Genomic DNA, 60,948 nt, shown 5'->3' with positions numbered 1-60,948 from the left:
AGTAGTTTTTCGGGATAAACCGACTTAAACCGACTCACACCGATTTGGTATCGTTTGATTTAATTCCAAGAATCCTGTTTTGAGTTCTGGAATTCTGTCGCCAGAACCTATCTTAGAATGCGCAGAGGAACGCGCAGGAAAAATCGGAATCGCAAAAAAATCATTTTTCCGCATTTTCCAAAACCTATAAATAGCTTGAAAATTAGATTTTTTGCAAAAAACTACCCATTTCCCTCCCCAAACCCGCGAGCACCTAGAGAGAGAGAGAGAATCCGGATCTTCGTCGTTTCTTGCCCGTTTACTTCACCGATCGTCGCTAATCGAAGAGCTCGAGGTAGGTGAACTATACTCTCCTTCGAATCGTCGTTTCTGTCCACTTCTCCTACGTCTTTCTGAGTCTGAAATTTTGAGGTTTTTGAAAAACTGTTCAAATACGCTGATTTCAGTGTCTAAACTTATTCCCTGCATGCTCCTGAGCGTGTTCTGCGGATTAGATTTTGTCAAATGTCGACGAAATGCCGCCGGGATCAATTTCTACCTTAAATACCCATTTTTCGGCAAAGTCGCAACCTTTAAGCTGAAATCTATCGACCTGGCTTAGTGCTAGTAGGATTTGTCGTCATAAACGTCGTTGTAGACGTCTCCATCCAATTTTTTTTTCAAAAATCCAATTTTGAAATTCTGAGCTAAAAATAATGACCAAACTACCCCTATATCAGTTTTCGATCCGAAAATTTTTCCGAGCTTAGAACCGTCTTAGTTACGGCTTATGTTAACCTAGGAACCAAGTTTGATCGAAGAAAAATCGACCCTCCCAATTAAAGGAAGTGGCCGAGAGCTATATCAAGGGGGGGGGGGGGAAGAATCCGATTTTTCGAAAACTTGTCTTAACGCGTTAGATTGTCGTACCACGAAGTTTGTAGTGTACCGTGTAACCCTAGGACTCTTTGATTGCTGAGTTTCTGACTCTTGGTGTTGATTTCTGTGAATTTTGCTTAAGGTTCTTTTGAGGAGATTCCTGGAGAACAAGGAGAAGAACGTGAAGGACACTTTGAGGAGGAAGCTGGAAGACCCACCGGTGAGGGCTACTCTCTGAATTACTAGATAATGCTTTAGGTGTCGACAAATTCGACTTGATTTATGTGTTATGCACTTAATTGCTAAATGTCTGAATTGTTCTCTGAGGCTTCGGCCGACCTTGTTGAGTATTTGATGCCATGATATTGTGTGCTAAATGATTCACATGCTACGTGCTACATGGTTAACTTAGGATGTGTTGGAATATGCTGTTTATGCTTGACTGAGCTGTTTTATTTATGCTATTCCACTTGTACCTGAGATTCTGAGGAGTGAGGATTGCGGGCAGGTCATGCCAAATTTTTATGAGATTTTGAGAGAGTTTAAAAGGACGAACGGAGTTCGGACCCTGTTATGTTTTAATGGATCGAGACCTTCTCAGGGAATTATTTGAGATTATGGGATCTCTGAAAACTCTTAGGAAGTATTATAAGATTAAATGAAATCTATTTTATCACGGAAAATTCATAAGACATTAATCAATTTCTAAATCCTTTGAGCAATAATAATATCCTTAGATAAGAGCTTAGAGCCTGAATATTAGTTTGGAAATATGAGAAGTGTCGTCGAGTCCAAGTTTTGAGGAAATATACAAGTCTTCGAGTATGTTGATACTCTTTTGCTCGATGAGCAGTTTATTGATTGGCTATCTAAAGTTTAGCCGGAAACTATGAGTTTCCAAGTACTTCGGTACCTTTCGCTCGATGAGCAGTTTATTGATTGGCTATCTAAAGTTTAGCCGGGAACCATGAGTTCCAAAGTATCTTCTTATTCTTTTGATTAATTCTTTTTGTCGCAGAATCGACATTTGCCTTACGGTATTCTTTTAGAGACTTTAAGTTATTTAGAACACGTGGCGACGTGTCGGGTGAGGTCGGAGACGTTGTTTGGCTAATCACTTGCATTCATGCACTCATTTTGAGGTTAATACACGGCGTGATACCGGACCTCGGTGGATTCCAAAATGGTCATAAGACCTGGATTTCCATATTTAGGACACTACGGTGGTCCTCAGTAGCAGACGGAATGGCAGACCTACGGGTTCACTGCTGATCTGACTACTTTTGTGTGGTGTAAGAGACACGCGAGCAGGAAGGTACCCACCGTGGCTGGTGTTAGGGCCGCCTCGTTGATGTCCATCCTTCTTCCGGAATGCATTTTGTTACCCAGCATTGCATTTCATGCAACATACATGCTGACTTAGTTGCTGAGTGTGAATGGTACCTGTTTATCCTATTTGAGGCATGCTACTTGTTATTATGATTCTTTATATTCATTGTGATACATGCAACCCTAGGAGGTTATCCCCAAACTTATAAGCCTGAGAGGCAAATATTTATTAACCTATATTTATATCTGGTTTTATTATTTATTTAATTCTTTGGAGTTGACCCTCGCGTCTGCTGTGTGTGTTTGGGCGGACTACGCCATTTGTCAGATGAGTATGGCGGATTGGTTTACGATGGTCAGCCCCTCGGGGGGGACCAGGTACGAGATGCTTGATCAAGACGACCCAGGTGCATGGGTGGTCGATCCCATAGGCCACCGTGCGACCTACACCGGTCGGATCATGGAGGACCGTGTTGACCGATTCGGACGCTTGACGGAGGGGGTGATGAGGAGACACATAGTGAGCTTCAACTTGCCGCCTGGTGTGCATTGTGGACCCGGCCTGGGAGGACCACCACCACCATCATCTTCGGATGATGAGGACCCCTCTGAGGAGGTGCCAGTGGGTGGGTTCTCGACGGAGTCTAGTCCGTCTGTTGCTGCTGTCATCGAGGATCTTGTTCCGGGCCCCGAGCCCGAGAGGCCAGTGCAGGAGCGCATCAGGGTGGACAGAGAGGGTAGTGTTGTGTATGTCGACCTTGTCGTCCTGGATGCAGATTCGGACGACGACCGCGCTAGCATGTAGGATCGAGTGTTAGTGTGGGCTCCTCGAGTTAGGATTAGTGTAGGAGTAGTGTCGATGCTCTAACCGTCATGCTTTCAGTTTTGGGACAGGGTAGTTTCCTGCCGGTAGCTTTTTGTGTGGTTTTCTTATGAAGATCACAGAGAGCTGGTTGGACTTAGGGGTCTTTCCTTAGCCCACTGGGCCAATTTGTTCTCAGTTTTGTGGTACGGTGTTGCGGACACAGGTTTACCTTGGTTTGTACATATTGCCTTCGGGCGTTACTTTCTTCTGTCACCCGTCGCTTGAGGTTACTCGCGATGTGGTTGGTACTAGTGTGGGCATGTATATATATATGTAGCTGTGTATTAGTTTTCTTTTATCTTTTGTTGAGGAGTTTATTTCTTTCAGTCTTTCATTTTATTATCGAAAAAAAACAATTCACGTTTTTCCGATTAAGTTACACTTAGAATTAGCATTGGGGAGAATTGCAACCATTTCTTTTGAAATATATATTAAATAAAACCATTGTCATGGCAATGGCTAAGAGGAACCATTGCCAATATCATTATCATTGCAATTTCTAAATGAAAGGGGAGAGACTAAAGGGGTGAAGAGAACCATTGTCATTACAATTAAAATATTACTCCCTTTGTTTCTATTTAACTGTCAATTTTGAAGAATTTTTTTGTTTCTATTTACTGTCCACTTAGCATTTCACGAGAGAATTAAATGATATTTTTACAATAAATGTCATTGTCAGTACAATAAATGAGGAGAGATAACACATACTTTAAAGGGTAAAATAGAAAAATAATCCACATTTTTTCTAAAAATCAACAAAATTAATCACACTCTTAATATGTGTGTCTCCACTCAAAGTGGACGGTTAAATAAGAACGGATGGAGTATAAAATACTCTCCTATAATCAAAATATTATAATGAGTTTAATGGATATGCACTGACAGTGTAAAATAGTTTTACTCAGTCATCCAATCAAAGCATGCCACATAGGAGAGATAATTACATTTGACTTTAATTTTAATTAAAAGAATAATATATTTTCTGATTTGGCAGAATTCAATTGAATGTCTGTGTAAAACTATTTTACACTGTCAGTGCATATCCATTAATATAATTTTTTCCATATTTTAACCCACCACCCAGAATATTATAATAGAGAATACATGAGAATGAATATATTTAGGAATTAGGAGTATATAATTTTTAATTATATATTTTATTATAACAAAAGTTCAAGAATCAATTTTATTTTGCATCAAATTCAGATTATTTATTTAATTAAAATATAAATACAAATTTTGAAAAGGGTAAAGAACTTTTTTGACAGAATTGTAGGGACTGTGCAATTTAGTCCATTTTCTTTTGAAATGTCACATGTGGTCTCTACTGTTTAAAAGCGTCGATCACGTTCGTCCCTGGGTTGGATCCGTCAGTGAACGATAACGGTCAAGGTGATTTGGCATGTTATGTGCCTATGTGGACTTTCCACGTGGATTTAAACGTTGGGGTAAACTTAGAAGTTTCAATTTAGTCTCTGCGAGTAAGAACCCTAGAATCCTTCAATTTGTGCATCTGCTTCTCTAGCTTCCTTCCTCCCCTCATCTCCATTCACCAATCAAACAAACTCTTCCCATTGCCATAAAAAAATTCAAGCTAGACTTTAGAAAAATCACAAATGAAAAAAAAGAGGGATTTTTCATTTTTGTGAAGCAGCAAGTAAATTTGGCAGATACATCGGCCAAATCCGTCCAGATCTTGAGTATAGTCCCTCGAAGTTTCTTCTCCCCCGATTCCTCTGCTTCTTCTTCAAAGACTGGATAGGGTGGGGGGCAGTGGTGGTTGTTCTCCGGAGGGGTGGGGGGTGTTGGTTGTTCTCTAACAACTGACTAAGGGTGGGGGTTGCGGCAGGATTTGCGGTTTGGGTGGTGGGGTGGGTGCAGTGGTGGTTACGGTGGATGATGTGATGGTGAGATGTTGAAGATGATGAGGATGATGGATATGCATAAGGGCTCGCATGGACTAAATTGAAGCTTATAAGTTTTCTCCAACATTTAAATCCATGTGTAAAGTACACATGGGCACATAACGTGTCAAATCACCTTAATCATTATCATTCACTGACGGGATCCAACTCAGAGATGAACATGATCGACACTTTTAAACATTAGGGATCATAGGTGACATTTCAAAAGAATATGAACTAAATTACACGGTCCCTACAACATTAGGGACGAAAATAACCCTTTACCCAAAAACAAATCTTATACTGCTAGGGAACAAAGGAAACGACGAAGAAAGAAGCAAAGGGAAAGAAAGAGCAGACGACGGAGGAGAGGCGGTCTTTGGCGAGCGCGACTCCGATGGAGGACGTGCACTGGCTCTGACAGTGAAGAACGGCGTAGAGACAGCGGGAGCAACGGCGACCTTGCGGTGACGCTACAGAGGTGTTTATTCTGATCAAGGTTGGCATCTACAAGAGTGATTCTATGAGTCTTTATTCTTGGTTGGCTTCAATTGATGAAAGAAAATTTTGGGGGTGGTTGTTGGTGTCAATTGGCTCTGTGTTCTTTGTTGGATTCTTCTTTGTTGCTGTTATTTCCAAGCTTCTGCCTCCTTCTCAGATTGCAATGATATCTGCAATGCAAAATGACTGGTAATCATGCTCAATATTGATTTGCAATTCTAAAGTTTGTGTTTTCTAGTCTCTGATTTTTAGTGTATTTGTTGTTTTTAATAGATTTTTTGTCTATTTAGTTGATTTACTTCTGATGATAGTGGGTGTGTTATGTAATCTTGCCTTCATGCTAGTGTTGTTAATCGCGGATTGCGGACTATAGCGGTAAGCCAAAAATCTGCTATTTCCAGCCTCTTAAAGTGGAAAATAGAGGAAAAAGCGGCAAATAGCGGAGTAGCGGTAAGCCAAAAAAGGGCTACACTATAGCGCCGCTATAACCGCTATTTGATAGCATTGCTTCATGTTACACCAAGGAAGGTTGACAAGAACATGATTTGCTTGGTTTATATTATCATCATGTGAAGTAAATGTTTTATTGTTGCAATGTTGTTTATATGGATACTTTTGAGGGGGATACTGCTTTAGTTTTTTGGTATATATGAAAAAGGGGAGAATAAGATCAAAGTCAGCTGAATGCTATGCCAAAGCTATCAGCAGATGCCTATAAAATTAGAAAAACCACATCACCAAAGGTTAGACTCATTCTGGAATCTGAATCAGAGCCTGCTATACCAGGATTGCCAATAGAACTCCCATCATTTGGGGGAAAATCAACCCCATAATCCTCTCCTTCCATTGTTATGGGTGTTATTTGTGTCAGAGAACTTCACTGATCTGCAAATCTTAACTAGTTCAAAAATCTCAGAAAACCGTGAACCAGTACCAGGTATCTCCAGCCATGACCTCTGAATTTCTCCATGACCATATCACCCTGATATTGCATAGAAAGATTTCATTTTTCAGACCAACTGAAGCTAAACAGCTCCTCCCACATCCTGCAGGCAATGGATTTTGTAGAAAATGTCCCGTTTTGTGATGCTTTAGGCAAAAAACGTTGGGGGAATGTCCTAGTCAGAAAACCCAAGAAACATGTGGGAGATCAGGAGGGAAGTGGTTGATGACAATCGTAAGTAACTGATCATGTTCATCATACCACTTCCCTCTTGGTTCAACATTGATGTTTGTGTTGTCTTAGCTCTCTAGATGATTATTTCTTTCTGAAAGGTAGAAGATTCACCAAACGAAGGTTTACATTGATGTTAGTTGCTATAGCATAGTTCTAGGGCTAATTTAGAATTTGATGCACACGATGATGCTACAATTAAATTCATTGTAGGAACTAATACTTTGTTATTAGTGTTATGATTTCTTTTATTGAACAATTTTTGTTTTCATTGTTTATATTGCTAATTACTTTGTCTCATTCTTTTATTGCTAATGCTTGTGAGAAAAGATAAGCTCATTATTTTTCTGATTTCTTTGACTGATATAATAGGTACTACTGCTTCTTAGTGCCATTGACTATCCCTATACTTTTTGTTGCTGTGTACTTCCATTGGCTCAGCATGAAGCTGTTCAAGCATGCTTAGCTTATATTGATCAGATTTTGATGGAAGAAGCTCCTGTGTGCCTGCGAAGCAACAACCACCTATGTTCATTGCTGCTTGGCTTGTTATCCTTGCAGGGCCTGCACTAAATTTTAATCAAAGTTCACAAGTAGTGGTTTATCTTAGGTAAACTATTACTAACTAGTAGTCCTTACGTAACTCATTGATAGTCTTTGTACCGATAGTGATCAAAGTTATAAGTCATTATCATACAACTCGAATAGATTCTTAGGTGAATTTTTTTCATTACCTTGGTGTTAAAGTTTTGCAAGATCATGTGAATTTTCAACTTGGGAGGAACCATTTCTTGTAACAGTTTTTTTTTCCACATTTGTTATGGAGTTTGATTTCAATGTTGGTGCTGTATGAAACAGAATTAACAAACAAAAAGCTATCAGCATTCTCTGACAGAAGTTGCTGAAGAAACCAATTTGAGATGCTATGCATATGAATATACATTTAGTCACTGATGCCAAAATTGGAATCAGTTCTGTTGGATCTAATGGACTATATAATGACCATGAGACTCCATGAACGATTAATGAATAAAGTAAAGCGCTATCAAGTGAAAATTACATAATCTAATTTATTCAGCTGGAGTGGAAAAATGATTCTTGCTTTGTATCCTTATCCGTAAATGATGGGGTGTGGTACCATTTTCTGTTAGTACAAGTATGGTACTCATTATATGCATTAAATATCGTTGTTTATTTTAAGAGTTAGATTTGTAACTACGAGTGACAAATGCAACAATTAGAATAGCTTTTTTCTACCATGAGTGTATTCAAGTATCAAATACAAAATTCAATTAGAGATGAATGAATAAATGATTACTTTAGCTAATAACACATACACAGAAATGTTGGTAGTGTTAAAAGAAGTTTTTTAGGATTATATACACCATAAGATGCAATATTGTATATACTCCATAAGATACAATATTGTCTAGATTCGTAAGTCTACTCTCATTGATAAAACTATCATCTGAGTATTTAATGCAACTATGTGCACTTAGGGATCAATCTCAAAGCCACTGATATAATAATGAAATCTAATCTCGTATCATATCCAGGTGATCATGTGTAAAAGTTATGAAGAAAAAACTGGGTTAGAACCCAACACATGATTCTCTGAATCTTGTTTTAATTTTTCAGTTTTTGCCGTTGTAGTAGTTATGAGGAAAAAATGGGTTAGAACCCAAATCAAGTTTCCATTGGCTCTAACGCCACATGTACTTAGTGATTCTTAATAATACTGACTTTTATGTGAGTTTCTTAATTGAATATTACAAGTCACCAAAAATGTATGATTTGTCTGATTTGTTTACCATAGGAAGTATGAAAGCAGAAAAATACACATCCGAAATACTTTTTGATCAAGCTCCAACTTGCTACTTCAATAAAAAGTGCATTGAGAACTGTTAATTTTTCTGTTTTCATAGTTTCTAACGGTAAATCAAACGGGTAATGTCCAAGTTAAACAAGGGACATTTTTTACTCCATATCAGCATGAGCTGCTTTTGGTGCCCTCCACTTTATGTCTATGAATTTTTTTGACAAGGACAAAGCTGTGTGGTAAAATTAGATGTTAAGCTGCCGATAAGTTTGGAAGCCAATTGGCAGTCTGACGCTAGTCCAAGTTTTCAACTATGGGATCATCTCCAATATAATAGTTCAATTATATTTCTTCATCATCCGTTCATCAGTCTAGTCTATCAGCTAATGAAAACTGCTGATCTACTATGAGTGCATATAATTGGTTTGGGAGATTTCCCAAAACAAGCTTAGAGGCATGTTTTAATCTTTGCACTTTTAAAAGGCATTTAATGTTCCTGTAGTTATTTTTATTATTTCATATATACATGGTAAGGAAGACAAACCTTTTGACTTGTGAGCTTCATTCACCTTATGTAGCTTTAGGAAAAGTTTAGTAAGGCCTTTAGTTTACACACGGTAGAAAATAACATGCATGAAGTCATGAACGTGCCTTGGAGGAAAAAGTTAGTTCGGGTCACAATGACTCGAGTAAACTACAACATCCTGAGTGATTCTCCTTCTAAAACAACATTGGAGAATTAATAGCAGTCTGTTTAGGAATGATCATAACTCAATGCGTATCGGTCAAAGTGGTAAAAAAGTGATTATTTAAACCTCATTAGTCAAAATTTCGATTCCTGAGCCACACTCTAGGGGAGGCCTCTTGCATTCACCACACATGGGTCGAAATTACAAGAACAATTTAACACACCAAAAAAATCAAAGGCCATAAAATATTTTAAAATATATTGATGATATTGAAAAGTTTTATGTTGGCTATCGTGACATGACACAACTCTCCTCCTTTACTAGGGCTTGGGATCGGCTATGCAAGCATAGGCGGAGTTAAGATACTTTAAAAATATGCTAAGAAATAATTTATTTATTTATTGTATATACAAAAAAAAACTTGTGCATATTAGCCATGTGCATTAGAAAAGCTAGTCATTCACAGAGAAATACTAAGGCTTGTGGAGTTGGAAGAAACATTCAATCCAAAATCGTCAAGTTCTTCATTATCAAGGTGTTCATCATCCTTGTTAGTGTTAACCTCAAACACATAATCTTCCAAATAAAATTTAATTTCAAAGTCTAGGGCATTTGATGTCTCTTTAAATTCATCTCACATAAATGTCTTCCCCACAAGGCCCTATAGAACCTGTAGTTCTGAATAATTCTCATTGAAACTAATGCAGCCAATGTCAACACCCCAACGACCCCTAAAGTCCAAATGGTCAAGTTAAGGACAACTTGATAGTATTTGAAGAATGCATGTGTTGCTTATGAGATGGTAAGTCATCTCTAGATGCTTCAGTTTTGGCATGTTTGAGGGAATGACAAATGCCTTATCATCTTCCAAGGGCTTGCAGGGAGGATATTTTAGGTGGATGTTTTGGTGCAAAACTTCTAATAGTTTGCATGTCTTCCCAATTATCTCTAGCGCTTGGAGCCCAATTTTAAGGAAGCAACTCAAATCTAAGGAAGTAATCATAGATATTTTTCTAGTAATTATTCCATCATAAAATTACTCAAGTTGCTTCTTGGAAGCCAATGAGTTTGTAGTTAATTGTACCCTAATCATACAATCACTCCAAAATCATTGGCTTCCAAGAAGCAATTTGAGTAATTTTATGATGGAATAGTTTACTACAAATATATCTATGTTTACTTCCTTAGATGAGAGTTGCTTCCTCAAAATTGGCCCCCTATCGCTAGAGATAATTGGCAAGAACTGCAAACTATTAGAAGTTTTTGCACCGAAACATGCACCTGAAAGATTCTTCTCGCAAGCCCTTGAAAGATGATGAGGCATTTTCCATTGCCTCATACATGCCAAAACTAAAGCATTTGAAGATAACTTACCATCTCATGAGCAACACAGATAGTCTTTAAATTTTGTCAAGAAGTCCTCAGCTTGACCGTTTGAACTTGAGGGATTGTTTGAGTGTCAAGATTGACAACATTCATGTCAATGAAAATGATCCATAACTGCAGGTTATGGGACTACATGCAGAAGACATTTATGTGAATGGTGAATTTGAAGATTCCTTAGATGCCTCAAATTTGGAATTGAGTTTATTTGAAAGATTGAATGTTTGAAGATGGCATTGATATGGATGATAAATACCCCGACAATGAATGACTTGTAGATTTTGGATTGAATGATCCACCTCCATCTCCATAAGCGCGCCTTAGTATTTCCCTTTAATTTCTAGGTATTCTATTGCTATGGTAGATATGTACAAGCTTTTTTAATAATAAATAAAGAAATTATTTCTTTGCATATTTTGAAATATCTTTTGATCTTTGATTAATTAAAAAAATATTGTTCTTTATGATTATTAAAAAAAACTAAATTAAATCAAACATATTAAAATAAACTTGAACAATTGACCAAACTAAATCTCATCTCAGAAATAAAAAAACTAAAATAGAATTAATGAGAAATTGCAGCAAAATAAAATAATTCAAAATCAAATCAACAATTAAAAGCAGAGCCACTAAAAAGAAATCTAAAAGAAAAGTCGGAAAGGAATCATATCAAATCAATTGAAACTATAAAAAAAACATGATACCAAAACATAGTGAAAAAATTTAAGCTAACAATAAACAAGATAAAAATAATTAGAATCAAACAAATCAATGATAACAACAATAAATCTAAGATTTTTTTAGTACATCGGAAAAGAGTAAATCTGAGTTTGAAATTGCAAATAAATGAAGAACCTTATTTTGTGATCAATATTATGGAGGCCGATGAGATCAAAAACCTCACACGGTCAAGATGATTGAAGAATCGATGATGATGGTTGGATGGTGGTGGGGCTTACGGGTATGTTTTGGAGTGTGAGGTGTTATGATAATGAAAGAAAGAAGAAGAATGGGTGGAAAGAGATGGGGTTAATGTGTTGTGAAGAGAATGAAAGATGGTGGTGTTGATGTATTGTCGTTTAGCTTGGGTGGAGGCTATGGAGATTGTGGTTGTCATGTGAGTTGTGGTGAAACGGCAGCTCGATCGAGGAGCAGCAGGGGCGGTTAGGTTTGAAAGTGAAGAAGTGTCTCCTGTGAATAGGAAAAGTGTCATTTTTATAGGGCGTTAACTCTAACCCTAATTTGAACATAATGGGCCAAAGTTATGGACCCAACACAGCAACAACAAAAATAATTTTTTATATATTTTTAGTGGGTTTTTACGGATATTGCCACCTGTTTGGATTAGAACTTGTGCTCTCATCCTAACAAGAGTCTAATTTTCTTATCACTAGACCAACACTATGTTGATTTTTTTTAAGTGGGTCAACAATTTACACGTAAAGTAAAGAAAAATCATAAAGGAACATAGAATTCACATATTTTTGCAATTATTTATCTTATCTAACCAATTGATTTTTTAGTAAAAATGAGTTGTATGAATTTGGGTGTTGACAGAAACCCCATTGCATAACCTTTCGATGAGAAAGGTAGAGCATAGTCAAAAGTCCACCACCACTGTCAAAATTGAAAAAGTTTAATTAATTCTGAATAATTAATTGATAAAAAATAAAATATGCAGTGGATAAACTCATAATTCTGATTAAATAAGGAAATAAATCAATTCATGAAATAATCTAGGTTACATTAATTACCCTCTTTTTTATAATGAAGGGCTAAGCCCCACAAAAAAGAAAGCACTAGGCAGGTTTAATGCAACTATATACACTTAGGGATCAATCTCACTATTGTCTTGGTTCGTAAGACTACTATAGTTGATAAAACTATCCTCTGAGTATTTAATGCAACTATATACACTTAGGGATCAATCTCAAAGCCACTAATATAATGAATTTAATCTCGTATCATATTCAGGTGATCATGTGTAAAAGTTGTCATGAGGAAAAAAATGGGTTAGAACCCAACACATGATTCTCGGGATCTTGTATTATTTTTTCAGTTTTTGCCTTTGTAGTAGGTTCTTTTGAGTCTTTTTAATGCCTTTTCACCCTTATCTTCAATTAGCCTACTTGATTCTCAATTTCTCATCATTGATGTAATCATCGTTTTGTCTTAAAGATAGTAAGAGCATCTTCAATGCTATGTTCTTAGTTTTTAGTTCTTAGCATTATTCATGTAGGCCCGTGCTGCCATATGTGCTTAAACAATTCTTTGCAGATTTTGCTACAACCATGAGTTTTTAATTCTTAGAATTATTCATCTGGTCCCACAATACCATTATATTAGTAATATTTTTTATTTTCATATAATTTTGATTTAAATTTAAATGCTAATTCAATACCTAAATTAAATCAGTTGATGAATGAGAGAAAAAAAAATTATACTAATAACTCAAAAAATAAAACTCCTTATATAAGAACTAGTTCTTATTTTTAAGAACTAAAAACTCCACGTCAGCCCCCTCCAATGGTTAAGAACTCAGTTCTTAGTTCTTAGCTCAGAAATAAGAACTAAGAACCTTGCATTTATTGGAGATGCTCTAAGCGATCAAATTAGTTTCTAAGAGATAATGTTTTAGCATTAATTTACTCCCTAATAAAAGACTAATTTAATCACCTTTTAATCTCTCAGGAGCTAAAATGATTATTTTGATCTTTCAGGACTAAAGTGAGTTGCCTCAAATGTTTCATGGACCAAAATAAATATTTTCTCTAGTTCATTCAAAATTATATAATCTGATTCTTTTGGTTCCTGGGGTCCTTTATGCCTTGAGTCAGGTAGTAAGCTATATATTTAATTGCTATAAAAAAAAATTGATAACATTACTCAGCTAATTGCTTTCAGTTCATGGTATTGAAAGTTTCATCTTTCTGTCAAAAAAAAAAAAGTTCATCGTATTGACTTGCTCTTATGAAGTTTAAGAGATTAATCATAATTGATTGAACTTTTGAATAAACTCACTTAAAATTATAACTGGTATGACAGAAATTGTGTAGAAAACTTCTTTGAGAAACCATGCATATTCATGCTTTCAAGGTTTGTTGTGACTTGTATCTAATACAAAGAGACTCCCAATCGAGTTAAGAGGGTCTTAATATTAAATCCTATTGTAAAAAATCTATTATAATATAGGAATTGTGAAGAGCACAATATAGCGCTGGCACATCATCGTTTATATTGCTTGCAACAGTGTCCAACTCAGTATTTTTACTGATGTGTCACAATGTATTCTTCTCAAATCACGTAAATCTCACAAATCATTTGTGTCCATCCCTCCCTATCAGACTTCATTCTCTTTCAGTTTTATGAAACGTTCCTATCTCATAAATTATGCTGTCAAGTGTTACAGTACAACCATCTATATTCCAAACTTCAGTTTTTCCTTGTTATTCATTCTACTTACTAACTGTTACATCTAGACCAAACTCAACTCTGCTCCCAACTTTATATTTTCATTTCATTCAATTCCTTCATTTTATTTATATTATGTATGCTTCCACCAATCCAAAGCAGTTTTCTTACTACCATCTATTCATAATATTCATAATCAGCACTACTTCCTTACCATAGATGATCTCATGATTGAATAGAAAAGCAAGATGATAATATGTAAATTTAGCTATTCATTCCCAGTTTTCCTAAGGGGAAAATGAGAAGAAAAAAAACTAAATTGTTTTCACCAAATCCAATAAAATAATTCCTGTAAAGAAATGATTCATGATTTGGTCCAAAGAATAGAAAGATTGTTTATGAAACAAAATTATTTAACACCTAATGGACCACCAATTCACTAAATTATTTTATTTTAAAATTAATAGATGTTAATATATAACTTTTAAATATAGAAAAAACCATGAAATCATTTTCCCACGAGCATTGCACGGGTTTGAGTCCAGTAATATATTAATTTTGATGCTCGTATTGTAACACTAACAACACAACTCTTCTTTCTTACTCCTTGCTTGTCACATCAGATTTTTAAATGACGTGACAACTCATCTACAAATACAATACTCTTAATGATGTGATTCCTAACCCATTTAATTTAGTTATCTAAAATTGATCCCTAACCCCTCACATTCTGACATGTCATATTATTATTATTATTATTATTATTATTATTATTATTATTATTATTATCTCTCAACAATCTGACAAAGTAATTATATGTCCACGCATTGCGTGTGTCATATTTTAGTAATTTCGTAAGAGAAATTACCAATGACCAAAGATCTGTCGGAATTAAGCTCCTCGGTAGTATTTACCAACGGATTTTGAAAAGTGTTCGGTAACTTAGCATTGGTCATAGTCGTTTCTATATGACATCAACAATTGCTAAGTTACCAACCACACAAATCGTTAGTAATATGTCGATTCGGACGGAAAAATAAAACAATTTTACTAGGGATGCATGAAAGTGCTTCTTTGGTCGAAAAAATTTAATTTTTAATTTCTTGCGCTCTTCATTAATAGAACTCATTTTATAGTTTAGTAAAAATTACCCATATTATTAAATAATATAATATTTATGTAAGACCTTTGACTCAATTTCCATATTTAGTCCTTTTATGAATCAATAAAATAATATCTACTATATACAAAATTAGAAAAATAAAATATTGAACACTAGAATTATTTAATCAAAATTATTATTATTCAATAAAAATATATCAATAATATTTAAGTTATTTTTCACATATATTTATCATATTAATTATAAATAGAAATTCAAAATAATTAGACACTTCTAGATTTTCTCAGAGTCTAGATATTCTAAATCGAGGATGATAAATTGCTTGTTTATATAACACATTTAAAATGTATGTTTAGATAACAAACATATAATACATCTTTACTATCTATATAATCTACAAATATTCATAACATTTTGTGAAATTTATATTTTTTGTATATATTTAGTAAACTTAATAATATGACAAATTATATTATTTTTTTTCTAAAAAATCTTATTAATTAATTAAGTTGTTTTTAACAATTTACATTTTTTTATGTAACCAAAAAACAATTTATATTTATGTACTTTGAAAAAATTAAGTTAGTGGCATGATTTATTGTTAATTCTATTTTTATGTCAGCTTTTAATTATTAGCAAATACTATCAGTATTGATACAATTACTATTTTAACTTACTATTTTATAACTCTTTGCATTTCATTTATGTTTTAAAATATATATCATTTTACTTAAAAAAAAAATTATTATATGCCGCGCAACGGGCGGGTCTAACATCTAGTTCTAAGTAATTTCACAATGAATACCTTACCATCCATTCTTGATGATGGACAGTGTTACAAACCAGACAAAATAATACTGAACAATATGCGCCAAAGAAAGAAACTTGATAATGATGAATAATGATTGCCTCAAATCAAGAAACTTAAGGGTTGTGAGTTTACTGCTTCTATGTAGTTAACTCATAATCTAGTTCCTACAGCTCAAATGGAAGCCTTGTCTCAATTGCATACAACATCAGAGTAAAAGGCTAATACAGTCCTTCTTTCACAGTTCTGTATACCTAACAGTTCAACGTCAAAAACTTCGAATTGTTTTGCGCTGAAAAAGGTTGATGGTCCTACCTGCAGAACACAAAACATCAGGCATGCAACTCGGAGAGGTTAATGAACTCACAAGAACGGTAACTGTATCACTGACAATATTAGCAAGAATGATGAGCATAAGAGGTGCTTAAGATTAAACCCTATATGTCACTGCAATTCGGACATAATATTGAAATGAATAAAAAAGTTTCGCCGTACGGATTTCCAACAGATTAGTTTTTGTTTTTTTTATTCTTGGTGAGTCCAACAGGTTTCTGAATTGTATAATATAGTTTCTGATTTATTATCACAAAGGAGTAAGCTGGATGAAACTAAATATGTAATAGACTTCAATACTTAGCCATAATTTCTTCTGTAAAAGATACCCACATAAATGAAAGGATCATGATGGGTCATAACAGCTCCTCACGGGGACTGGGAGCAAGAAGTGCACATCAGTAAAGGATTCTAATTCTAACAATGAATTGACATTGTTAAAGAAAAATTCCAGGTCCCAGGAAGAGCTTTTCTGGAGTTTATTTGAACTTATCTTAAAACTTATTGGTTGAGCTTAGGAAATAACTTGCAAACTACCTATAAGATCTTTTGAATTTATTTTAATAAGCTTCTCAGGCAAGTTTGTTAGTAAGCGCTTATTGAATAAGCTCTTTTGACACAAGTTCCCGTGTGATAAACAAATGCTTAATTAAGCTATTTACTCATACATGTAAACTTTCTAATACAAGGAAGTAAGCTGTAACAAGCCTACACAAGCTGTTTTTCTCTATGGATCCTACCCTTTTTAACAAGCCTACCCTTTCTAACAAGCCTACTATTTTTAATCTTACTTCGACAAGGAAAACAACTATATTGTACCCAAACCTGTATCTCCAACTCTTTTCTGATACCGGACCAAATATAGTACAGAAGATTGGAACCGGATCTGAATCACAAAGACTACTACCATCAGCCAACCACTTCCACCATATGTACTACTGCCAAATCCCCTAGTTTGCTTCATCGTCACCTTAATCATTCATGTTCAGAAAATTTAAGGAAAATGGTACCTCATCTTCTATGGTTATTCTTTAGAGTGAGTCATGTCAACTCTGAAAATTAGAGCTTCATATTCTAGTTCTAGTAGTACTGATAAACGAGCTTTTTCTCCTTTTGATATTGTTCACTTTGATGTTTAGGGTCCTAGTCGTGTCTGTTTAAGGTGCTTTTTCTGATGATTTTTCAAGGTGCACTTGACTACTTTTAATGAAAGATTGTTCTAAGCTATATAGTATCTTCTAAAAAATTTGTTAAGAGATCAAAATTCAATTTGGCAAGACAAATTTCATTTTGAATGCCAAGGAATATTTTTCTGATTGTTTTAAATCATTCATGATCACCCATGGAATTCAAAACCAGTCTAGTTGTCCTCATACACCACAGAAAAATGGAACACCTAAAAGAAAAATAGGCATATTGTTGACAGTGACCGATCTTTCTTATTAAATGCTAATGCTCCCCTAAATTATTTGGGGGTGTTGTTCTCACTGCTGGGTATTAAATAAGTAGAACGTCATCCTCTATTTTAAGCAATCAAGTTCCTCATCCCTTGTTATTTCCTAAGATCCCATTTATTTTGTTCATCCTCGTGCATTGTTCATGATCTTTCTCCAAGGCATATAAGCTGTTCACTCATGCTAGAAAGTGTATTTTTCTTGGATATTCTCGTCAACAAAAAGGTTCTCAATGCTCCCCACCTGCTAACCATCGATTCTACATGTCAGCAGATGTCACTACATGTTCTTGCCTTTCACTTAACTCTGTTATGCCTATTCCTCTATTTTGTCCAAGGATCAGCTTGCTGATATCTTCACTAAGTCCTCAATGGGTCCGCAAATATCATACATGTTTTCCAAACTGGATGCATATGATCTATACCCTCCAGCTTGAGGGGAAGTGTTGAGATATGAGATATGTTTTTTTATGATAAGATAAGGTTAGTTATGATAAGTATTATCTCTAGATAGGATTAGTTTTGCAGATGATGTTCTGATTTTATTGTTGAGATAGACTAGGAAACTTATCTATGCATTGTACTTCTAAGTCATATGTAAAACACATCAAACTATCAAATTATTCAAATACAAGTTTTAAGTGATTAGGTAATCATTTTCAACATAAATATACACCTTATGTGAGCTGTTTATTCAACCAGACATACTGGGTGTATGTAAAGAGATTATTTCTTCACTTTTAACAGTTCTATCATGTCCTAAGTAGATCCCAACAAGTGCAGAGTTATATTACGTGTGCTGTAAATTGTAAGAAATGATAATTTTGTGTATATAAAACACCAAGGCAAATTTCATGACCTTTGCATACATTAAGTTCCAAGCAGTCAATATTAAACAACATGGAAAGACTCCAAAACAAGTTAGAGGAAGGAGATGAAAGAAAATGAGAGATGTACCGGTGGTCCAAGTTCAGGGGGAATAATGATTCTTCTCTTTCCACCTGGTCTCATGTCTTTAATTCCTTCCTCAAACCCTACATCAGAAAAAATATACTTCTCACTTCCTTCACTAATTTCCTCCCCGTTTTAATTCTTTCAAGGAAAGACAAAATCAAACATAGGATGAATGTTCTTTGTCCTACATACAGTCTGCAATGAAACTGATAACTAAATATAATTTTTTTAACCTGGAACTAGTGCCTTAGTACCCATGCGAATTTTGGCAGGAGAACCCTGCAAATAAGTGCTGTCAATACGACGGCCCGATTCGTTATAACCAGTATAGTGAAATGTGACCTGCAAGGCATGACACGAAATCAAATAATAAGCAAATTATAACTTGTTTATTAAAGTCAGGTTTTGAATTGTAGTGCTTGGTGCCTAAATGCTGCAGTTTTGCAAAGTTGACTATAATTATCTATTAATTTCACCAACAAGAAGATGCCAAGGATGCAGATATACAAAACATTCCTGCAAAAATCCTTGGAGGAAGTAGAATCGAGGATGGATTAATAAAAAATGAATAAAAGAAAACCTAACACAAAATGCTAGAGAATAACTAGCAGCATCAAGGACTTTCTATGCTCTAGCCACAGTGAAAATTCAGACTAACTTGCTACACAATTTTCTTGTACCTAGAGTGATAAAAAATGCCCTGTCTTGTCAATGAAATTGAACCGTAGCTGGACCTACTGTTTGGTGGCACGCATCAGCAAATGAAGGAGCTACCATCTAAATAGGATATTCCTTTCCCCTGGGTTGTTATAGCTAAGAAATTACTCAATAAGAGACTTCTAACCGAGTTTCTTAGGTCTTACCATGACTGTGGATGTAAAAATGAAAGACCCCCATGGTAAAAACATATATCTAGCATGTTTTGATTCGCTTCTCTCTCATCAGAATCAATTCTGAAACTTAGAAGTTACTCATGGAATCTCCACCACAAAATTGATTCTGAAGACGTTTCTCTTTCATCAGAATCAATTCTGAAACTCCGAAGCTACACACTAAAGCTCCACGCCAAAATTGATTCTGCCTACAGAATCAATTGAAGAAGGGTTTCCAAACATGCACTTCATAGCAAACCAAGATGAGATGTCTTCAAGACAATACAGATCTCTGGCATCTTGCTCTAAATTTCGAAATATTATATTACTTCTCCAATCAAACCACTCAAACATCAATTCCCAATTTTCCCCATCTTAAGGAACTAAAGAAATTCCTTGAAAATAATTGCGTCAATGCTTTCCTTAACATAGCAAAAGTTTTAACTTTTAATACCAAAGAAAAATATACTTCTTTCCATTGTCTAGTAATAGAGTTGTAGCCAGTTGCAAAAAACTACACAGGTATAGTTCTAGTTCCCATTTCAATGCCCATTGCCTAAAATTTTTGCAAAGTGTTCCGCCGGATGATTACAAATAAATTACAAAGAAGGAAGTAGCAGATTAGAAAGAAAAATAAAAAGAAAAACCTGCTGACCATCCTTTGGGCAATCACCTTTACCAACTTCAAAATCTCGGTAAATGAGTCCTGAATCACACTTAATATAGTTCTCTGATGATATTACTTTAACTTCAAAACCTGAAAAGAATGTCAATAAATCAGACCATCATATGCAATAGGTTGACAATAAACAAACTTCATAGTAAGCTCCCAAACTTTTCACACTAAATTTAAATAGTTAAACACAGCTGTGAGTCTGTGACACTGGCATGAGAGATACAGGGTAAAAGATAATAGATTTTTTTTCTTATTGAGCTCAGAAAATAAGATAATCATTTTTGCATGTAAAACTGATATAACGTGAGACATTACAGCATTAAAAGCATATAGGTAAGCATCACCTTCTCTAATAAAATTTGGGAAGTCTTCTGGCGCATAGTTTGCTTTCTGTATCTGCTTATTTTGTTGTAGCAACCGTTTTTCATTAAACGGATTAATACCCTTTGTCTTCCCATATGAAGATAAAGTTGGAAAAACACCAGTTGAAACCAAAACAGAAAGCAAAAGTTTCCTCCTCAATGCTCTCGCAGAATGTAGTATACAGCTATCTTGAACTCTGTCCATACAGAAAAGCAACTCAGGAGACAATTAAATGACAATCCATTCGAGAAATTTCACAAAAGAAGTCAATCTACAGGTCACTCACGGATACTCCTCTGATTTCTGATTTGTGTATCGATGCGTTAGTTGTTTCCTTTGAGAAAATATAGTTCCTTGTACAGAAAATGGGAAGTTCACTGCCAAAAAAGTTAAAGCTTTTTAGTTAATAAGTACCTGAAAGTGAAACAAACTTCCACATTCTCTCATTTGTTGCCAAATCATTAACCTTACAGCAACAAATGCCTACTCCATGTAGTTGAAAGACTTAGCTTACTTATCTAGAATTTTACTTTTCATCCTAATTTTCCAGCTAGTTTGATAGGAAGTGCAAAACCGGGTGGGGGAACGAACTGTCATAACATATTATCTCAAAAGTTTAAGCTGCTGGGTAAAGGACACTTGATAGTTTTATAATATATTTCTACACACCCTCTCACGCAGGAGCCCGCCCACTTAGACTTGTAGTGTGGACTATGCACAAACCCACATATCATATGGACTTAAATTCAACTTTTATTAGAATAATGAGGACAACAATGATCAAACTCTACACCACTAGGCGATAGAGGCTCTGATATCATGTAATAAACCAATTATCCAAAAGCTTAAGCTCTTGGATAAAGGAAACATGAACATCCTATCACATGCAAATCTCAAGGACTTAGGAACAATATATGAACTTTAAAATCAACAACAAACACAAAACCAAGATAGATGACAACAAAGACATCAAAGATACTGAAGCATAGACCAAACCCAGAATTGTGTTTTCATAACATGAAGTTAAAGCTATATTAATATCCCCACAACTAAACAAGTTCTCATATTCAATCAAAACCCATGTGAATGTGAGTGAGAGATAGAGAGACTTACAGAGAGAAGTTCCCATATTCGTGTTGCTTCTATGATATCCACTTCCACTCTGTTAGCCAGTAAGAGTGAAAATCCGTTGTATCAGTTTATGTCAAAGATTGAAAAAGTGAAATGACTCAAGTGTCCCTCCTCTAATCCTGACCACTTTCCTCTTTCTTTCTCCACCGGCGCCCAAACCCACTTACTCCCTTCTCCGGTGGAGCGGTATCGGAGAGCAAACAACGTGGTGAGCAGTGAACGAAGCCCCTATAGTGTAAGATTTACTTGTCCTTGCTTTTGTGTAAGGGGAAATTATTGAAGCTATATGGATAAAATTTATGATGATTGGTTGTTCAGCATTTACTTCCGAGATTGCATGTGCATATTGTTGTTAGATGTTGCACGTTGACTAAAGATATGATCAAGATAGTTCTTATATAGGGTAGAGCAGAGTAACTCTCACTTCTAAGTTAGCTTTTCGGGGTCGAGTTAATCCTAACACAAAATCTAACATGGTATCAGAGATTATCTTATATTTGTTTGTTTGTGACCTCTTATATATGGGTCACCCCTGCATATGTCCGGTCCTTGCAAATTCCATAGACACATTGACTAGAGATAAATAGTATACAAATAATTGTCTCAATGCTCTCCTTAACATAGCAAAAGTTTTAACTTTTAATACCAAAGAAAAACATACTTCTTTCCATTCTCTAGTAATAGAGTTGTAGCCCGTTGCAAAAGACTACACAGGTATAGTTTTAGTTCTCATTTCAATGCCCATTGCCTAAAATTTTTGCAAAGTGCTTCTGCCGAATGATTACAATTAAATTACAGAGAAGGAAGTAGCAGATTGGAAAGGAAAATAAAAAAGAAGGCTTCAAGTAGTGACTCCTTCAAATTGGAATTGGAGGCTTCAAGGGAGATATCAAAATCACTCTGAGAGGAAGGTTCAGAATCTCACTAAATCCAGAAAAAGGCAATGCGGATAATGCGTACATCCTCATGCTTTCTTCAAATGAATCTGAGCAGAAAATGGAGGTTACTACAAACTTACCTTTGAAAGATATTTTATACTAATCAAAGGGAGATTATAAGTTATAACTGTAGAGTAGTTCTGTATGCATGCTAGGTTAACAAGAATTGACAAACTTATAATAGTGCTGATTTCAGCTATCTCATTTCAACTAGAAATATTGGCATGCTAGGTTCCCACATCACACTGACTAACAGGGTAAACAGTGAAGCGAGGAAGACCTATTCTTGCTTCTGAATTTTCTTTTTCTCTTTAGGTAGTGTATGCCATACTGACATAAAATGAGTTCAAATTGAACATAGCCATTGTTTATTGACATTTAGTTTCTCTTGCTCTCTTTTATGCCCTTTGTTTCTTGGTTGCTGTTTCCTTGTTTGCCATTGACTTTTCTTTCTCCTTGATATGCTTTTGATGTTTGCGCACATTGCTTATTTATGACTTTGTTCTGTAGTTCTGAGACGGTTCAAAAACGCCAGAAATTTTCAAGTAATCAATAATGGTTCTTTGATGAAATTTCACATGCCTTAAGTTTGCTGCAGCTAAAAATCACCTTAAAGCAACCCAATCATAAGTCACTAGTATATCAATCAATCCATGTTATTAACTTATTATTGTTGTGTTCCTAAGAAAAAAATTTATACGCTATATTAGACATACATAAAACAACGGATTAGTTAGCTGAAAGCTGAAATTAACATGAATCGGAACATCTTTGTCTATTTCCTTAGTAGGGGGACGAACGTAAGCCTGTGTCTTTTAAGTTCAAAGTGACTAATTACTCTTTAACAAAAGGAGATGCATACTTCTGCTTATATTCTTGAAGTATCCCAATTTAAATCGTCGTTTCCTTCCATCTCTAACCCCTGCTATTTAATTTCATAGAGAAGATATTATCTCATTGGTTTCAGTCCTCACTCCTCACATCACCTTTGTGGTCACAATTATCGAACCCCTTTCTTTTTGGGCAAGATCACGAGTTTGTTTCAAAATGTTGAAAATATTTTGTTGTATGTGGTTCCTCTGTTTTTCAGAATGGACTTGAGATGCAATTCTTTATGAGTAGTTGCAATTTGGCCTGCAAACTTTGCTGTATGAAAACTGGATCTGTTCATTGTATTTTAATATGGAGAATTAATATTCTCTAATAGATATATCATAATAAGATACATAATCCATTAATTTCATGTCAAGCAGCATGTAACATGTTATTTCACTTGGCCATTCTTCGTTTCTACAAAGATTAAAAGTAGTGAGGGGTTGCTAGAGCAGAAAAGATAGAGGATAATGTATAAGCTTTCTAATTTATCAAAATCCCAAAATCAATTACTCTTCCGCCCATTGAGAACTTTGAGTCTAGTTATGTTAGTAGATTTGGATCAGTTTATTTTTTCTCATAATCAATTACACACAGAAATTATTACAGAAGCTTCTCCCAAAATTGATTCCAGCTTAAGAATCAACTGTAGAATGATTTCTAAACATGCTATCAATTACTAGGCGCCACTCACAAGTTGTTCCATTTCAGAGCTAGACTAGAGATTGCATTTCTGGATGAACCATGTTCACTCAGCGCAGCAGCAGCACCATCACTCAATTCTTTGACCCTTCTGCATATCTCCAAGCTTTCATCACCTTCCATGATCCTCTTCACACCCCTTGCAATCTCCTCTCGTTTCACCATCCCAGTTTCACCATCGACCTTCGGCCTCACTCCAATTTTGAGCGCATCAGTGATTATCTTCGCATTCATCCTCTGCTCCGCAAACAGAGGCCAAACAATCATAGGAACTCCATTGACCACACTCTCCAGAGTGGAGCTCCAGCCACAATGACTCAAGAACCCACCTGTTGATGCATGACCAAGAATCTCAATTTGTGGTGCCCAAGATGTAACCACTAAGCCTTGTGTTTTTGTTCTATCAAGAAAACCAGATGGTAAATACTCTAGTGGAGCTCTCACAACCCATAAGAACTTGTGGCCACTCATTTCTAATCCAAAAGCTAACTCATTGAGTAGGTCATAAGAGAGAGTTCCAACACTCCCAAAAGAGACATAAAGGACAGAACTCGGTGGTTGATTGTTCAACCATCTCAAACACAATAACTTGTTCTCTTCACTGCTTGACTCAGTCATGATGATTGGTCCAACAGGATAAACACAAGGACCTTCTCTCTCTTGAAGTGCCCTTATGGCCCCTGCTTCCAGATCTGTGAAGGTATTCACTAGGACACCATCTACCAATGAAATCTTGTGAAACACATCAAGAACTGATCTGTATGTTTCACTTGATCTTCCATAGAGAACTGGTTCTGGAAGTTCTTTTACATGGAAAGCTACAGCACAACCTGGAACATTCACTGTTTCAATTGAGTCTGATAAGAACTCAGAGGACACACACACACTCTCATCAAGCTTGGGAAAACTAGACAGTGAGAATGAGAGCACTACAGCCCCTGAAATAAAGAAAAGGTAAGACAAGAGGTTGAGTTTCTTAGCCACATGATGCGCATCGAATGAGAACATGTCGTAGACTAAAGCTACGAGGCGTGTGCTGGAAATGAGTGAGGTCAGTGCCTCATGGATGAATGGAGTTGAGTGCTGCACAATGAGTTTCCATTTTGTTACAGGGTTAATGTTGTGGGGAAGGTCTTCAATTTTCACTTGGGGAAGAACAGTGAAGTTTGTGTTGGGAGGGAGAGTGTTGAGGAGGGCTTTCATGGAAGCAGTGAGAGGAACAAGTGTGGGAATGAGTAATGTGACATGTAAGTCATGATGGTGCAGAACTAATCGCCTTGCTAACTCAACAAGTGGGATCAAATGGCTCAGTTCAGGGGAAGGAACCATGGCAATGCATGTTTTTCTCTCCATGATATATGAGATAGAATGTAGAGAATGAATGTATATTTTGGGATTTCTTGAAGATGGTTGGTTATATATAAAAAAGTGAATGTCCTGGCCTCTCATGTATCCGATACTGGTTCGCCTCAGTGTTAACCGACATTAACACTCACTTTGAGGTAAAAAGTAATTGGAACTTTTCGTACGAGTAGGGATAAAAGTGTTTTCACGTTAACTCAATTAGTATTCAAAGATACAGTACCTAACTAATATATGGTAGATGAACTGAGCTGCAAGGACTAAGTGAAAGTGATGTAACCCTTGTGTCCGTGCATTTCTATACATGTATTTATAGCCTGCATTATTTGATGACTGACAGCGTGTATTGATTTGGAAAACCAACCATTTCGGTTTCATTTGGATTTCTAGAAAGATTCTTTGGTGCCAAAATCACTTCAAGTGTAAGCCACAACTGAAACTCACTGATAAAATTGGTAGTTTGTCAATCAGTATGTATTTGCTCCGTTATGTAACTTACTTTCTAGTTGAATGTTAAAAGGCAACTAGCCAATGAATTAAAAGTGTTAATCATAGTTTTTTTACAATGTTAAATTAGTTAAAAGCTAGCTATAAAATATAAAATGATAGGAAATGATATATTTGTATGGTTTGTTTATAAAACTATTTTTATATGAGAACAAGTAACGACTAATCATGAATGGTTAAAATAAGAAGACATGTGACTTCCTTTCATGAATTATTAAGATTAAAACAATTAAAATGTCACATGATCACTTAGAAAGGATTGCTTCCAACCGTTTTTTTTTTTCTGTCTTCTGATCATGTTGATCTTCTGCTTGCCGGTAGAAGTGTCAATTTGCAACTACCTTTGAGCCCCATTGGAGAGAAAACACCTTCAAACTATCAAGCAGAGCGTCGATAGTATGTTTGAGAGGCCAATAGAGACTCACTCTTAAATAGGAGTGTCGGGGATCTTCCTGATGAGTGACCCCACCAACTAGGATTTTACATTTTAGTGATCTCACGGGATTCGAACCCTCAACCAATGCATGTCGGTTTTTTGAGCCTCTTTAATTTAATATATTTTGCTTTTTTTCCCTTCAAAAAATAAACCATCGCATTTTCTCTTCCCACCCAAAAGGCCAAAACTAAGATTGTCTTCCTCTTCAACCCTCAACATCTACAAAACGCTGACTCCCGAGATCCACCTACGTAGATTCCCCCGGCAAGGTGAGAAGAAGGGTGTGTGTGCTTACCTTACCCGGTGCTACTTTGGCGAAGGCGCACGGCGGTCGAAATAGAAGCTTGGTGGTGGAAACGGTGCCGCTGCGGAGGTGGTGGAAGTTGGAGCCTCCAACTTAGCTTGATTGGGAAAGAATCGATTGAGGTACAAAAGATTGTTGGTTCATCTCATTGATTGCATTTTCGAGGTTGTACAATGTAGTATGAGCGTGTGATTTTGGCGTTGTTGTATTATTAAGACTGTTTCTTTATTGGGTTTTGAAGAATTTCTAGGATGCCATTATCTGTTTTTATTTGATTTGAAGATATTATTTGCAGGAGGAATTCATGAAGAGCTTAGAGCTCCTTCAAATTACATCTTTTTTATTTGAATTATGGTTTGTTAACCTCTCTTTTCGACCTCCGCCTTAGAGGAATAAGAAAAGAGAAGAGAAAAATATGTGATCTGTGATGTGATGTGATGTGATGTGACAGGAAATGCAGAGAGTCATAGGAAGAAAAATGTGTGGAAATGAGATGAGAGAGAAAGTGAAGTGTGAATGAATCATTACTCTTTTGATTTTGATCTCAAAAACCCGAGGGTCAGTGTTATTAGGTTCTCTATATAATGCTTATGGTGCTGTGTGCAAATATGATATTGCTTTCTGATAATTCTTTAACTTCTCTCAAATTTATCTTCTAATTTAGTCTACCTGTCAAACTTGAGAAGTCCTCTTAAAAATTGCTACACTTATTAGTTATTATTAAACTATTTCCCTTTTCCTTGTATCAATGACTTTCTTGTCTGCATCATGGATAGGAGCTTTTGCACTTAATTATTTGTATTCTTTATGAAGTATTTTAATCGCAGAACTTGTATCCTCTGAAGATTTTGTACCAATGCATTTCACACTAATACTGAGTTTTTTTTTTTAAATTTGTTTTTGGTGTAATTGCAGAATATCTTCAAAAATTGATCCAAAATCTGATTGTGCAGAGAGGGGTTGGGTTGCTATTTATGATGAATGTGTCTCCGTCTTATACCAGGTGCTGATATTCTGGGAACCTGCTTCAATCTCAGGTTACTTGACATTACTGAACAAGGTTATTTATCTATCACTCCTTCATATTGGTTTAACATTACTGAAGGAAGTTATTTGTCTAGCATTCCATCATATCAGTCTAACTTAGCTAAAGTGAAGTCCAACAATAATAGTATGCTTTTATAATATTAAGTGTTTCATTAAAATTTGAGTGAGTTACCTGTACTGTGAAGGGATATTTGGAGTTGAAATTCAAATGAAGGGTTCAGATGATTGTGATGATGACAGACTGAGTGCATATAATGAGAGAATTATCTTTGGAGTTATATATATATATAAGCTTATTTTGGAAGGATGAAAATGGTTCTTATGCATTGGCAGTTGGCACTAGTTGAAACTTGAAGTGGTGTCTTTCTGTAAAATGACTTGATTGGTTGTTATTTATTTTGGTAGGCTTAATGTCTTCAGACAAACTAAAACATCTTATATAAGACAAAGGTAATGAAAATGTACAAATGAAATTAAAAAAAACAAGACATAATAGTCTATATAGTCAAGAGTAAGTAAATCCTTGGTCGGCTTCTGTTCATCTCCCACTAAACGAGGCTCACTTAGAGAAGAATCATGATAAGAGAACAAATTGCTTAGTATCTATTAGAATTTGAGAGGCCTAACTCAACCCAAAAGCTAGTTTGATTGAGAGGTAGATTGAGACCTGGGTTTGATTGAGAGATTAAGGGAAGAGAGGTGGAAAAAGAGGTAATAAAAGCTGAAAAAGAGGTGAATATTTTGGAGAAGATGGTGGAGAGAAGGGTGGTGGCGGGGTAGAAAGAAAAATGACATGGGAGGTAAAAACAAAAACCCTACTTAGGGTAAAACAACCCTTACTGAAAGGTAAAATCCACCTGAAGTAGGTAGAGAACCTCACACAAGGAGGAAGAAGCCCCACGTAGTGGGGGAGACTTGATCAGAAGCTTCTCTGTTGATGGTCTTCTGCGGCGCTGATGTAGAGTTTCTAGCTGGAAATATGAAGGGACTGAGTTTTTAGCTGCCAGTCAAAAGTTATGCCATTTGAGTGCTAGACTAGAGAGCGCGTTCGTAGATGAACCATGTTCACTCAGTGCAGCAGCAGCACCATCACTTAGTTCTTTGACTCTTTTGTGTATTTCCAAGCTTTCATCGCCTTCCATGATTCTCTTTATAGCTTTTGCGATTTCCTCCCGTTTTACTAAGGCAGTTTCATCATCAGCCTTTGGCCTCACTGCTATTTTTAGAGCATCCGTGATTATCTTTGCATTCATTCTCTGCTCTGCAAACAGTGGCCAAGCAATCATGGGCACCCCGTTAACCACACTCTCTAGAACTGAGCTCCAACCACAATGACTCAAGAAACCACCTGTGGATGCATGACCAAGGACCTCAATTTGAGGTGCCCATGATGGAACCACCAAACCTTGCCCTTTGGTTCTATCCAGAAAACCAGATGGTAAATAGTCTAGTGGTTCCTCCTTTTTTTCTGCATCAAAATAAGCAGAACAACTATCCTTGTTAGGAACTCTCACAGCCCACAAGAACTTGTGGCCACTCATTTCTAATCCAAATGCCAACTCATTGAGTTGGTCATGAGAGAGTGTTCCACCACTCCCAAAAGAGACATAAAGAACAGAACTTGGTGCCTGATTGTCCAACCATTTCAAACACAATAACTTGTTCATATCACTACTTGACTCAGTCATAATGATTGGTCCAACAGGATAAGCACAAGGACCTTCTCCCTCTTGAAGAGCCCTTATGGCCCCTGCTTCCAAATCTGTGAAGGTATTCACTATGACTCCATCCACAAATGAAATTTTTCGACACACATCAAAAAATGATTTGTAGGTTTCACTTGACCTTTCACAAAGAACATGGTCTACAAGTTCTTTGACATGGAAAGGCACGGCAAATCCAGGAACATTCACAGTTTCTATTGAGTCTGATAAGAACTCAGAGTTGCTCACGCTCTCATCAAGATCGGGAAGAGAGAGAGCAAATGAGAGAAACACAGCCCCTGAGGCATAGAAAAGGTAAGATAATAGGTTGAATTGCTTAGCCACCTCATGTGCATCGGTTGAGAACATGCTGCACACTAGAGCAGCAAGGTGAAAGTGCGAACTTAGTGCGCTCACTTTCTCTTGCAGAAATGGGATTGACCGCTTCACGATGAGTTTCATTTTTGTTGAAGGTGTAGTGTTTTGTGGAAGGTCTTCAATGTTCACTTGGGGAAGAACACTGAAGTCTATGTTTGGTGGGAGAGCGTTTAGGTGGGATTGCATGGAAGGGGTGAGAGGTCCATGTGTGGGGATGAGGAATGTAACTTGTAATTCATGGTTGTGTTGAACCAGTCGCCTTGCAAACTCAGCAAATGGAATGAAATGGCTCAGTGCAGCGACTGGAACCATGGCAATGCATGTTTTCCTCTCCATGATATGTGATAATAGGAAATACTAATATATGGAAATAGAGAGCTAGTGTACCTAGAATGTAGAGACCTGAAATTTTGCAAGATGATATGTCTTGAACTCTTGATGATGGTTATACTACCTCCTGTAATATTTATAAGCATGAAAGAGAAGAAAATTTTTTATTCTTTTTATAAGAACTAAATGAAAGTTTGAGCTATATTAATTATTTTTTTCCCATGATACCCTTATTAATTCTAACTTGTTAAATGTGTATCATTAATTATTCTCTCTCTTTCCCACTTTCCAACACTAATAACAAAGGGTAATTGTGGAAGTTTATTTTGATTCAAGACATATTTAATGCATTTTATCTAGTTTAACTACATTTCTTAAACTATATGAATTTTTTTTTGTTGCTTATAAATATGACCAGAGGTATAAAGGAAAGGGTAAGGGTATATTTTGCAAGATAACATTTCTAGAAGATGGCTAAATAAAGGAAAATGTTGTGAATTTTTTTTATTAGAGAGCGAGATATAGAATGAGATACAGTTAGGAGATAAAAGATTTTGATCCAATTAAAATCTCCTCTCCCAAATTTATGTGTCTTTCTCTATTCCACGGATAAACTTTGATGTCTCACTTAAAAACTACTTAGTACTTATAGAAGCTTTTTTAATTGATATTGATATGATAATTATTCAGTGGTCCTTAAAAAAAAAGATAATAATTCAGTGGGAAATTGAGACACGGCACATTTCTCTTAATGAATGTAGGTAGGGTGTTGCCCTTTGAGAGTTGAGACACGGCACTGACCAGTCGTCCAGTTGTCTTATAAATTCATAATTAATCTATGATTGATGACTTTTTATTCATTTACATCATATTTTCTTGGCTCAATTGTAACTTTAGTCCCTAACATTTACTAAAACCATGATTTTAGTCCCTCACCTAATTTAATTACAAGAATAGTCTCTCACGTTCCCTCCTGTTTGCAACGTTAGTCTTTCCGTCTAATTGTTAACGGAGAAGGCTTATGTGGCAACGCACATGCCTCTCATGTGACCAAGAAAAATTATTTAACTGCACTTTTGGTCTCTGACTTATACACATTATGTAGTTTTGGTCCTTAAAGTTCAAAAATTGCATTCAAATTTATATAAAAACAAAAAAAACTTGAAAATGATAAGTATTCATATTCTTCAAATTTAATTACATATTTATTAAATCATAATCCGGCATAATATTATAAATTTTAATTTTAAATAATTAAAAATATATGTATTGATTTGTTTATACTTTATAGAATAATAAAAATATCTTTAATCAATACATTCAACTTAATATAAAAATATCGAAAAAAAAATGGAGGATTATATATAAATAATTTCATTTAAAATTAAATAGCAAAGAAAGAGGAACAATTATGATTGTTATAAAAACATTATTGAATAAGAATTTAAATAAATATTTTATAAAATCATAATCAGACATAGTAAAATAAATTTAAATTTGAGTGCAATTTTTGAAGAAGATGAATAGTTATCATTTTTTATTTCTTTATTGTTTTTTATTAATTTGGATGCAATTTTGGAACTTTAAGGACCAAAACTATACAATGTGTATAAGTAGGGGACCAAAAGTGTAGTTAAATTTCTTGGTCACATGAGAGACATGTGCGTTGCCACATAAGCCTTCTCTGTTAAAAATTGGATGGAAGGACTAACGTTGCAAACCGGAGGGAACGTGAGGAACTAGCCTTGTAATTAAATTAGGTGAGGGACTAAAATCGTGGTTTTTACAAATGTCAGGGACTAAAGTTGCAATTAAGCCTATTTTTTTTCCATATTATTTTCACTCATTTTTTTTCTTCTATCATTTCAAAAATTATATCTCTCATTTTTCTCAATTCTGTCAATTCTCTTCTTATTTCTAGATTGGAGTGTGAAAAGTGATTTCAGCACATGCGTGTGTATGTCTTTCGCCTTATAAAATAAAGCCTACTTGTAAAAAAAAACTACTTAATTGTACGTGCTGAGTGTAAAATAGATTTTACATACAATTAGGATATGTTTGATAGAGAGAAGAAAAGTGTGAGAAAATAAAATAAAAAAAGGGAAAAGAGGGTAGAAAATATGATAATTTTTAGGTTTTTTTTTTGTAATGCTTTGGGGACGATTTTTAGGTTATTTGGTTAATTAAAAAGAAAGTGAAAAGAAAAATAAGAAAAAAATAAGGTATTGTATATAAGCTCTGCTTATTTTGGTAGGACGAAAATGGTTCTTATGCATTGGCACTAGATGAAGCTTGAAATGGTCTTTCTGTAAAATGACTTGATTGGTTGTCATTTATTTTGGCTGGCTTAACAGCTTCAGAGTTTCAGACAAACTAAAGCACCTTATATTTAGACAAAGGTAATGAATGCACAAATGATATCAAAAAAACATGACTTAATAGTCTATATAGTCGAGAAATGGTAAATCCTTGGTTGGCCTCTGCTCATCTCCCACAAAATTGAGGCTCACTTAGAGAAGACTCATGATAAGACTTAAGAGAACAATTGCTTAGGGTGTGTTCATCAATCTTAAATTGGTTGTTAAACCATGGTTGACCTGAGTAGAAAGAAAAATGACATGGGAGTTAAAACAAAAGCCCTACTTAGGGGTAAAATAAGCCATACTGAAAGAGGGAAAATCCACCTAAAGTAGGTAGAGAACCTCGAGAAGAAGTCCCCCATAGTGGGGGAGGCTGAATCAGGAGCTTCACTGTTGGTGGTCTTGTGCCGCGCTGATGTAGGATTTCTAGCTGGAAGTTTGAAGGGATTTTGAGTTTTTACGTGCCACTCAAAAGTTATGCCATTTCAGTGCTAGACTAGAGAGCGCGTTCCTAGATGAACCATGTTCACTCAGTGCAGAAGCAGCACCATCACTCAATTCTTTGATCCTTTTGTATATTTCCAAGCTTTCATGGCCTTCCATGATTCTCTTTATAGCTTTTGCGATTTCCTCCCGTTTTACTATGCCAATTTCATCATCAGCTTTAGGCCTCACTCCAATTTGTAGAGCATCAGTGATTACCTTTGCATTCATTCTCTGCTCCGCAAACAGTGGCCAAGTAATCATGGGCACCCCGTTAACCACACTCTCCAGAGTTGAGCTCCAACCACAATGACTCAAGAAGCCACCCGTGGATGCATGACCAAGGACCTCAATTTGTGGTGCCCATGATGGAACCACCAAGCCTTGCTCTTTGGTTCTATCCAGAAAACCAGATGGTAAATACTCTAATGGATCCTCCTTTTGTCCAGCAAAATAAGCAGAAGCACCAAACTTGTTTGGAGCTCTCACAACCCACAAGAACTTTTGGCCACTCATTTCTAAACCATAGGCTAACTCTTGTAGTTGTTCATGAGAGAGTGTTCCACCACTTCCAAAAGAGACATAAAGAACAGAATTTGGTGGCTGATTGTCCAACCATTTCAAACACTCTGACTTATTCACTTCACTACTTGACTCTGTCATAATGATTGGTCCAACGGGATATACACAAGGGCCTTCTCTATCTTGAAGAACCCTTATGGCCCCTGCTTCCAAATCTGTGAAGGTATTCACTATGACACCATCCACAAATGAAATTTTCTGACACACATCAAAAAACGATTTGTAGGTTTGACTTGACCTTTCATATTGAACTGGGTTTACAAGTTCTTTGACATGGAAAGGAACAACATAACCTGGAACATAAACTGTTTCAATTGAGTCTGATAAGAACTCAGAGGTCACGCTCTCATCAAGCTTTGGAAGAGAGAGCATGAATGAGAGTAATACAGCCCCTGAGGCAAAGAAAAGGTAAGACAAGATGTTGAGCTGCTTAGCCACATCATGTGCATCGGTTGAGAACATGCTGTACACTAAAGCAACAAGATGAAACTGGGAACTTAGTGAGCTCACTTTCTCTTGCAGAAATGGGATTGAGCGCTTCACGATGAGTTTCATTCTTGTTGATGGTGAGGTGTTGTGTGGAAGGTCTTCAACGTTCACTTGGGGAAGAACAGTGAAGTCTATGTTTGGTGGCAGGGCGTTTAGGAGGGTTTGCATGGAAGGAGTGAGAGGTCCATCTGTGGGGATGAGGAATGTGATGTGTAATTCATGGTTTTGTTGAACCAGTTGCCTGGCAAACTCAACAAGTGGAATTAAATGGCTCAGTCCAGGTGAAGGAACCATGGCAATGCATTTTTTTCTATCCATGATAGATGATGGTATTGTAAATATTAATGTATGTAAGTTGAGATAGCTAGAATGTAGAGACTGGATATTTTGCAAGATGGCAATTCTTGATGGTTATAAAGGAAGTGGATATTTTGCAATGTGACATTTCTTGAAGAAAATGTTGCCTAAGAAACCGAATTGGTGACATCAGGGGTGAGTAAAGAGAAAGAATTAGTGACATCAGGGGTGAGAAAAAATGAATAGAGAGAAAATATATGTGATATATACTATATAGTGATGTGATAGGAAGATAAAATAAGAGTGAAAATTTGAGTGTTTCTAGTATGTCAATACTATTATGGTATGCCCCTAAAGTTTTTTATATATAAAGGTGAATGTGTGGCCCTTAGAGAAACGGCACTAACCAGCTGTATTATTATTCTTATTCTTATTATAATTAATATATGATCTTTTTTTTTGGTCAATTAATTAATATATGATCAAAGCATTGAACCATTGACCCGCTTAAGGTCTATGTGAAGAGTGATGTAAGCTCTTGCGTGTGTGTGTGTGTCTATTATATTAAGGATTTTGGGTAGACAATCAATGGTTCTTTACATTAGTGCAAAAGAATTTTCCTGTCACTAGCAATAGCAATAATGCATCAAAAATTAAACTAACTCTGATTTGAAAGTGGAAGTTTTTTTTCTCCTGACGACATGCATTGATATTTTGGATCAAATAGTTTGGAATTGAAGGATTTTATTATTTAGTTGAAAAATAATTTGCAGCTTGTGCAAAACCAATCAATTCGGTTTATTGGGCATTGTACTTGATATTTTGGGTGACTATTTGGTGTCAAATTACATTTTTTAAGTCGAGTGTATTCAACTTGATAGCAGTGATTAATTTCTCGTTGCGTATAATTTCTCGTTGCGTATGTTCGTATTAATCGGTAAATAAATGGTAATAAATTAGTGACTAAGTAGAACTAGGATAGAGCCCGTTTGCCCGTGCGATGCACGGGTAATTTTTTCATCAAATTCACTGTTAATTATTATCATTGAGTAATGATGTATTTACTAAAACATACAGTTTTAATTAGTAAACACTTATATGTCGTTATTGTCTTCCTTTTATGTCTTAATGTTTCATCTTCCTTATATACATTAATTGGATAGTTTTGCAATATTAACTTTGGTTCGCCCTTTACGGTAAGTATGGAGCTTGTGGGTGTGATCTCTGGCGCAATCTTACATGTAAAAAATAAACAAATAAACATACAAAGATGTACGAATAAGGTATATAATAGTTGCTCACATATAATTACCCATGGGAAAAAACTGGCTTCGATAGATAGACACCGACATGAGATAATGATTTTCCCTGACTTTTGTTTATAGTCTTCGTAAAAGATGAAATCAAAGGAAATGCCTTCTTTGAAACTTAACTGGCGTGCTTTGATCAGATGGCATAAAATCATCCTAAAAATGTATACCATCTTTCCGAAATGTGTGCCAGAAAGAACAATAACACCAATTACATTTGAATCAAGGTAGTCAACCATAAGTCTCAATAGAAATGTCAAGATTTCGCATGAGCTTAACAGGTGCACCTGTTTTAATAACCAACTTGTGATCAAGAATACCAAAACATCTAATATCATTCAAAAAATTTGTGGTTAACCAATCAACTTTAATTCCAACATCCTCATTGACCTTCAATACTTAATAAGAGGGATAAGTTTTTTCATCTCCAAGAAATAATGACAAAACATATGAACTCAAATTACCATGTCTGCAATAAGGTTGAAAGATTGATAGATCAACAAATCATTAGGAATTTGAACATCAGACTCACCATCGTTATAGTCACTCAAATTACCATGTGCAATTGGGTTTGGTAACTGAAGTCAAATCCCTGATGTCATGTGATATTGAGAAAAACTATGTCGAATCTATTACACTTAATTTCATTTGATTTATCACTGTTTAAAGAATAGAACATCCATTAGTACATAAGATAAGATAAGAAGGTATGTGCCCTTGTAACTGCATTAGGTTTTTCATTTAGAAGGACCATAGGATTACAAAGGAAAAGAAAGATGAGATAGCCTCCTTAAACAAAAAGCAAATGAACCCATTAGTACATAATCTATGCACTCCACATGTATCCTGATGAGGTACCCTGAAAAATGCCTTATTCTGATCACTAAAAGAGCCAACAAAACTATGATGTCCCATAACAGGTCTAAGGTCAGCATATTCCTTTGAAATGTCAAAGCATTTTGCTCTATCCAGAGACACCAGAATTGCAAATAAAGCACATAAATAAAATCTCTCAATCCTTCAACCTACCAAAATCTCTGCAGTAAATCAACAAAAACAGTTCAACATCAAGTGGGAGGAACAATGTGAAAAATACCCCTTGGAAAGAGCATGGATTGACAGTCACTTTGTCTCATCCTTACACCACCTCCTCAATCTATGGCTATTAACTAACCACATAAATGAGTTCTGTCTATTGTTCTCTATGATGCATTATTACTTTTGTTTTCTTCAAACATATACATAAAAAAAGAAATAAAACATAAATTTTCATGCACTAACTGCATAATGATTGTATGTTTGAACTTGTACATTTCCTCAAATTTTAGTAGGAGAGAGTTGGTTTTCATTTGCTAGTGGTTATTCATGCGATTTCATGGTGATTTGCGGTCATTCTTGGCTAAGTGTCCTGTATAAAGGAGATTTCTGTTTTAATCATGAGAAGATTCCAAGTCTAAGCCTAGCTTATTGCATGTCATATTTGATTTGTGTTTAAAAGGTGTGTTGCAAAACATATAAATCAAAGTAGCAAGGACGAGTCAAATTTATAATATTACTCAGGACTAAGTTCAAATTTCATAATTAATTTTTTATCAAGATAAATTATGACAACAATTAAACAATACCAAGCTATATATCAGCTTCTCTAAATCATTCGTGATTGTTATTCACATGTCTAATATCCCCGATGATCGTTTAGACTGTGTAACAGCAACAGATACAGAGTATAATGCCCAAGAACAAAATGGTGTGAACCTGATAAATACTCTTTCAACGAACGTGCCCAAGTGATAAGAGTAATTGGGAAATGGGAAAAATCTCACAGCACACAAATGCTTTGATATACCATGCTCTGATATACCTTGGATGAGATGCAATCAATTTTACATTCCGACCCATTAATTACCTTAACACCTTCCATGGCAAAGCATTTCGCAGAAAGGTCATCTATTTCCATATCTGTCTAAGCTCAATGCAAGATTCAGCCTGCTCTCATAAGTCGGATCTGCGAACATAGCAACAAAATAAATTAATGACGCCGCAGCAAATTAATGACAAAGGTCGAACAATTAACCATATGGTTCAAGCTGTACTACTGTGACTTGAATTGCTAAGTTACTAACACACACCAGATAGAAATGCTAAATTACTAACACACAGAATTCATAGAAAATTAGAAACGATCCATAAAGTAGTTGTTAATACAATGATTACATAAACAGGACACACATTGATTGCAAGGTTCTAAGAGCTACTGTTTTAGAGACCCCTCCCATTGAGTTGAAGACTCTGTTACTTAGAGACTGGTTGTTGTTGCTTAGCTTTCTTTTCACCTCTGTTTTCTGATCATTTTATTTGTCACTGAGAAAAATCTCACATTAGAATTTACATTAAGCTATGAGACTATTAAACCTTGTCATAACTTTTGTGCATGGAAGAACCTTAAATCTGCTACAACAGGTCAATGTCTTGCTCATACCATGTCTACTCACTTGATGAAAACCGAAGTACACAAACTTTTTGTCCAGCTTTCTGCACAGATTCACTTGTGTAAGCATTGGCATAAATGAAAATATGACTAACATATTAACAAACCAAACAACACCAATAACACGATTCCCTCACAACAGAAATTTAGAAATATTATATTAGAAAAGAATAAAAACCAGCGAAACTAACCAACGAAGGAAGAGACCGATCTAACCAAATCTACTACAAATGTTACAGGGATTCCTTTCAACACAAATAGCCTGTATGGTAATTTTTGAACTCAAATAAATAGATGCTTGAGAATGAGCTGATATTTTACTTAAAGAACATAGCTAGTGAATTTTATGAAGGAAGCACAGCTTTAATCTCAACCATGACAATAAATCTATCTCTTCTTACAGAAAATTCATGAAAGAAAACATATTCTCGTTAAGATTACATAATTAAGCCTCTTATTTTTAGTTATATCTTAGGCATAAGAAAAGTATTTTATTGATATCCTTAACTTTGAACTACTAACATATTCAAATTGGAACTATTTTTTTTTTGAAAGCAAAATTCATTGAATTAAGATGAAGGAACTTGAGAACAGACTCTCTCAAGGGAGTATGGTGTAGAAAACCAAACCAAAGATAAGCTAGACCAACACCCCTCAATAAAAACCTACCATTACAAAGAACCTAGAAACAAACACCCCTCAATAAAAAACCAGCTAGTACAAAGAACCTAGAAAAACCAAAATACCCACAACACAAACCAAAAAGGCACTATAACAATACACAAAAGATCCACAAACTGCTGGAAAAAAAAAACGACAGCAAAGGCCCCCTTTTGATTCATTGCAACCTTCTCCCAAAACTAATTCACCAAGGAAATAAATTCCAAATTTCATACAGCCACAATAAGGACTTCACGCATTACATTAAGTAGTTGTCTTACTTGTACAGTCCCTTTGTATCTAAATTGGATTGAGTGAGTCATCCATAACCTTCTTGAAGTTTAGATTTATCAACCAATGACAAATCTCCCTTATTTCTGGCTCATTAGAACTAATATGCATAATTTAACCTTGCAATTGCAGATTGGAACTATTAACATATTCATTTTAGTTGTTGGCATTGATCTGTTCTAAAGGCCTATTACACTCTAATGGTCATGACTTGTATCACAAAGTCAAGTTAATGAGAAAACAATATTGAAGAATCAATGTTAGCTATTGAGAATCAAAGAAAATGGTAGTTCAAACTCATCTAAAAAGCTGAAATCCTTCCAGGCTTCCAAGCTGAAATGCAAACAGACTCACTTGCAAGTGGCTTTTGAATTCGTCAGTTGCCATGCCTTCCACATGCATCAGTTCACTAATATGTTTAGGAGTGGCAACTGCAAAACAAAGAAAAAACAACCAATTAGGCACACACACCATACAGTACATTGACATGTCTGCAACTCATTATAAACCTTCAAATGGAATTCATGTGTGCAGATATATAAATGAAACAGATCAGTGAAATCAGTGAGAGCAGGGGAATTTCGAAGAGAAGAAATTGAGAAATGGAAATGAGTTGAGTGGGAGTTCAGAACATGGGGTATTTATAGCCAAGATTTGAAACTACAGTAACACAACCACACATGTAGTACGATTTAAATAAAAAACTAACATGATTTTCAAAAAAATTACATCTACTGATTATACAGATGAAAGGATTGAGTAGTACAAAATATATACAACAGAGGGGAGATAATTAAAGGAGCTTTGGATTGACACTGACCATTTGGTGAGAAATTAAACCTTTGCTGATGCATCCAAACCTACGTTCCCGGTTTTGTGGGAGAAAGGATGACGAACGAACAGTGAATCGTTTGAGGTGTAAAGACGCGAATGGTTCGAGCATACACGACGGTAAGCAAATCTTGAGGCAAGCTTCAACCGGCGGCCGAAAGTAATGGCTCACCATCAATCGGAAAAGACGAAGTTGATGGGTTGGTGAGAAGTGGGTGGAAAGATGAACGAAAACACTGAATCACAGCTAGGGTTTTAGATTGAAGAGGAGAAAAAGGAAGTGAAATCAGCGGAGTGGGTAGAAAGGGGTCTGAGACACGTTAAGCCAGCTGGGTTGATTGGAGATGGGGACTTGCCAACTTGGGGAGAAAGAATGCTGGAGAATTGAAACGACATCGTTTGCCAGGGCTCCATTTGAAAGAAAGAAAAGCGTTGAAAGAGCAGGACACGTGGCGCAACATGATTGGAGGTCTTGTAGGAATAGTAAAAACTGAACTCATGAATAAGAAGTAGTAGATAGGTTGTGTGTATGGTGCAAGAGTAAAATTAGTGACTTAGTGATTTATATATATTATTTAAATTTTGATCTATGAAAAAGGTCTACCTTTATTTCACTCTTCTCCCCCACTCTCATCGCTGCTGAGTTTCAACAGCTCTAGTAGCTTTATCGCCTTTCCCTCCCATTGTTAGCAATCGTGGCAGCCAGCTAGGGATGGTAATGGGTCTCGGACCCATAGGGTACCCGTAAAAAATACCCACAATGGGTAGGGTAAAAACCCGCTAGATGGGTATGGGGTTGGGTATGGGTAATTACCCGCAAAAAGTAGTGGGTACGGGTGCGGGTATGGGTACTATAGTACCCAACCCGCCCCATACCCGCACACATATTATTATTATTATTATTATTATTATTATTATTATTATTATTATTATTATTATTTGCTAATATATGAACAAATTAACTTAAGTTATAGCTTTCAAACTTACACTTTTTTTAAAAAATATAGGTAAGTATTTAAGGTATGGGTGTCCATCGGGCGGTTACGGTCGGTTTCGGGCCGCTACCGCCGGTTTTGTCGGGTGGAAAACACCCAAATCTCAGGCCCGCCACCGTCCGTTACAAGGTTACGATTTCATCGGGTTCGGTTTTACAGTTAACAAATTGTGTTCATCCATAAAATAAAATTAAAAAAAAAAGTTGAGAAGGAGAAGTAGTTTCCAGAAAAATCCATTCAAATCAAAACACATAAATTTTATACATCATTCGTCCATTACAAGGCTACACAGAAGAAAAAATAAGATGAAAGAAAGTTAGGAACAGTGGAACACCATAGTACAACAGATCTCGTTCAAGAGAAGGGAGGAGCGACGGATCTGGTTTCAAGAGCGGCGGATCCTCTCATTGTAGTTGGTGGTGGTTCTGGAAAGTGGTGATGGCAGATGCGGCGGATTTGGCTTCAAGAGAAGAGAGGAACAACGTCAGTGATGGCCTCAAGGTGTGATTGCAGTGGTGACGAGTGTGAGTGAGACGGAGATGGGGTGAGAAACTTGCGAAGTGGACTTGGAGATGGTGGTGGTTTCGGAAAGAGGCGATGACAGAGGCGTGACAGTGGCGGTTGGGGTTGAGAGGAAGAGGTGGCGGCGCTGGGTTGGGTGGTGCTTAGGGTTTGTGGGTTGTTAAGTCTTGAAGAGAGGTGGGAAGAGGAGAATAGAAAGAAAGAAGGTTGAAGATGTGTGTGTGTGATGATTGATGACGGCTTGAAAGAGAGACAAAGGCTTGCAAATTGAAAGCTAGGGTTTCCATATGGGTTTCCTGAACCATTGGGCTCACTCATTTTTAATTGGGCCTTTTTTTTTCTCATGCTATGTCAGTCGGTTCGGTTGGTCTGGAGCCCAAACCGAAACCGACCGAACCAGACCACTTTAAACCGATTTTTCCCAACCGACGACCCGTCACCCGAACCGGCCCACCCGAAAGTGCCAAAAAACACGCGGTTTGGTCGGTTTCGGGTCGGTCCAGATATGTTTGGACAGCCCTAATTTAAGGTATTCATAATCATTGTTAATTTACTCACACATATTTTTAATACTAGTAAGTTAACCTTAGTAAGTTTCTAAGTAAGTTAACCCATACTGCAATCTTCCTCACTTCGTTGTCATCAACTCTAAATATTGGCCTCCATCTTTGAACGAGGAGATTATGATCCGCTATCGTCCAATGTCCCTCAAAGAAAGCAAACATGTAATTCTTGTATGAAGAAAGAAATACCAAATAGTACTCATCAGTCATATCAATCACCTTAACATTCTCATCCCTACCCCAAAGACGATGGAGACGCCGGTTCATCCACATAAATCTGATCTTCTTCCGTAGCAGCTTGACCACCAAGGTGTACTTCCATGGACGACACCACTCATCATACTCCTCAACGGAGATAGGGACCACCAGATTTGGATTGAAGGGCCCTCTCTTCGCCCCTTGCCGCTTCGTCTCCAATTCACCCACTGTGAGCTCCTCGCGCACAAGATCGATGATCTCTTGGAGTGAGAAAGATGAATAAGAAATCTCACCCGCAATAAGAAAGTCGTTATTACGATTAATTCAAATCATTGGATTAAAGATTTTTTAATTTACCGAGCACGGAGATGGGCAGCTTCTTGAATTAGAGGATTAAAAAGAACCCTAATAACACCATAAACATTTTTTATGCTAGTCTTACCTATAAAAAAAGAATTACAATTAAAAATAAAACACGTTAAAATAATTTCAATGTTAGCCTAAAAAAAATAATTAATACTTTTAAATGGCTTGATCTTACAACACTGCACAACCACGACAGCATTGGTTGCATCAACAAATGAAAGATAACCAATGACTTCAGAAGCATATTTTCTGAAAAAATTACATTCAACCCGAACCCTAATCACAAAAATAGTTATTAAAATTAATTTTCGTATACATAAAATTAGGATCGATCAATTGAATAAGCAAAGAACATGAGGTGTACCCATCTTGGTCAAGTTCAATAGTTATCATCTTCTGTTTAGTACCATCTTTTTCGAACTCTTGTTGTCCACTTGCTCCAGTGAGAATTCCAATTACATTTGGTGAAATAAAGAAAAAAAAATGTAAGGAAAATTATTAACAATTTTTTAAAAAAATCAAGAGGCTACAGAAGAGTTAATACCTATAAGGAATGATGTATCAAGGTCCTTATACATTATGTCACCAAGTGGAACGAAAGAGTACGGCGTTATGTTGATAGCCTTGTTAGGAAGCAATCGTACAGAAGTCTGAATATCAAAGTTGATCTTGAATGAATGCTCGGTTGGGCGAAAATCACGTCCGCTTTCGCCAACACCAAAGAATGAAATCTGGTATACTTTTCCTTCAGTTAGCAAAGACTGAAATCAATAAATCAAAGTCTTCCTAACAGTAGTATGAATCTCACAGCCCTGAAATTTTAAAAGTTTACAAACTAAGCAATTTATGAATGCATTCACAAAATTACATTAAAACTGACTGATTCAAAAAAAAGTGATATACCTTGTCATCCATAAGTATCATGTCCATTGAAAAGAGTAGCTTTGAGTCATATAAGCTCGTTTTAGCCATAGACGGTTGACTTTCGCAACAATTGTCCAGGTTTCTTTGGTGGCATCAATTTTGGTCAGATCATCAATTCTTGAAGCCATCAGAAGAAAGGTTCTTTTCAAATTTTTCAAGTGCTGGAAAATGCAAGGAATGATGGAGGAGAAATGTCACATAAGGGGGCATATATAGTTGAAATTAGGGTTAATGATGTCTAAAGTTGTCAAGAATATTCCATTCCCAAATAGAATATGTATTTTTAATTATAAAATTGTTTTATTTGGCAACCAAAATATCACAGGGTATTAATCTCGCTCACCATATTTCTATATATTTTCCTTCAAACATACCATCAACTTTATTTTGTGATATTCCACACACGTAAATATTGTGTAATTATTTTGACTTTTTTGAAAATTCAGCGGTTTTGTAAGGAATGAAAACCCAGTAAATCAGCGTTTTCTATTCCAGTAAGAATGTATCTTTGGTATACATTCCATGTTTTTTTTCTTATGAAACAACACATTTTACATTAATTGATTGTATTTTATTTGAAAATTAATTCCATCATTTCTCTTGCAAAGCCACAAAAATAATTCCTTAATTTATGCGTTATAAATCAGAAAAAGTCATAATCTACAAATAATTATCAAGTTCAATTTTGTGATTTTTTAAATGATTCACACTGGAATGTATACCAAAGATAGCGATTATAACCACTCTAAAAAATAAAATAAAAAACCATATACATTACCAATGATTGGAGAATTTTCATCGTTTGAAAGGGGCTGACGTGCTTTAGCCAGGGGTTTTTTTGCACTGCTATTGATAACTTGTTGGGACTGATTTTTCGGATAGCTCTTTGCAGATTTGAGAATGATTTTCTTGAAATTGTAGCAGGTGTGTGTAGAGCTTGAGTATTGATATCTAAGGTAGAACAATTGGGGTTGCATGAACTTGATGAGGTACCGCAATTTCTTCTATTTGATAATATTTCCTTTCTCTTTGCCCTGGCCTCACCAGAACCTCCTTTCTTGCTTGGTTCCACGGAGTAGGTGAATGGAGACTGATGCTTACCACCGTGCATTATATATATATTTTTTGGGATGAAATTTCTAGATCCTTACGTAATTGATTCCAAACGTATTAGCTTTTATTTGTTTCCATAAAAAAAAACTAAAAAAACATTAACTATGGAGTAAATTATGTCACACTAATTGTGGCTGTAACTTTTAAGGGTTTAAAATCTGAATTTATTATTTCCAAATTAAAATTAATAAAACGTTAATTATGGAGTAAATTAAATTGTGGCTGTAACTTTTAAAATTGTTTCCAAATTAAAATTATTAATGAAAGATTTGAAACAACAATATTATTTCCTATAGGTATTAATTTTTCCTTAAATATTGATCTTGATTATTTCATTTTTAGTTTTTATTAAAATATACAATTAAGAGCATTTATAATTTCCTGAGAACATATCTATTTTTAAAACACTCTCCTGGTTTTTTTTTAAATTTGAAACAAATCAAGCAGAGATCAGATTTTGACAAAAAAATGCTTTAATTCAATTTTTATAATAGATATTAAAAAAAATGAAAATTTCTGCCAAATCAATTTATTAAAACATAGAAATAAACACTAAATGTGTTTAACGTGACATTTTGTACCAATTTATTTTTTTTAACTTTAACACATTGATTTTTCTGATTGAAGCTATATTTTTAAGAATTTTTCCATTTTTTTTAATTTGAAACAAATAAAGCAGGGATCAGATTTTGAAATAAAAAATGCTTTAAGTCAAGTTTTTTATAAAATAGTAAAAAAACGAAAATTTATGCCCACTGAATTAATTAAAACATAGAACTAAACACTACATACAAAACTCATTTACTCTAATTTGCTTAATTAATTCCTTTCGCCGTGCATTTATTTGTTTCCATAAAAAACTAATAAAACGTTAATTATGGAATAAATTTTGTTAAACTTATTGTGGCTAAACTTGTAATGGTTTAAAATTTGAACTTAATGACTTTTAAAATTGTTTCCAAATTAATATTATTAATGAAAGATTTGAAACAACAATATTATTTCCTGGTCGTATTAATTTTTCCTTAAATATAGACCTTGATTATTTCATTTTTAGTTTTTATTAAAATATACAATTAAGAGCATTTATAATTTCCTGAGTGAATATCTATTTTTAAAACACCCTCCTGTTTTTTTTTAATTTGAAACAAATCAAGCAGAGATTAGATTTTGACAAAAAAAATGCTTTAATTCAATTTTTATATTAATTGTTAAAAAAAATGAAAATCTGAGAAAAAATTAATTTATTAAAACATAGAAATAAACACTAAATGTGTTTAATGTGATATTTTGTACCAATTTATTTTTTTTAAACACTAAATGAATTCTATTTTGGAGAAACTCATGATTCCTTTATAACTTTTGCATTTAATAGGGGACAAAGAATCAAAATTATAGGAAAACCAGTTTGTATGATTAATTTGTGAAAGTCTCTCTGACTGTGACACTTGTCAGCCAGAAAGAGGAGTGGGAGGAAACTTAATCTTGGAATGCCACGTGTAAATTTCTTGTGGATAATGATTTTCTTTTAGTAAGTATATAGAAATATAGAATATAGAATATAAATTTTTTTTTTCTTTTTTCCCTATCTCTCCTCCCTTCACTCTTTTCACTCGTGATGAAGTGTGAACAAAACAATTTTTTTAATCAAAGCCATATTGTATTGGTAGAGACTATTTGTACCACGCCTCTTTACTATTCACACCATCCCCTTTTTTTATAATTCCAAAAATACCCCCCAAATAGAAAACATACAAAACAGTAAAAAAAAAAATACTCTCACTATCTCACCTTCTTCCTTCTTCCTCTTCCACTCTCACCTTCCCTCATCCCTATTTCATCTTCTAAATCAATATATCACACACTTTGAAGCTCCAAATTAGTGTAGAAGATAAGTGGGTGAGATCAAGAGAAGATTAGAAGCTCAAAATAGGTGAGATTTTGGGATTTTTACGGGTTTTTCGCGTAAATCTGGGTTGAATGTGTGGGTTCTAGTTCGTTCCGCCACTTAAAATGCGGACGTTTAATTGCTACCGCTATTGTAGTAGCGGTAAATCTTAGTAGCGCTAACTACCGCTATCTTAGTAGCGGAAGTTACCGCTACTAAAATAGCTGTAACGTCTGCTATCAAGGTAGTTGTAACTTCCGCTATTAAGATAGCGGAAGTTACTGTAGTTTAAATTACGATTTTTGTTGCAGTTTTTGGTTTTAGTGTTTGACTTGGTGAAGTTTGTTGTCTATTAGGAGCATTATGGCAGCTGGAACTTCTGAGGTTAATAATGAACATGATGGCACAATTGTTGTTAGGGTGGATCTCACAAAGGCTTTTACTACTGATCAAGTAAGTATTAAAATTGTTTATCTTACATGGTTACGTTTACGTGATGAGATAATGATTTATAAATTTTGTATGTGCAGGCTTTTGCATCCCCCGCTGATCTTATTGATTGGGCTCGCGATGTATGTAAAGAGAATGGTTATGTTGTTATTGTGATTAGGTCTGACTACGGATCTGCAAAAAGGAAGCCTTTGATAACATTGGGATGTGAACGTGGTGGGAAGTATAGACCAGCGGCTCAAGTATTAAAACGCAGTCAAACTGGAACAAAAAAGTCTGATTGCCCTTTCAGGCTAAGAGCAAGGCCTAGTAAGGTTGATGGGCGATGGAAGGTGATAGTTCATTCTGGGATTCACAACCATGATACAGCTGAAACATTACAAGGTCACTCTTTTGTTGGTCGTCTAAATCCTGATGAAAAGACCATGGTGGGAAGTATGATTGAGAAAAGGGTTAAGCCAAGCGACATGTTGATTGCACTAAGGGAAAAAAACCCCAACAACCTGACTCGAATCAAACAAATCTACAATGAGTAGCAAGCCTACAATAGGACTCAGAGGGGACCTTTCTCAGAGATTCAACACTTGATGAATTTGCAGCAAAGTCAAATACCCCGCAACTGACCTCCCTGACTTTTTGCAGGCATCCCCTAACTGACCATACAAATATGCCAACGCCGCCGCACCCCATGCATACTGACCAGCCAAGCTAATATCCCTAAAAAGCTCAAGATAGGCAACACTGACAGACGTGTTACTCTTATCACAAAAGAGAGTCATGCCAACCAAGCGTAACAGGTAAGCTCGGGCTGCTTCTGTCCATTTCCCTTTCTTCACACGGTCCTTCACAAGCTCTAGAAGCCAAGCATAATGAAGACTAGGACCTCTACACCTCCGAAACTCATCCTCCACCTCCTGAGTTGTCACCCCCAACAAATCAACAACCACAGGGGTAGCCTCTTCCTTAGTCGGCCTGCCCAATGAGAAAAGGGACCCCTCCACAGGGATGTGCAATAGAGCTGAGACGTCATCTAGAGTGATCGTCATCTCGCCCTACGACATATGAAATGAGGACGTCTCTGGCATCCATCGCTCAACAAAGGCGGTCACAATGCTAAGGTCAACTGAGCCGCCATTACAAGTATACGGAAGGTGCAACAACCCTGCATTTGCCACAAGTGCCTTCACATTATCGGAGTAGAATCTCACAGGAGAGAAGTGTTTTCCATGATGATGGATCTTCAATGGGTCCCTACATTTGAAGTCCTTTCGCACATATGACTTCCAGACGTCATGTACTATGTGCTGCCCAAACTTAGGCAACAGAGACAAGTCATGTGGACCTCCAGGGTACCACACACCCTCTGTTCCATCACGATCCTCAGACTCTCCACTTTGCTCACCATCACCATCCTCAGACTCTCCACTTTGCTCACCATCACCATCCTCCTCAGAACCCATCTCAACCTCATTCACATTCTCATTCTCATTCTCCAGACCATCACCATCCTCAGCTCCCCAGTGTCGTGCATTAACCAGCACACCCTCCTCTTCTCCCACACCCTGAGTCCCACGCTCTCGGCGAGCGGAAGCATGAGTTCTCGAACGGTCTCGTGGAGGATGAGGTGGTCGTGAAGCCTCTCCCACAACGCGCTGTGTATGTTTTGTCCTTGCCATCATGCCTGTGTTAACAAAGAAAACCAATGTTAGTTCTTTATTGACAAAACAAAACCCAAAAGCACATATGTAAACTCTAAATTTTAAGGCATCACAATTGGATAAGACATCTCTAACTCTTATTTATACTCATTCTAGATTCTTAATCCTAATCACATATGCAAACTAATTATGATAATTACCAGCCTCCAAATCCTAATTAAATAAATCAAAAACATACATAATATAATCACAGACCACAATTACTGTCAATATCAAGGGTTAAACCATTAGCAATTTTTTGTATGTATGAGACTGGTTAGTAGTTTATGAGGATATATTGCTCTCCCCCCTATCAACCCATATTGCTTCCCATGAGTCTTACATGTATGCTAAGATTTCCCCGAGAACAAACACAATGGACAAACATTGGATCTCCATTGGATCACTGCTATAAAATTATGAAAAAGAAAACTTGCCAATTATGAAGCAATAACTGGTACTAATCCCATTTAAACAACTACCGCAATCATAGTTGCGGCAACTACCGCAATTATAGTTGCGGAAACTACCGCAATTATAGTTGCGGAGGCTACCGCAACTTGAGTTGCGAAAAACAACCCGTGATAGCACAGCAGAAAGGTAACCGTGTGGGTTTTTAAACAGAGGGAACAACAGAGGCAAGAAACTTGTATGAAAAGGGGGGACTGACCAGAGCAAGGGTTGCGGGTGTTGTTGCTTTACTCCTTCAAAGTTTTCCTTCTTCCTCTTTCTTTCTTCTGCTTCTGAAATCGCAATGGTGATGGAGAAACCATGATGGAGGTGGTGGGGAAAGGTGCAGGACCGTGATGGAGGCTGGGATTTTGGGGAAACCATCGGAATGAGAGAAAGAGATTAGGAGATGGGCAGAGGAGATGAGGGCCGATCTTGAGAGAGGGAGATGGTGGGATTAGGTTTTTTTTTATTGGAGCAGTTATTTTTTAAAAGCTTTTGGGGGTATAACTGTATTTTTGAACTTAAGGGGATGGTGTGAATAGTAAAGAGGGGTGGTTCAAATAGTCTCTGCCTATTGTATTGGTTAAAAGTTAAAACAAAACCCGAGATCGACCACCTTGTTTGGGGCAAAAAGGAAGAAAAAAAAGACATAAAAGACACATTTCCTGGGGAAAATCTCAAACTCTCCGAAAAGGGTCACTGATGAAATAGAAGGTATATATTTATATCTATCTATCAATGGCTGGAGCTGAAGGATTCGTGGAAGCCGATAATGCAGAGGCCATTATCGCCAGAATCGAACACAAATCGCGCAAGATCGAAAGCTTACTCAAACAGTAACAACACCCTTTTCCTTCTCTATTCAAATTCTATTTTGTTTTAGGATCAAAGTTTCATTCATTGTCTTGTTTGATGCAATTTCAGGTATAAACCCGTTGAAGCCCTTAAAACTGCACTTGAAGGCACGTATGCTATGACTAGTGATGAGCGTTGCAAGGTTTTCACTTACCCATTTTCTCCATTTTTATTGTTTTTTTATTTTATGAAGAAAATTTCACACTAGTATTAATTCAAATTGTTTTAGTTTTTGATATTCAATAGTATATTTCCAACTAGCAAAAAGACTAGTTTTTTTTAGTCTTTTGTTACTTAAGAGTTTTGGTTCAAGTGCAGATTTTGATACCCTTGATTGAAACCACAACATAATTTTCATGAACCTTCTTGCTTTGAATGTATTTTAGAGTTTTGATACTTTAACATTTGTGCTTATATTTGAATTGGGTTTTTAGGGAACAAAAATTGTGTTTTTCTTTTCAAGTTTTTAAAGCTATTTTCCACTAGCAAGGACTAACCTTTTTTAACCAAAAATTCAAATTAGTTTTTTTCTTAAACATTTTAGAGTTTAGTTGCAATTGAGTTGAAGGTTTCTAATCTGTTGAAATCACAACATATTTTCCTGTATCTTTATCTTGTTTTATTTTTATTTTTGTTAGTCAGCGCATTGGATTGCGGTGCATAGAGCTTTAATGGCTATAAAAGACGTGGATGGGATGCTTTCTTCCTTAGATCCTGAGTACTATGATATCCTAATGAAGTAAGTGGTAGAATATCCTGTTTAAATTCATTTTTACATGTCACTTTTAACTTGTATAGCTTCTCATTGTTTGGAATGCACATTTTCTTGGATAATGGTATCAATTTCAGGTTTACAGTTTGTGATTATTGTAGTTTGGTTTCCCAGCATTCCACATGTAGAAACCTAGGCACAAGTTTTTTTAAGTCTGCCTTTGCTTTGATAATATGTGTGATGTTATTGAGACTTTAATTGGATGGAACAAATTAAGCATCACAAATCACAATGGGCTTATTAAAATGCAAAATATGTGTCTTGCTTTTGCCTCATCATGTAGTGGAGGAAACAGGTATGACATATATGATGGCTTTAATCTTAGACTCTCTGGCTTGATATGTCCTGTACTGGAATAACTAAGGCTTGAAATTGGGTTAAGGAACAATAAAAAATATAAATTCCTTGGTGGTATAGTTTTTCCAGAAATTGAATGGTAACTTATTAGCAAACTCTTACATAGATTTGAGTAGCACTAACGGATGTTTATATAGAGTGGGAATTTGATGGTTTATTAAATTAGGAGGGAAAGTACTGTATTTTAATCTTCCCTGCTGTAACAATCCTGTATTTAACCTTTTTCTGGTTCTGGAATACCAGTTCTGTGCTACTGTCCAAAGTTTTGAAAAGTCTTCTTACATTCATAGGCTATTTAGACAAAGGAAATTTCGCGTAATTTTCCCACAGAACATTGTCAGGGATTTTGATGGGCCTCATCCTCCTATGAGAGTGTATCACAGTTGCAGAAGAGAGAAGAGGAGCAAAGGTGAGATAGGAAATGATGGGGGAGGGAATTCTTTTATGCAGATCTTAACAAGCGGGACACATGAGAGCAGCAGCAGAGAAATGGGGATGCGGGAATGAGCCGAGGGGGGATGCGAGTAAGTGGGAAGGGAGGGGGTCGAGGAAGATAGGTAGTAGTTGGTTAATTGTGGGGTGGCTGTTGCCACAGGGCAGAGAAGTTATACTTCTATGATTTTTTTTTCTGTCATTTCCAATTTCTATCTTTTCTTCATGTTTCCCTTGTAAATACAGCAACCTTCTCTGAGTTCCTTTCAAATAATTCCAAAGTAAATTCTGTGCCTATAAGTTTGATATCAGAGCTTCTGATCCTAGGAGCCTCCAGATGGTAACAAAATGAACGGTGGGCAGACTGGAGAAGGTTGAATGTCAACAAGATGAGATGCAAGCTTCCGTTCATGTAGCTATCAGTGGCAAATGGTGGAGATGATGAGGACTTTGACAGACCAAATGGAAACTTGGCTTAGAAGTAGACAAGGTGCAATGTAGGAGGAAGACAACAACAGGGATGGTTGGAACCTAGGCGGAGGACTCGGCAAATGAGAAGAAAAAAGAAGGGTGAATCGGGCGAAGAGGGTTAAGGTGCCATATTTCATGGATAAGGCTGATAAGGCGAAAAGGTGGTGGTGTGCTTAGAAAGTAAGTGTTTGAATTTGTTCTGGTGGTGGGAATCGAGGATGATGATAGTAACTTGGCTGATTTTTCGTCACCTTCTGCTTGGAAGGTTTTATGTTTCCTCCTTATAATCCTTACAAGAATTTGATGGGTTTGAACTAGAGAGGGAAGGTCATGGAGTATATAGGGAGCAGTTCGAACTCTTATCTGCTCCGCTACCCTTCCCAGATGAAGAACTCATGAAGGAAGTGTTCATGAATGGACTCAAGGAGGAAATCAAGGCGGAGGTTTGGACTTTGGATGACTGGTGCAGGGAGGAGACTTGAATGCCTTGATGATGTTAGCACAAAAGGTAGAAGATTGTAATCAGACACTGGGATGTCAACTTGAGAGTTCAACGGAGGGGACTGTGTCCAACTTCAACAAACCAGCCCTTACTGGTAGTTGGACAGGACCCCATGAGTGCAGCCTCAGGACTTATGGTGGAAGAGTCGAGCTAACCACTTTAAAGGTAACCAATTAGCCATGTCAGGGTAATGCCAAAAGCACTAATAGAAGGTCTGCATGGTTTAAATGAAAAACTGAAGAAGAAAGGATTGTCGTGCAGTGAAAGGATTGTCGTGCAGTGCGCTATAGCACCGCAGCGGCTTCTAGAGGCTCCTGATTATTGCATAGTGTTGCAATTTTGTGTAGCTGTCGTTGTGGCACTATTTGGCCGCTGGGGCTAATGCCTTGAAATGTTATTGTTAGGGAATTTTTCGGGGAGCATCTATTTTTTTTATTACAAAATATACTACAAAGGGTATGGTTTGAAACGGAGGATAAGGAAGAAAACTGTGATAGTAGTGAAAGTGATAAAGAGGAAGACTCGGATCTAGAAGAGGATGATTGATGATTCCTACTTAGGAAACTTTTATTTAAATTTTCATGTTTTTAGGCAGTTTAGTTTAAGCTTTAGAGGCTTAACCTAGCCAGGAACTTCCACTTTTCCTAACAGAAGATTTGGAGTTGCAGGTGAACCCAAAGGCCGTGTTTGCAGTGAGGAAATTCTGAAATGGGGATTTGGAGGTCCTTACAAAGTGGGCTTACTTGCCTAATGAAGACAGCCCTTTGGAAGACTTTGATAAATTCAAACAGTTTTTCCAGAATTCTACAGGACAAGGTGCAGCACCGGGGGGTGTTAATGGGCCCTTTCTTGGCCTTCTATTAGAGTGTATCACAGAAGAGAGAAGAGGAGCAAAGGTAGTATAGGAAATGAAGTGGGAGGGTATTCTGTTATTCTTGATCCTATCAAGCGGGACATGTGGAAGCATGGGAGAGCAATTGGGGGTGTGGGGAGTGCTGGAATCAATGGTGGGGTACATGAATATGAGGGAAGTGATGTGTGGAGGAAGGTAGGCAATTAGTTGTGTAATTGTGGGGTGACTTCTGCCACAGGATACAGAATTTTCTTTGATTTCATTTCCAGTTTCTATGTTTTCTGCATATTCCCTTGTTATTGCAACAACTTTCTGTGAGGTTCTATAAAATTATTCCTCAGTAAATTCAGTTCCTATCAGATATTACTATGTTATTATATATATATATATATATATATATATATTCAGTAATTGTGATAGAATTACGAGTCCAATTGATGCGTTTTTCAGTGAGAAAGTTCAAGAAGATTGTTAATTTTCAAGTCAATTTATAACCTGCCTATCAGGAAACTGCCATGTGAGAATTTTTACTTACAAATAGTATTTCAAGAATTTTCCTGGTTTCTGTTGGTGAATTCTAAAATTACCATTAGCAATGCTAATTGCTTGGTTGCCTGCTAGAATGCTACCTAGCCTACCACTTTCTTGTCCCTGTCCCTTCTGTCCTCTATTCCTATCATCACTTACCTCCATTTCTTTAATCAAACATCAGTGTCTCTTCCCTCTGGCCCCCTTATTAAATGACGTCAAATTAGACCGTTTCAAACTCTTTTTGGCTGGTTGTTCATCGTTATAGCTCATTCTCAGCTGCCAACCTATCCAAGGTATCCAATTTGCAACACCAATTTTTCTAGAATAACACCAATTTTTCTAGAATAGCATACATATGCCCAGCAGAAAGAAATAGACATGTATTAGACATGCTTGAAAATGAGATTAGCATTAGCTACTTTTAAGACTGGAGTGGACATATTTTAGTCCAGAGACCTCTATATAATGTTGAACGTGATGAACCAGTGGGAAGTGACTAGGTTCTTGTCCCACTGCCTACTCTTGGTCAGTCTTAGAACTTAGATAATGAAGTGTTGTAAATAGTTTGGAGTTACTATAAGATTTTAATTTGGTATGTTCACTCTTTCTATTATTACTATGAAATGTATATAAGGGAAAACAATTTCATTTAATTATGTGATGGTGTTAATATGTTGTTTTGTTTTTTTCATTTTAAACCTTGCTAAAATATATCTCTGAAGCTGAGATTTGTTTGAACAAAATTTCAAAATGTATATACAAATTAGAACTCTGCAAATGATGACTCTCTAATTTATTTGATATAGTTGCTTTCTCTTTATTTTTAGTTGTAAGAATTGGATTTTTAAGAAACTTAAATACTGACACTAAATGAGTTTTTTTAATAATATTATGATTATTAGGTAATTAATTATATTGAATGGATGACTTTTTCACTGCCAATTTTATCCTAAGAGGTTTCTATTTGTCATAGGTACCTGTATAGAGGCTTATCTACTGGAGATCGTCCAACATGCGACCAATGTCTTAGGATTCATGAAAAATTGACAGAGAAAGCTGGACTAGGTTGCATTCTACGTTTCTTGACTGATACTGTAAATACAGTATGATCTCTGGATCACCTTTTTACTTGAAATTTTGTTTTTTTTTTTTGTTTTTTTTTTTTGTGTGTTTTCTTTGTGTGCTTGCAAGCAAGACTACAACAGCCATTGTAGTGAAATATCTGGGAAATATACTAGTATTGAAGTTTGGGTTCACCTCTCCTTCATGTTGTTTACAATTTAAGTGAGCTGATTTTTTAACTTTCGAGACTTATAGAAAACCTGCACGATCTAAAATGGAGCTTGTAACCTTATACTCTGCTGCCAGTATTCTCACAATACATATGGACTATCTCTTTTTAGTTCTTTTATTTAATATCAAACATTTACTCATCTTTCTTTTCCTTTGTTTAGAGGCAACAATTATAACGCATTGTGCTATATAACATATGTGATATATAATTTAAGTATTATGTTGATATTTGATGAAAAATAAAACTAAATGAGATATAACAAATCTACAGTTATTGAATTACTTGTGGATGTAATTTTTGAAAGAGATTGAGGTCTGTCTTATGTTTACCAAAAAAATGAAATAATTATATCATTAACTCTGAGTTAGGACTATATGTGTGATTGCTTCTAGCTACCTTAACTAAAGTACTCCCTCCGTTTCTATATAGCTGACTTTATTTCTAGCTGAATTTTGTTCCTAATTATCTGTCACTTTACAAAGTTCAAGAGAGCATTAATTATATTTTACTAATTGTATCCTTCATTTACTGGTGGTAGGAAAATTGAAAAGTTAGAATTAATAAGAGAGATAAAGGGTATAATAGGAAGTTAGATTGTAATTTTAATAAAACAAGAACATTAATTACTATTTCTTAATACTTGTGTCGGTTATATAGGAATGAAGGAAGAACATTAATTGCTATTTCTTAATACTTGTGTCGGTTATATAGGAATGAAGGGAGTATCACTTTTTCTCAATTTCTAGATATAAATTGAAGTTCAGTCTCTTGGATCCTTGATTGTTTTTCAGCAAGGATGTAACTATCTTTTTTTTTTTTTTTTTTGAAACTAGGATGTAACTATCTTGGATGTAACTATCTTGGGATTTTCCATACGCAAAAAAATCTAATATGCACCGAGACTGCGATGAGATCTAATCACGGGACTAGGGCCCACGAGACGCCATCAATTCATGAACAACGACGCAGGTAGAGAATAGATACAGATTACATTTGTACTGACTTATGATCCCAACACCTCCATGCTCCTCGGGACCCACCTCGCAAGTTTCAACCTCATTGCCTCCTTTCACGAATCTGGAACCTCTCCAACGAATGCATGTGCAGCAGTGTTTTGATTGGTCCCCAATGAATCATTTAAATTATCTCTCAATTTCAATTTAATTTAAGCCTTTGAATATAAAAATCAATGGCTAGGATGTGGCTGTAGGGGCTGAAGGGAAAAAAGTGTTGGAGAGGATCCAAATTCCTGCTTACATTGTTGTTTATCGATGCAACGAGCACTTGTGCTTGTTCTGCTTCAACCCTTCTTATGTTTAGGTTAGTTATTTATACTTTGTTTGGTTATAAGAGAAAAGTTATAAAGAAAATGAGAACTAAGAAAGGAAAAGAGTACGAAATAAGATAATTTTTTAAGTTGTTTGGTAAAAAAGAAAGTAAGAAGAAAAAATGAAAAATGAAAAAAGAAAAAATTATATTGGCAAAATGATATAAATGCCCTTAAATAAAAATAATACATGACAATTCCATTTTTAATAAAAAATACAGTTAGAGAATTTTACTGTTGTTATTTTTAATCCCCACTCCACGGTTGGGGGAATAGGCTAGCTAGGATGTAAGACCCAAGTTTTTAAGTTTAGAATAAGTGGAAGAGAATTCCATTTACGACTAGGCTTGATGTATCGCGAAGGAAAAACCTGAACAAGAGTTTATCGGATGAAATAAATTTATGAAGGAGAAAGTTCAGGAAAAGTCTAAGGGTTGTATCAAAGTCGATAAAAGGTATAGCACAATCGATATACGCTTAAACCTAGGGCAGAAACCCTGGTAAATAGCTAGTTTTCACTTAAAGTCACGATGGAAACTTATTCCAAAAATCTTCAGAGAAATGTTAGAACTTCTCTTAATCCTTATAGGACAATCGTTTCAAGGCGAAACTCTAGAATGTACGAACGTCCGATTCCAATCATCGGAAGTTTGCCGAAACTAAAACCTTGATAGTTCAAGAACCCTAGAATCAACCGTCAATGAAGACTTTTTCTATTCGGAGCTTCAAATGAAGATTCCACACGCGTACACCCATTTCTCTTGATGTTTTCAATCTTTCTTCAGAAGGAAGTTTTCTATTCCGACATCCACTGCAAAAAGTAACTTATCGGGTAAAATAGTTTTTACACCGACTTTGTATTAGTCACCTAAAATACAAGGAAACCTCTTTTGAGTTTTGGAATTATGTTGCCAAAACCTATCTTAGAATTCACGGAGAATGAAGCCGAAAAAATCAGAATCGCGAAACTTTCATTTTCCCGCGTTTTTCCAACCTCTATATATAGCAAGAAAATGAGAAAAAATGGCAAAACTTCACCATTTTCTCTCTCAAGGCCGCGAGCTTCATTGGAGGAGGAGGAAGAAGAGATTTTCTTCATTTCTTGCTTGATCGTTGATTAAACAGTTGCTACTTGAAGGTATTGAGGTATAGTCGCTAATCCTTACCTCTGATCGTCTTTTCCGTAGCTTTTCACTATGTCTTTATGTGCTCATAGTTTTGAGGTTTTTGCAAAACTATCCTGATAATTCCATTTTTCTATCTAAACATCTTCCCTACGTTCTCCTGAGTATGTTTAGCAAATAATATTGCGCCGATTCTCGAAAAACTACCGTCGAGTTTCAATTCTGCTTAAAATACCCATTTTGGGGCAAAGCTTCGTCCTTTGGGCTGAAAACTATCGCCTTAGCTTAGTGCTAGTAGGATTAGTCGTCATAAACGTCGTTGGTGACGTCCCCATCCAATTTGTTTTTCGAAATTTCAGTTTTGAAATTATGAGCTAAAAATATTGACCAAAATACCCCTGCGACAGTTTTTGATCCGATAATTTTTCCGAGTTTAGAATCCTCTTAGTTACGACTAATGATAACCTAGGAACCAAGTTTGATCGAAGAAAAATCGACCCACCTATTTGTGAATAGTGGCCGAGAGCTATAGAGGAGGAGGAGGAAAATTTCTTTTTCAAAAACTTGTCCTTTCGCGCTAGATTATCGTACCTCGGAGTATATGCTACTTCGTGTAACCTTAGTGAGTATTGATTGCTGAGTTTCTGATAGATTCTGATGGAATTCTGTGGTTTTTACTCTAAGGTTCTTTTGAAGAATTTCCTGAAGAACTAGGAGCTGATTGTGAAGGAACTTTCGAAGAGAATCCTGGAGAATCTACAGGTGAGGGCTACTCACTGAATCCTTAGTTAATGCTTAGGTGTCGATGCTTTCGACTTGATTTACTGTTTATGCACTTGTTTGTGTTTGACTGGAAAATGTTTTCTGAGGCTTCGGCTGACAATGTAGATGATTCATCTACTGACTGCTTTTGAGATTGACTTACATGCTATGTGCTAAGTGGGTAATCTAGGATGTGTTGATATATGACATGTTTGTTGACTGTGCTGATTTAATTATGTCTTTTCACTGATATCTGTGGTACTGAGGAGTGAGAATAACGGGCAGGTCATGCCGATTTTATTTTGAGAGTTTTGAGAAAGTTTAACGAGACGAACGGAGTTCGGGCCTTGTTCTTGTTTTAGCGGATCGAGACTTTCCCTAGGAGTTATTTGGGGGTTATGGGATGTTGAAAACTCATAAGATTTGCGATAAGATTAAATGGAACTATTTTATAAGGAAAATTCATAAGACATTAAACAACCTCTAAATCTTTAAATAATGATAACAATCTCGAAGGAAAACTTAGGATGCAAATCTTAGTTTTGGGGAAATGAGAAGTGTCGTCGAGTCCAAGAGTTGAGAAAACTGTAAGTTCTGAGTATGTCGATACTCCTTCGCTCTTTGAGCAGTTTGTTTAGCCATCCAAGGGATGAGCCGAGAAGCTTCACTGAGGCGTGAGACCTTGTGAATGCGTGAATCTTCACTAAGGCGTGAGACCTCGTGGAAAGCATGGATCTTCACTGAGGCGTGAGACCTCGTGAACAGCATGAAACTTCATTGAAGCGTGAGACTTCGTGCAAGTGTGTAAATTCACTGAGGCGTGAGACCTCGTGAAAGCATAAAACTTCACTGAAGCGTGAGACTTCGTGATTGTATAAGACTCCACTGAAGCGTGAGACTTCGTGAGAGCATTGTTGACTCGAAGAGTTATCGTGAGTGTTTGCACTCATTTTACAATTGATTGTATTTTGTCGCAGAATCGACTTTTACCTTAGGGTATGCTTTTAGAGACAATAAGTTAGCTAGAACACGTGGCGACGTGTCGAGTGAGGTCGAAGACGTTGTTTGGCTAATCACTTTGCATTCATGCACTCATTTTGAGGTATTAACACGGGACGTACTCCGGACCTCGGTGGATTCCAAAATGTCATAAGACCCGGATTTCCGCGTAAGAGCGCTATTAGGTGACTCTTAGTAGCAGACCGAAATGGCAAGCCTTCGGGTTTTATGCTGATCTGGCTACCTTTGTGTGGTGTAAGAGGCACGCGGGCAGAAATGGTCCCACCGTGGCTGGTGCTAGGATTGACTCATTGATGCCCATCCGTTCCGGAATGCATTTGGTTAACTGAGTTAATCGGCATCTGCATTTCATGCAACATGCATACTGACTTAGTTGCTGAGTGTGATTGATAATTGTTAATCCTAGTTGATGCATGCTAATTGTTATTATCGTCTTTTATATTCATTATGAAATATACAACCCTAGGATGCTATCTCTAACTTATAAGCCAAAGTGGCTACCCCTTATCTGTATCTATTGGATTTATTACTTATATAATTCTTTGGAGTTGACCCTCGCGTCTTCTGTGTGTGCTTTGGCGGACTACGCCCTTTGTCAGATGTCTTTGGCGGACTGGTTCATGATGGTTCACCCTTCGGGGGGAACTAGGTTTGAGATGCTAGAACAGGAGCGCATTGCGGTAGCGAGAGGAGGACAGATGGTGTACATAGACTTGGTCGTTCTGGATTCAGATTCGGACGGCGATCACGCTAGTACGTAGGTTTGAGTGCTGGTGTGAGCTCCTCGAGATAGGATTAGTGTTGGAGTAGAGTCTTAGTCATTTGTTTCTTTGGGGACAGGGTAGTTTCCCGCCTATAGCTTTTTGTGTGGTTTCTTTACGGAAATCACAGAGAGTTGGCTGGACTTAGGAGGTCTTCTTTTAGGCCGATTGGGCTAACTTATTCTCATTTTTGAGGTTTGTGTTGCGGACACTTAACCTTTACTTTTAGTCTGTACATATTGCCTACGGGCGTTACACTTTCTACTTTCCATCACTGGAGGTTACTCGTGACGAGGTTGCTACTTACAGCGGGGGCTGTAATTTATATTGTATATTAGTTCTGATTATCTTTTGTTGTAGAGTTTTATCTCTTTCAGTTTATGATTCTATTATCGAAAAAAAAAATATTCACGTTTTTCCGCATAAGTTTCTTTTTGGTTACTAAAGTGACGCCACCGAAATCGGGGTGTTACATAGGCTGTTCGTAGGGGGCTTATGGTCTCGTCTACATCAGGCCAGATCAGGCTAACATTGTAAATAGACAAGACTTATGCTTTTAAAAAAGTCTATTTAGTTAAAAAGGTTAGGTTTAAGTCATTCAAAATTCCTTATGCTTGCCTACGTAATTACATGTGATTAATATCAATATATTTTATCATTCCTATTACTGTTACATTAGAAATTTGATATAACATCTTGAT

The 60,948-nt window shown here is 36.1% G+C and overlaps 7 protein-coding genes across 9 annotated transcripts; 2 read left to right on the top strand and 5 right to left on the bottom strand.

Moving 5' to 3' along the window:
- Nucleotides 1-15,941: 15,941 nt before the first annotated feature.
- Nucleotides 15,942-21,995, bottom strand: LOC130742963 (peptidyl-prolyl cis-trans isomerase FKBP20-2, chloroplastic). Its single transcript, XM_057595070.1, has 7 exons — nt 21,629-21,995; nt 20,802-20,892; nt 20,497-20,711; nt 20,124-20,233; nt 18,838-18,946; nt 18,608-18,684; nt 15,942-16,179 (listed from the first exon to the last, which is right to left on the bottom strand). The coding sequence occupies exons 1-7, from the start codon at nt 21,642-21,644 to the stop codon at nt 16,057-16,059; spliced, it is 741 nt and encodes a 246-aa protein (XP_057451053.1). The 5' UTR covers nt 21,645-21,995; the 3' UTR covers nt 15,942-16,056.
- Nucleotides 21,747-50,023, top strand: LOC130742964 (uncharacterized). 3 transcript variants are annotated; one of them, XM_057595073.1, is made up of 4 exons: nt 21,747-21,881; nt 22,445-22,648; nt 27,684-27,828; nt 46,943-47,118. In XM_057595073.1, the coding sequence occupies exons 2-4, from the start codon at nt 22,590-22,592 to the stop codon at nt 46,967-46,969; spliced, it is 231 nt and encodes a 76-aa protein (XP_057451056.1). In that variant the 5' UTR covers nt 21,747-21,881; nt 22,445-22,589; the 3' UTR covers nt 46,970-47,118. The 3 variants fall into 3 exon arrangements, with proteins under 3 accessions (XP_057451056.1, XP_057451055.1, XP_057451054.1); XM_057595072.1 differs by lacking the exons at nt 21,747-21,881; nt 22,445-22,648 and adding an exon at nt 26,454-26,890 and having other exon boundaries at nt 27,722-27,828; nt 46,943-47,039; nt 47,117-50,023; XM_057595071.1 differs by lacking the exons at nt 21,747-21,881; nt 22,445-22,648 and adding an exon at nt 26,485-26,890 and having other exon boundaries at nt 46,943-47,039; nt 47,117-50,023.
- Nucleotides 24,001-25,619, bottom strand: LOC130742959 (hydroquinone glucosyltransferase-like). Its single transcript, XM_057595067.1, has one exon. The coding sequence runs from the start codon at nt 25,606-25,608 to the stop codon at nt 24,148-24,150; it is 1,461 nt and encodes a 486-aa protein (XP_057451050.1). The 5' UTR covers nt 25,609-25,619; the 3' UTR covers nt 24,001-24,147.
- LOC130742960 (hydroquinone glucosyltransferase-like) lies at nt 28,231-30,376 on the bottom strand. Its single transcript, XM_057595068.1, has one exon. The coding sequence runs from the start codon at nt 30,230-30,232 to the stop codon at nt 28,823-28,825; it is 1,410 nt and encodes a 469-aa protein (XP_057451051.1). The 5' UTR covers nt 30,233-30,376; the 3' UTR covers nt 28,231-28,822.
- LOC130742961 (hydroquinone glucosyltransferase-like) lies at nt 32,589-34,737 on the bottom strand. The gene is made up of 2 exons (XM_057595069.1): nt 32,929-34,737; nt 32,589-32,823 (listed from the first exon to the last, which is right to left on the bottom strand). Exon 1 carries the CDS (start codon nt 34,456-34,458, stop codon nt 33,055-33,057), a length of 1,404 nt encoding a protein of 467 aa, XP_057451052.1. The 5' UTR covers nt 34,459-34,737; the 3' UTR covers nt 32,589-32,823; nt 32,929-33,054.
- Nucleotides 47,606-48,082, bottom strand: LOC130743504 (protein MAINTENANCE OF MERISTEMS-like). Its single transcript, XM_057595755.1, has one exon. It carries the CDS (start codon nt 48,080-48,082, stop codon nt 47,606-47,608), a length of 477 nt encoding a protein of 158 aa, XP_057451738.1.
- LOC130742965 (actin-related protein 2/3 complex subunit 5A-like) lies at nt 49,789-55,361 on the top strand. The gene is made up of 4 exons (XM_057595075.1): nt 49,789-50,022; nt 50,111-50,183; nt 50,680-50,780; nt 54,933-55,361. The coding sequence occupies exons 1-4, from the start codon at nt 49,925-49,927 to the stop codon at nt 55,066-55,068; spliced, it is 408 nt and encodes a 135-aa protein (XP_057451058.1). The 5' UTR covers nt 49,789-49,924; the 3' UTR covers nt 55,069-55,361.
- The last annotated feature ends 5,587 nt before the right edge of the window (nt 55,362-60,948 follow it).

This window comes from Lotus japonicus, chromosome 3 (genome assembly GCF_012489685.1).
Source record: "Lotus japonicus ecotype B-129 chromosome 3, LjGifu_v1.2".
In the NCBI taxonomy this organism is placed as follows: Eukaryota; Viridiplantae; Streptophyta; class Magnoliopsida; order Fabales; family Fabaceae; genus Lotus; species Lotus japonicus.
The sequence above is the reverse complement of the archived record's forward strand: the minus strand, read 5'-3'. Positions and strand labels throughout refer to the sequence as shown.

Excerpts from the sequence above, each read along its gene's own strand:
- LOC130742964 (XM_057595072.1), top strand. The coding sequence starts at position 46,950 with ATGGCAGCTGGAACTTCTGAGGTTAATAATGAACATGATGGCACAATT. Across the intron at positions 47,040-47,116 it reads AGGCTTTTACTACTGATCAA|GCTTTTGCATCCCCCGCTGA; the intron begins GTAAGTATTAAA and ends TTGTATGTGCAG.
- LOC130742965 (XM_057595075.1), top strand. The coding sequence starts at position 49,925 with ATGGCTGGAGCTGAAGGATTCGTGGAAGCCGATAATGCAGAGGCCATT. Across the intron at positions 50,023-50,110 it reads ATCGAAAGCTTACTCAAACA|GTATAAACCCGTTGAAGCCC; the intron begins GTAACAACACCC and ends ATGCAATTTCAG. Across the intron at positions 50,184-50,679 it reads CTAGTGATGAGCGTTGCAAG|TCAGCGCATTGGATTGCGGT; the intron begins GTTTTCACTTAC and ends TATTTTTGTTAG.
- LOC130742960 (XM_057595068.1), bottom strand. The coding sequence starts at position 30,232 with ATGGAGAGGAAAACATGCATTGCCATGGTTCCAGTCGCTGCACTGAGC.
- LOC130743504 (XM_057595755.1), bottom strand. The coding sequence starts at position 48,082 with ATGACGATCACTCTAGATGACGTCTCAGCTCTATTGCACATCCCTGTG.
- LOC130742963 (XM_057595070.1), bottom strand. Across the intron at positions 18,947-20,123 it reads GCCCAAAGGATGGTCAGCAG|GTCACATTTCACTATACTGG; the intron begins GTTTTTCTTTTT and ends CATGCCTTGCAG. Across the intron at positions 18,685-18,837 it reads TACTAAGGCACTAGTTCCAG|GGTTTGAGGAAGGAATTAAA; the intron begins GTTAAAAAAATT and ends TTTCTGATGTAG.
- LOC130742959 (XM_057595067.1), bottom strand. The coding sequence starts at position 25,608 with ATGAGAGGCCAGGACATTCACTTTTTTATATATAACCAACCATCTTCA.
- LOC130742961 (XM_057595069.1), bottom strand. The coding sequence starts at position 34,458 with ATGGATAGAAAAAAATGCATTGCCATGGTTCCTTCACCTGGACTGAGC.